We start from the raw sequence: 72,089 nt of genomic DNA, 5'->3' as shown, positions 1-72,089 counted from the left end.
GTACAGAAAAAAGGTATAAAAAATGAAGAACATAGGTTGATTCAGGTAAAACTGTGTGTGTGTGATATTATATGTAACGTGAGCACCTCACTAGGAAAACCTGTGCTGAGGTGTTAGCGTGTTTGTGATTAAGGGTGACAGATATGTATTTGTAAAAATTAATCACGCATCTAGTCTACCACTCACAAGTGATTTTGGGATACCACAAGGTACTGTTTTGGGTCCATTACTTTTTATCATGTACGTAAACGATATTTTTAAACTAAACCTCAATGGAACAATTATATCTTACGCAGATGATACAATTATCGAAATTAAGGGTAATGACTGGAAAATTGTAAATGCAAATGCAAATAATGACATCCAAATCCTAAAAAACTGGTTCGATACAAATCTACTTACAATTAACGCAAAAAAATGTAACAAAGATGTTTGTAATAAATCATGTACCTACCATACTAAACCAAACAACTGAAATAAAGTACCTCGGTGTAATTGTAGACCAACATATGAAATGGAACAGACACATATGTGAACTTGTTAAGCGCATTAGAAAATGTATCTATATATTCATTACATTAAGAAATGTTCTCAAGCTAAACAACCTGAAAAAAATCTATTACGCACTAGTCCAATCATTACTTCAGTATGGAATCATTGGGTGGGGAGGTGCATATGAAAAAATTTTAAGCTCTGTAAAAGTGGTACAAAAACTAATTATTAAAGTAATTTTGAAAAAACATTCTCTTCAGCATCATTGTTCAAAATTTTCGAAGTACTTACCAAAAATTGAAGACCTCTATAAAAAAGATGCAATATTACAAATATATAAAGAAACTGTAATAAAAAAAACTTTAATTTAACTCATCCTTCAGGCATAATTTTAACATCCAAATTCCTCTATTTTCAACTCAACAAATGCACAATAATTACATTTACAAAGGCATAAGATATTTTAGTAGTCTTCCCGAAGAAGTGAAAAAAATAGTAGATTTTATTTTATTAAAAAAAGGTCAAATTTATCTTTAAAAAAATTAATATCACCTTTCAAATGTTATAACTTCAATTCATGTTACAACCAAAATTAACGTCACAATCCTCTTTTAAGTTTATATTTATTGTACTGTATTTATGTTAATTACTGATATAAACATGAAATAATTGTGAAATAACTCCTACGCCAAGCTCAAGAGCTAGCACTCTTCATTGGAGTAGAAATTCAATAACATATGTTTTTCACTATTACCTATTATTACCTAATTTTATGTACAATGTAACAATGTTATAAGTTAAACAATAAAAAAAATAAAATGATAAAAATGTAGTAGTATGGATAATATAATATAATTATAAATATACTGAATAGTGTTCTTTTAGATATAATGTAACTAGATGTTTTAAATTCCTTAAAATAGCCTAATGGGGCGTTAGTAAAAATAATAAACAAGTCTCTTTTGGATAATCAACAAATTATTCGAAAGATTGCAAAAACGAAAGCTTTTATTTTTGTAACGTGTATTGTAGGACAATTTATAAGATATATTTATAAATGTGTACCTATTGAACTTTAAGAAGTTATCTAAAAAAAGGGTGTATTGGAAGTCAGACGATGGATGATGTCGTATGCGGCCAACGGCTGGTCAAATGCTACCCCGTGCCCCGCGTCGCGCACCATCACCTCGGTGAGGTTACCCGCCGTCTTGGCGTAGCCCGCGAGGCGCTTGCCTATACGCCACTGGCCGCGGGGTGCCTTCGCGTACTCGGCCGCCGAGCTGAAGTTGAGTGCTTGCAGATAGGACACTGTCAGAGGGTAGGCCACGATGATGTCCAGCTGCCCGTTGTAGATCACCCCGCGGTAGTGCGACAGCAGATCTGCCACCCAGCCCGCCACCGACTGCATCGTGTCCTCGCGCAGGTTATCAAACACTTCTGCAGAAACTTCATTGTACGTAAGATTGCCCACGTGCAGGGCCTTGCGTAGGTTGGGGTTCTCGAACAGCTTTACAAAGTCGCTTATATGCGGATCGCCTTCTATCTGCATGTAGTTGTGAACGTTACTGTATCCCGTCAGGTTGTAGAAAAGGGAAGGTGTGTCATTATCGAATCCTAACAGTTTGTTCATTACCTTGTAGGCATCCATCCATTTACCAGCCTTAATGTTATCCTCTACAGTTTCCTCGAGAGCCGCCATCTGTTGTCTGCCGTTTTCGTCCAGTAGGCCGATCTGGTAAAGATAGGGAGAGTACTTCTGCTGGTTGATCGGGTCCGAAAACCCGCTGCAGATGCCAAAGCCTTTAAGGTTGATTAGCTGTGACGCGTTCTGATTCTCACGGTGAATGGTGTGGCAAACAGCCGGAACGTACTTGCCGGCATAGGACTCGCCCGTCGCGTAGAATTCGTTTTTCTGCAGGTCGGGGAACAGCTGGAAGAACTGCAGCAGGGCAGAGTAGAGATTGTTACCCACCACCGTCTCATTCTTCGCGATACCGCTTTTCGTCCAGCTAAAACCCGTGCCCACTGGGTTGTCGATGTAGATGACGTGGTTGTTCTCCGTCCAGGAGTAATTAGTTCGCCGCTCTACTGTGCCATTATAGTAGGTAAAGGGGCCGTTTTCGTTAAATAATCCTATCATTGATGAGCCACCGGGCCCACCATCCAGCCACAGGACCACGGGTGCGTTTTCCGGTCGATTCTCTGCAGGGAAGTACCAGAAGAAGGTGTTGGAAGAGCGCACTGCATCCACCGTCAGGAAGCCGGAGTAGCTTTGGACCCCGGGAAAGGCGGGAAACTCTACTCTGGACTTGTTGCGCCCCTCAGCTATGCGCCCGGCCTGGATGAGCGGGGTCAGGTACAGCGGCTCCCCGCAGTCTCCGCAGTCCCCAAGGGACACTCCGAGACTACTGCGCTGGTGCATATTCGGGAAGAAGCCTTCTGCCGTCATTATAACTCCCATCCCTATAAGCAACACGCAGCTAATAGATGTTATCATTGCAGACTATATAGTGTCAAGATAATGGTGTCAGTCCGAACACAAACTCACTGAAGACAGTCTGTTGATAATTCTGCGATGAGTCGATTATATTGTATTTTTTTCCTGTATTAATCCGGACGAGGGCCAATGAATCAGGGCTGCCTTTCAATAGTTCACTAGATTATAAAAAATTGAATCATTGTTTTTTATTTGAGTCTACGTTTCACAGTACAAATACAAATCATGGTGCCCAACGGCTACCACAAAAAACAAACTCCAGCGAACCCAAAAACATGGGAAAAAATCTCCTCCTAGAAAAGAAACTGTGAATTATCATCCTTCGGAAAAAATACCAAATGACTTATTGACCTGGGATAAAAGGAATCCGAGAACTTGTTAATAAACATAAATTTGATATTATAGTAACAAACAGTACATTGGTTACAGTAATGGCACAATTTACAGACATTAAATATTTCATGTTGGGTTCCTATAATACATTTCCTTTTTATGTCTTATATTTGTATTATGTATATTCAGTAATTACCAGGAAGTCGCCTTATTGCTTAATTTTCCAAACGACCAATTGGCAAATTGTTCAATTTCCATTTTAAAACTAAAAATAAAGTATCAAAAATGATAATTAGTCACTTTAATAAAAAAATATTAAGCTAATGTAACCTTTTCCTTTACGAAAATAGCTTAATCTTAAACACCTGTCACAAGGATCACTTCTTGGACCTTTATTGTTTATTTTGTGTCTCAATGAAATAGGGAAATGTTTTTAAAAATTCAAAATTCCAAATTTTTGCAAATGACACTAAAATTTCAAAAAAAGTCACTTTTATCAATGACTTCTTAGAAATGGAAGAGGTTATTAATAGGCTCGAAAAATATTGTGTGAACAACAAACTGTTCCTTAACCTGGAAAAATGTAACCCAATATCTTTCACCAAAAGCATTAAGAGGAATATATTATATAGAATTTTATTTTTATATATACCTGTTTTAATTTTTTCAATTATCTCAATGTCTTTTATTTTTCGTTGAATTTAAATTGTTCCATTTCTATTTTTATAAATATCTGTTTTAATTTTTTCGATTATCTCAATGTCTCTTATTTGTCGATGAACTTAAATTATTCCATCTTAATTTGTATATACATTCTCTTTTAACTATTTTGATTATCTCAATGTCTCATATTTTTTGATGAATTTAAATTATCCCATTTTTATTTTTACAAATATATGTTTTAACAATTTAGATTATCTATTTGTCTCTTATTTTACAATGAATTTAAATTTAATAACTTTTAATTTAATTTAATTTGTATAGTTTTATTACTTACTTATTATTTAATTGTATAATCTAATTGTATAATCTAATTGTATAATCTAATTGTATAATCTAATTGTATAATCTAATTGTATAATCTAATTGTATAATCTAATTGTATAATCTAATTGTATAATCTAATTGTATAATCTAATTGTATAATCTAATTGTATAATCTAATTGTATAATCTAATTAACTTATATTTTAATCTAAGTTGCATAACTTTATAACTTATAATTAACTTATTTTATAAATCCAATCTGTAAATATCACCCGCCATAACACAGGGACATCCCTAGCATGGCGGATGAATTATCAAAAATATGTATAAATGTTCAAAAAGTTCTTATATAAAAAAAAATAAAAAAATAAAATATGAAAGCCAAAAGTATTTTTGTTCTTCTTTTGTTTTTATTAAGGGGACGGTATAAAATCTCGACTTCAGTACAGTTAGGTATTATTGCTACTTGTAAACAAATTGGTCGGCCGCTAGAACAGCTGCGCTTTCAACACCAACACCTGCGTCTTTTGAGTAGATAGGGGAATGATTGACACGGTTTTGATAAATCAAATTAATAAAATTATTTAATTTTATTTTTATTTGATCTGTTATTGCAATAAACGCTCGGATTTCCGGCAAAAAAAAATACTAAATAATGTATGCAACTTGACAAAATAAAAATCACACTAGCAAAATAGTGGATATACAGACACATCTTTTACGCCCTGGACCTTTTTTGACGTCTCAGTTTTTTACTGGTTTATCTAATGGTGTTTTGACTTGTAAACGATTATGTATTTGATTGTATCGTTTGTATAATGGTAATTATTGTTTTTTTTTTTAATAATTTATTTATAATACTACTACCCGGAATTAGCCATCAACGAAATTCAGTGCATTTATCAATGGCTCTGATAGACATTGTTCCCAATCTTAGCGACAGTTTGAAAGGAATCGCTAGAATTGTTGAAAGCACCTTCACACTAGTCTCGCATTAAGTCCATCTCCAAACAACAACTTTATTTTAATTCTGATCAAGCCAAGCGATAGACCAAGCTTCAATGTATCCATAGTATATTTTTTGTATTGATAACCTATACCGATTTGTAGTAAAGATTAATCTAAATAGTGATTTCACTTATAGCTTCACCTTAACCCTCTAATATTCCCGTACAAAATCCATGACGTAAAACTAAAAAGGTGGAGTGAAGTAAGGGATTTACGTATAATAATGGACTCTGGAATGTCTTCCCGATCACATATAAATTTCATCTCTGCCAGGGCTTCAAAATTCTAGGAGGATTCATCATGATAGTGACGTAACCATTCAGATCACCTCATGTAATAAATATACTATATGTCTCTTTCCTTCGCTCATATTTTAGAATTTGGATTAGTAATATGGAATTCTCAATACAAAGTTAAATAAATATTGAAAGGTAAGAAATGATTCAAATTCATTCAATTCATTTGAAACACTTAGACTTAAAATCCTTCTAACCCCCCCAATATATAAAAAAACTCATTAGCATTCCACAAACTATAAGCATTAGAAGATAGAAGAGATATACACTACCATATTAAATTATCCACAACGCTGTTGACAACGACTACTTTCTGTAAAATGTTCATTTCCACTGTCTTGTTCAAAAGACACAGTCAAACAAAAAATCCCACATTCCACACTCAAAACTAACTACACACAACATTCATTTTTCAGAAGGACGTGCCCAATAAAAAAATATATAAAACACGCAACACGCACAAACACATAAATCATTATAAATGCCGATTTCCATTCTCTTTTAATATTTTTCTTTTGGTGTGATAATTATATTTTAATTTTTAATCTTTATTTTTAGTTTAAATTTATCTTTATTTTAATGTTTTTTTTTTAATATTACAATATATACAAAAATATATATATACACTAATATATTTTCAGAAGCCGATATTTTCCATTTGTCATTAGTTTAGTTAACCAAATGCATATTGGAGAAAATTAAATCAAATTGTTAATAACGTACCTGTGTAAGATATCTCATTTATTTTGATTAAGGTATTTTTTATGTTTTTCTGTTTATTTATGTTTTTTCTCTATATAACATGAATTTTATGTGTAAACTTCACTGATTAATGAAAAACATTTAAAATGTAATTATTTATATAATATTGTGAAATTGTTTGTTTCCCCAATAAACTAAAATAAAAATGATGATTCAATGAAATAAAGAAAGAGAACCTCATCTCCTGTTAAATATGGATATATTGGTCGTTTGGATAATTAAGCCCTACCACGACGAGGTGTCATGTGTAGTACATAGGTGCGTGTGTGCGTGTTTCTGTGTGTGTCTGTGTGTGTGTGCTTATGTGCGTGTGTGTTAGAGTGTGTGTGTATATATGTATGCGCATTCGACAGTTTATATTATTATGTAAATTTGGGCAGTAAGTCCGACAAAATTTCTATTTCAAAGTTTAGACGAATATTGTTGAATGCGTGAAGAGCACGGTTAATTGGCGAATTAGATGCTGCATTTGTTTTGTAATTAAGCGTGTGGAATACAGAGATGTGCAAAATGGGTACACAAAACCATTTGAAATGCAAAATGGAAATGGGTCAAAACTTTTCCATATGAAAATGCAAAATGCAAAATGGTTTTTAGAAAAGCATTTCAAATGCAAAATGCAAAATACCTATTTTCAAAATGCATTGAAAATGCAAAATGGTTTCTCAGGTCAAACAATTCGAATAATTATAGAATTTTTCAACAATTTTGTCATTTAATAATGGACATCAATGTAGAACAAACATATTACATGATGGTAAATCCAAAAACACCACGACTACAGATTATGAAACCACAAAAAAATTGCGCGGGACTAATGTTGCCAACGTAAAAACATAGAAACTGCTATCTAACATTTAATATTACAGCGTCATGGCCCAATGTTCAGTATTTTTTGTAATGGTATCACTCAATTGCCAGGGCTCCGACCAGGGAGCAACTTGACAAATGTAAATTATCTCTCATAGCGAGGTTGAGGACCGACTGATATTTGGGGCTTATGAAAAACAGATGAGTGGAGATAGTAGGAAGAATGTTGCAAAAAAGCATTTAAAATGGAAAATGCATTGAGAAAAGCATTTAAAATGCAAAATGGAAAATACCCATTTTGCATTTCCATTTGAAATGGATTTATTTGAAATAAAGCACACCTCTGATAGAATAGCACTGTGTGTAGTGTACGTCTTAAAGGTATGTTAAAATTAATTATAATTATTAATTGAGGGTACCAAACTCCTCGGTACAGACGATGTTATTCTTTAAAATTATTTGTGGTAAAATGAGTCGTAACTAGTGAACGAAGCTGTTAGGAAAATGTGTAACTTGGAAGTTAATGGATCAAGAGAAACAAATAATTATTACAAAACAATGATATTATTTCCACCTTTATGCACCCAGTTGTTAGATACTTTAGAATTCACAACCTCAATACTTTATCCCAAACTATTTTTAAGTTCCGAGCTACACTACACTTCAGCTAGCAGTTAATAAATACCCAGTGTTTGCGGTTTATGCAAATTTACAATAATATATTCAGATTTTGGTGGCCCTGATTTTCATGATACTGCATTGTTATGCAGGTAGGTTCATTAGTGAAAAAGCTATTACATTGTTACTTTAGGTAACCTGCTATTAGTTGGCGATGTTTATCGACCTGAAAACAATTAAAAAAAAAAAAACAAAATAACTAAATAGATAATAAAATTTTTATTTTTTATTTTTATTTTTTTATTTTAAATACATAAACGGCTATACTGCCTTTTATAAATAAACATATAATAGAGTACAAAGTAAGAAAAATAATATTATTACATTATAGTAGTTTTAAACTTAAAAATAAAATACAATTATTTTGTGTATCAGAACAAAAATAACAAAAAAAGAACAATGAGAAATATCATATTATTTTGTCATATAACTAATACAGAAACATTGTTAATTACGTTTGTTGTGACACGTGTAGCAAATTACGTGCATTTTATCTTCAATAGTTGGTAGTAAATCATTCTTTTAAGTATATCATAAAAACCAATTTAATAAGTTTTTTTATCTTTAACCTATTAATGCATAGCGTCCAAAAAATTGGACGTTTCTAAATTATTTTTCTAATATTTTGAAATAGCTTAAAATCAATGGTCTTCCTGAATATTTGGTTAGAGTAGTTATTTTCTCATCGGTACACTGTAAGCATTACTTTCAAAGATAGCGACATGATTACACGCTGTGACGTAAGTGAGGTTAGAAATTTATTTATATTATTTTTAAATTAATTTGTATAGTACAAAACTTGCAGATAAAAACCTGCTGCTGCGGGTTTTATGCTAAAAATTTATAAATTAAGTATTAAGTATTACATGTATGCAGTATATGTGAGTTAAAAACAAAATAAAACTAAAAAAGGAGTATGCGATGTACTTGTAGGAAGGTAAAGAGACAACTTAATAACGAGCAAATAGGTCTGAAAATAGTTGCCTTTTGAAACCACAAAATTACTAACACCAAACATATCATAAGTTAACATCGTTTGTTTACTAGTTGATGAATTATTGAAATTGGTGAATAAATAGAGTAGTTGGTATTGAGGTTATTTTTACATTTAAAAGTGTCGTTGATTCGAGTTAGTCTGGCAGGTTCATTCATATAAACGAATGCCAATAATTCAGGGCTGTCAATAAGAGATTCAATAATTTTGAATAAAAATAATATTTCAGTTAAAATTCTGATTGCGAAGGCTGGTTTCGGTACGTAAGTTATTTTAATTTATAAATTCGATGGAAATATTAATTTTAAAATTGATATACCAAAAGAATAGTATTATGCTTCTCTTAGTTATTAAGATTATTTGTGGTATGTTGCTATAGCCTTCTTTTAAGTATATTCCGTGCAGTTGATTACATCTACGATTTCTGCGAAATTATTACCAACTGCATGTAATCTAGGTACAAGTGAGTATCTAAATGACTCGGTCCTGATATTGTTGTTATAATTAAAAATAAATTTTGATCTAGTAGTTCTAGTTGGTATGATGATGGTGATTTGGCTTAATAAATAAGGGCGACTATAAGGGCTTAATAAATAAGGGCGAAATATACCATTAACAACTTTAAAAATAAAAGTCATGTTTTAATTATTTCATCAAGTGGTTTTAATTTATAGTATCTATTGGTAAACGGAGTTTAAAGTTAATATATCTTGAATTTTTTTAATGGAATCGAAGTGGATTTTAAAGTGGAGGGGATCAGATAGAAGAATTATATTCGACTTGACCTCGAACTAAAAAAGAATATTAGATTTTTAATGTTGATATGTTTTTTAAGTCTCTGTCATTACAGCGATTGAAGCCAAGCATTTGTAATCCTTTATTTGTCACTGTATTGATGTGAGAAAGGAAATTAGAATTATATTCGACTTGACCTCGAACTAAAAAAGAATATTAGATTTTTAATGTTGATATGTTTTTTAAGTCTCTGTCATTACAGCGATTGAAGCCAAGCATTTGTAATCCTTTATTTGTCACTGTATTGATGTGAGAAAGGAAATTAAATTTGGAATTAAAAAAGTATGCCAAGATCATAAATTACGAGAGAAACAATGTTTATTTTATATTGAAAATTGAAAGGTTGATTTAATCTAAAAAATCTGATTATGTGGCATTTACTAATGTTTAAATAAAGTTTGTTAAGTTCGCACCAATCGTGTAATTTATTTCAATTTGAAACAATCATCTATAGTTTTTATTTGTTTAAAGAGCTTTAGATCCTCCGCGAAAAGCGGCATATTAACATTATTATCAAAAACAGTAGCGATATCATTTATCAACAACAAAAAGTATTGGACCTAAATGTGACCCTTGAGGTACACCACTATTGGCCATGAATTTTTATGAAAGGTTAGAATTATTTCATACATTAAATTACATAAATAATTCTATTAGTTATGTAATTTAATCTAATTCTATTAGTTATGTACCTCTTTATCCATTCCAATAATTAACCCTCTATTCTCGCCTACTAAACCAGAGAATGTCACTCCCACAAACCGTATCATCCCGCCACCTCACTCAATTAGCCTCCCAAATCAATAAGTAGCATCCACCTCCGGTCAAAACCAAGCTATCCCTATCATCAGATGTCCTCCCAAACAATGTTATGTATCCTCATACTCCAGCGACACCACGGCCGCCGAAATCTCCGAGGCCTCGGAATACTGGCGTTCCGAAATGTCCGCTTCCGATCTCTCAGGCACTGAGGAAATGGCCTGGGAGTCAGCCAAAATCAAGACATTATAAAATATGTAGAATTATTATAGTGAAAGATCTACTTTTTTATGGGATGAATTTTTTAAATGCTAACGGTTGTGAAAATGGGACTTTCATTTTTATTTATTGGAAATCTTAGGATTTCTCCATAAAACCAATAAAAATATCATAAGGGGTTTAATAATAGATTACATAATATAGATAGCGTTACAAATATTGTCAAAGTAAAACAGTTTTTTTTATTTATTTTGTTTTATTATTTTAATATAGATCATATGGGTTACATTAATACATACATATTTTGCAAAATATAATATTAAGGTTCATAATTGGTCATGTATACCTCATGTATATCAGTTAAAAAGATAATTGCAGTCAGCTAAACAATTTGGAAGATTTGTTTAACTACATAATTTATTCAAAATAACAGTGATTTGATAAACGTGGTACACAAAATTTAAATGTTTCATTATAGGTATGTTAAAGAAAGTATCCAAGCGATAATACACGCGTTGACCAATAATTCCAAATAAAAAAAAAAATCGTAATTTACCTACTTGTTAGTACCTACCTACAGCCCCACTATATTAAAATTGGAAATAACTGTCGAACACTAGCGTTTTGTGTCTCTGGACCAATGTGATTTTTGTGGAATATTGTATGATACAACAACGCCAATATGTGATAATGAAACTAACGAACAAGGATGTCAAATTCGATATTACAACAAAAAATTGTCGCTGTTTACTTTTAACTCTGTGGTCGCTGCAGATAAAAATTGGCATTGCAGTGAAAATAATATCAAAGTCATGGTTGTAATTTTTAAAACAAATCCAAATCTACTTCTCTCGTATCTGGAACAGCATAGACCATCATTTATACATTTGCAGGTTATCTAAATGAAGGGCGTATTGGAAGTGAGTCGGTGGATGAGATCGACCGCGGCCATGGGCTGGTCTGCGGGCACCATGTGCCCCGCGACACGCACCAGCACCTCGGTGAGGTTACCCGCCGTCTTGGCGTAGCCCGCGAGGCGCTCTCCCACATGCCACTTGACGCGGGGTGCCTTCGCGTACTCGGCCGCCGAGCTGAAGTTGAGCGCGTGCAGATACCGCTCCGTCAGAGGGTAGGCCACGATGATGTCCAACTGCCCGTTGTAGATCACCCCGCGGTAGTGCGACAGGAGCTCTCCTACCCAGCCGGCCACCGACTGCATCATATCCTCTAGCATGTGCATTTCTACTTCCGTACCTTCGTGGAATGTCAAGTTCCCCACGTGCAGGGCACGGCGCACCTCAGGGAACTCGAACAACTTCGTGAAGTCATCCGAATGCGTCTCATCTTCTGTATGCAGGTAGTTAAAGTAGAAATTGTATCCAGTCAGGTTGAAGAAGAGGGTTGGGTATGGCGTTAGGTCCCCGTTGAGCAATTTGTCAAACAAGCGGAAAGCATCCATCCAGCGACTGGCCTTGATGTACTCCACCGCTGACTTCTCGAGTGCCGCAATATGTTTCATGCCATTGTCGTCCACTAGGCCTATTTGATACAAATAGGGAGCGTAGAATAGCTGGTTGACCGGGTCCGATAGGCCGTTGCCGATAGCAAAGCCTTTAAGGTTGATGAGCTGCGAGGCGTTTTGATTTTCTCGGTGGATGGCGTGGCAAACAGCCGGCACGTACTTCCCGGCGTAGGACTCGCCAGTGACGTAGAACTCGTTCTTCTGCAGGTCAGGGAACAACTGGAAGAACTGCAGCAGAGCGGTGTATAGATTGTTCCCCACCACCGTCTCATTTTGCGCGAAGCCGTTGTCTGTCCAGCTGAAGCCGGTGCCTACCGGATTGTCAATGTAGATGACGTGGTTGTTCTCCGTCCAGGAGTAGTTACGCCGCCCTACGTTTTCTTTTTCGTCGTATGTGAAGGGACCGTTCTCGGAAAATAAGCCGTACAGCGATGAAGCACCAGGTCCGCCCTGCAACCACAACAATACGGGCGCGTTTTCTGGGCGGTTCTCCGCGCAGAAGTACCAGAAAAAGGTGTTAGATGAGCGCGCTTTGTCCACAGTCAGGAACCCGGAGTAGCTCTCCACTCCAAGGAAAGCGGGGTACCTCACTTTGGATTTGTTACGCCCCTCGGCCAGGTGCCCGGCTTCAATGAACGGGGTCAGGTACAATGGCTGCCCACAGTCCCCGCACTTCCCGAGGGACTTTGTGGTGGTCTTACGTCGGTACACATTGCGGAAGAACCCCTCGGCCATCAGCAAGCATGTCGCCACTATCAACACGAAACTCAGCGTCTTTACCATTGTTGTTTAGTTGGAAATTCTTATTTCGTATGTTGGTAATACCTACTCACAGCAGGGAGGGCAAACAAAGACTAAACAAGTCAGAGAAGACCGTCTGACGGGCCGCGTTAAGATCGGTCGCTGAAATAAGTGTTACCTTCTCTCTGATTAGCCCCGGAAGGGGGTCATGAATCAGGGCCGCCCATCGATAAATATTTATAATTGAAAATATTCTGACTTTATAATAAATTTTTAAAAATTAATATACGTGTTTCAAAACTAACGGTTTCTTTTTTATGTAAATGTGAATACTGCCCACGAGTTATACCTGCTTCCAACCGTCTGGAGCCAGTGATACTATGGCATCCCCGTAGTGGGAGGGAGGGGGAGATGGGACATAGGAAGGTGGGGAACTACCAGCTATTCAGATCTGTCCACCAAGCACGACTAAAGCCATTTTAATTCAGAATGGTGGTCTTACAACAGAGCGATATGAGTATCTTCCACTATGGAACGTGCCGCCGGTAAATTCTTTTATTTAAAATCTATATATATATATATATATATATATATTAAAAAAAATCTCGTGTCACGGTGTTTGTGGTCGCACTCCTTCGAAACGGCTCGGATTTTTATGAATTTTTTATGTATAATTTTTCGGTATGAGAATAGGTTTTAGAGTATATTTCATACCGTTAGGTGAATAGGGTGTCCCTATCCAGAAATATTTTTCTGTTTTTTTTGACAAAAAATATTTTTTGTATTTTTATATTATTTTTTATTAAAAAATTTCTATAAACTTAAATTTTCACCTACCTACCCTCATCCTACCATTTTGTAATCGTGATTTTAGTATTTAGGAATGAAAAAATTTAACCGTCGCGACGGTTAAATATGAAAGAGGCGTCGTTCATATTTCAAAGAGAACGAAATTATTTACGTTGTTGAATAACAGATGGCGCTGCGTTTGCCTCATCGAAAATTCATCCACGCATGGGCAATCCATTCACGAGAAGCGTCGAGACAGTTTGAAATTTCATTTGGCATTTGTTATGTATCACAACGCAGTGCGTGCATAATTTTGTACGATTTATTTTAATTTGTCTATTTATCTGCGTGTATTACAGTGAACAATGTTAGCAAGACGCAAGGAGGCCCATTTGGACCGTCGAACGAACAAAGCAACAAACCTGCGAAATAGTATGGCAGAAAGAACAGTCATACAAATCCAACAAGATACCGAGAATGTGCGTGTGAGCATGTCGCAAATGCGTTAATCTCAATCTCAAGTCTAAATAAAATAAATTTCGGCACACCATGTTTTTCACGTGGACAATTATAATAGGCATGTTCTGGCGTGGGCAAACCATCGAGCTTATTTGTTTTAACTAACGACGGACTGACAAAAAATATTGTACACTCAATTGCTCCTCGAAATTAATATTGATTTTCTTTATTTCATTCTACTAGTTAAGGCTAAAAAATTTATTGATTTTTTTCACTTTTCATTTAACTTTTAAAAAACAATGAATATGTCCGTTACTTTAATTTTTATTTAATTATTTTAATATTACATATAAACAGAGTGATCAAGTATTACCCATCTCACTAGGTGTGAAAACGCCTGTGTTGAGATGGCAATTTACAGAGCGGTTGTTAACATACTATGAAACATGACACAATAATAAAATAATATTACATATAAACAGAGTGATCAAGTATTGCCCATCTCACTAGGTGTGAAAACGCCTGTGTTGAGATGGCAATTTACAGATCGGTTGTTAACATAATATGAAACATGACACAATAATAAAATAATATTACATATAAACAGAGTGATCAAGTATTGCCCATCTCACTAGGTGTGAAAACGCCTGTGTTGAGATGGCAATTTACAGAGCGGTTGTTAACATACTATGAAACATGACACAATAATAAAATAATATTACATATAAACAGAGTGATCAAGTATTGCCCATCTCACTAGGTGTGAAAACGCCTGTGTTGAGATGGCAATTTACAGAGCGGTTGTTAACATACTATGAAACATGACACAATAATAAAATAATATTACATATAAACAGAGTGATCAAGTATTGCCCATCTCACTAGGTGTGAAAACGCCTGTGTTGAGATGGCAATTTACAGAGCGGTTGTTAACATAATATGAAACATGACACAATAATAAAATAATATTACATATAAACAGAGTGATCAAGTATTGCCCATCTCACTAGGTGTGAAAACGCCTGTGTTGAGATGGCAATTTACAGAGCGGTTGTTAACATACTATGAAACATGACACAATAATAAAATAATATTACATATAAACAGAGTGATCAAGTATTGCCCATCTCACTAGGTGTGAAAACGCCTGTGTTGAGATGGCAATTTACAGAGCGGTTGTTAACATACTATGAAACATGACACAATAATAAAATAATATTACATATAAACAGAGTGATCAAGTATTGCCCATCTCACTAGGTGTGAAAACGCCTGTGTTGAGATGGCAATTTACAGAGCGGTTGTTAACATAATATGAAACATGACACAATAATAAAATAATATTACATATAAACAGAGTGATCAAGTATTGCCCATCTCACTAGGTGTGAAAACGCCTGTGTTGAGATGGCAATTTACAGAGCGGTTGTTAACATACTATGAAACATGACACAATAATAAAATAATATTACATATAAACAGAGTGATCAAGTATTGCCCATCTCACTAGGTGTGAAAACGCCTGTGTTGAGATGGCAATTTACAGAGCGGTTGTTAACATACTATGAAACATGACACAATAATAAAATAATATTACATATAAACAGAGTGATCAAGTATTGCCCATCTCACTAGGTGTGAAAACGCCTGTGTTGAGATGGCAATTTACAGAGCGGTTGTTAACATACATACTATGAAACATGACACAATAATAAAATAATATTACATATAAACAGAGTGATCAAGTATTGCCCATCTCACTAGGTGTGAAAACGCCTGTGTTGAGATGGCAATTTACAGAGCGGTTGTTAACATACTATGAAACATGACACAATAATAAAATAATATTACATATAAACAGAGTGATCAAGTATTGCCCATCTCACTAGGTGTGAAAACGCCTGTGTTGAGATGGCAATTTACAGAGCGGTTGTTAACATACATACTATGAAACATGACACAATAATAAAATAATATTACATATAAACAGAGTGATCAAGTATTGCCCATCTCACTAGGTGTGAAAACGCCTGTGTTGAGATGGCAATTTACAGAGCGGTTGTTAACATACATACTATGAAACATGACACAATAATAAAATAATATTACATATAAACAGAGTGATCAAGTATTGCCCATCTCACTAGGTGTGAAAACGCCTGTGTTGAGATGGCAATTTACAGAGCGGTTGTTAACATACTATGAAACATGACACAATAATAAAATAATATTACATATAAACAGAGTGATCAAGTATTGCCCATCTCACTAGGTGTGAAAACGCCTGTGTTGAGATGGCAATTTACAGAGCGGTTGTTAACATACATACTATGAAACATGACACAATAATAAAATAATATTACATATAAACAGAGTGATCAAGTATTGCCCATCTCACTAGGTGTGAAAACGCCTGTGTTGAGATGGCAATTTACAGAGCGGTTGTTAACATACTATGAAACATGACACAATAATAAAATAATATTACATATAAACAGAGTGATCAAGTATTGCCCATCTCACTAGGTGTGAAAACGCCTGTGTTGAGATGGCAATTTACAGAGCGGTTGTTAACATACATACTATGAAACATGACACAATAATAAAATAATATTACATATAAACAGAGTGATCAAGTATTGCCCATCTCACTAGGTGTGAAAACGCCTGTGTTGAGATGGCAATTTACAGAGCGGTTGTTAACATACTATGAAACATGACACAATAATAAAATAATATTACATATAAACAGAGTGATCAAGTATTGCCCATCTCACTAGGTGTGAAAACGCCTGTGTTGAGATGGCAATTTACAGAGCGGTTGTTAACATACTATGAAACATGACACAATAATAAAATAATATTACATATAAACAGAGTGATCAAGTATTGCCCATCTCACTAGGTGTGAAAACGCCTGTGTTGAGATGCCATTTTACAGAGTGGTTGTTAACATACTATGAAACATGACACAATAATAAAATAATATTACATATAAACAGAGTGATCAAGTATTGCCCATCTCACTAGGTGTGAAAACGCCTGTGTTGAGATGCCATTTTACAGAGCGGTTGTTAACATACTATGAAACATGACACAATAATAAAATAATATTACATATAAACAGAGTGATCAAGTATTGCCCATCTCACTAGGTGTGAAAACGCCTGTGTTGAGATGGCAATTTACAGAGCGGTTGTTAACATACATACTATGAAACATGACACAATAATAAAATAATATTACATATAAACAGAGTGATCAAGTATTGCCCATCTCACTAGGTGTGAAAACGCCTGTGTTGAGATGCCATTTTACAGAGTGGTTGTTAACATACTATGAAACATGACACAATAATAAAATAATATTACATATAAACAGAGTGATCAAGTATTGCCCATCTCACTAGGTGTGAAAACGCCTGTGTTGAGATGCCATTTTACAGAGTGGTTGTTAACATACTATGAAACATGACACAATAATAAAATAATATTACATATAAACAGAGTGATCAAGTATTGCCCATCTCACTAGGTGTGAAAACGCCTGTGTTGAGATGGCAATTTACAGAGCGGTTGTTAACATACATACTATGAAACATGACACAATAATAAAATAATATTACATATAAACAGAGTGATCAAGTATTGCCCATCTCACTAGGTGTGAAAACGCCTGTGTTGAGATGCCATTTTACAGAGTGGTTGTTAACATACTATGAAACATGACACAATAATAAAATAATATTACATATAAACAGAGTGATCAAGTATTGCCCATCTCACTAGGTGTGAAAACGCCTGTGTTGAGATGCCATTTTACAGAGTGGTTGTTAACATACTATGAAACATGACACAATAATAAAATAATATTACATATAAACAGAGTGATCAAGTATTGCCCATCTCACTAGGTGTGAAAACGCCTGTGTTGAGATGCCATTTTACAGAGTGGTTGTTAACATACTATGAAACATGACACAATAATAAAATAATATTACATATAAACAGAGTGATCAAGTATTGCCCATCTCACTAGGTGTGAAAACGCCTGTGTTGAGATGGCAATTTACAGAGCGGTTGTTAACATACTATGAAACATGACACAATAATAAAATAATATTACATATAAACAGAGTGATCAAGTATTGCCCATCTCACTAGGTGTGAAAACGCCTGTGTTGAGATGCCATTTTACAGAGTGGTTGTTAACATACTATGAAACATGACACAATAATAAAATAATATTACATATAAACAGAGTGATCAAGTATTGCCCATCTCACTAGGTGTGAAAACGCCTGTGTTGAGATGGCAATTTACAGAGCGGTTGTTAACATACTATGAAACATGACACAATAATAAAATAATATTACATATAAACAGAGTGATCAAGTATTGCCCATCTCACTAGGTGTGAAAACGCCTGTGTTGAGATGCCATTTTACAGAGTGGTTGTTAACATACTATGAAACATGACACAATAATAAAATAATATTACATATAAACAGAGTGATCAAGTATTGCCCATCTCACTAGGTGTGAAAACGCCTGTGTTGAGATGGCAATTTACAGAGCGGTTGTTAACATACTATGAAACATGACACAATAATAAAATAATATTACATATAAACAGAGTGATCAAGTATTGCCCATCTCACTAGGTGTGAAAACGCCTGTGTTGAGATGTCATTTTACAGAGTGGTTGTTAACATACTATGAAACATGACACAATAATAAAATAATATTACATATAAACAGAGTGATCAAGTATTGCCCATCTCACTAGGTGTGAAAACGCCTGTGTTGAGATGGCAATTTACAGAGCGGTTGTTAACATACTATGAAACATGACACAATAATAAAATAATATTACATATAAACAGAGTGATCAAGTATTGCCCATCTCACTAGGTGTGAAAACGCCTGTGTTGAGATGGCAATTTACAGAGCGGTTGTTAACATACATACTATGAAACATGACACAATAATAAAATAATATTACATATAAACAGAGTGATCAAGTATTGCCCATCTCACTAGGTGTGAAAACGCCTGTGTTGAGATGGCAATTTACAGAGCGGTTGTTAACATACTATGAAACATGACACAATAATAAAATAATATTACATATAAACAGAGTGATCAAGTATTGCCCATCTCACTAGGTGTGAAAACGCCTGTGTTGAGATGCCATTTTACAGAGTGGTTGTTAACATACTATGAAACATGACACAATAATAAAATAATATTACATATAAACAGAGTGATCAAGTATTGCCCATCTCACTAGGTGTGAAAACGCCTGTGTTGAGATGGCAATTTACAGAGCGGTTGTTAACATACATACTATGAAACATGACACAATAATAAAATAATATTACATATAAACAGAGTGATCAAGTATTGCCCATCTCACTAGGTGTGAAAACGCCTGTGTTGAGATGCCATTTTACAGAGTGGTTGTTAACATACTATGAAACATGACACAATAATAAAATAATATTACATATAAACAGAGTGATCAAGTATTGCCCATCTCACTAGGTGTGAAAACGCCTGTGTTGAGATGCCATTTTACAGAGTGGTTGTTAACATACTATGAAACATGACACAATAATAAAATAATATTACATATAAACAGAGTGATCAAGTATTGCCCATCTCACTAGGTGTGAAAACGCCTGTGTTGAGATGCCATTTTACAGAGTGGTTGTTAACATACTATGAAACATGACACAATAATAAAATAATATTACATATAAACAGAGTGATCAAGTATTGCCCATCTCACTAGGTGTGAAAACGCCTGTGTTGAGATGCCATTTTACAGAGTGGTTGTTAACATACTATGAAACATGACACAATAATAAAATAATATTACATATAAACAGAGTGATCAAGTATTGCCCATCTCACTAGGTGTGAAAACGCCTGTGTTGAGATGCCATTTTACAGAGTGGTTGTTAACATACTATGAAACATGACACAATAATAAAATAATATTACATATAAACAGAGTGATCAAGTATTGCCCATCTCACTAGGTGTGAAAACGCCTGTGTTGAGATGCCATTTTACAGAGTGGTTGTTAACATACTATGAAACATGACACAATAATAAAATAATATTACATATAAACAGAGTGATCAAGTATTGCCCATCTCACTAGGTGTGAAAACGCCTGTGTTGAGATGCCATTTTACAGAGTGGTTGTTAACATACTATGAAACATGACACAATAATAAAATAATATTACATATAAACAGAGTGATCAAGTATTGCCCATCTCACTAGGTGTGAAAACGCCTGTGTTGAGATGCCATTTTACAGAGTGGTTGTTAACATACTATGAAACATGACACAATAATAAAATAATATTACATATAAACAGAGTGATCAAGTATTGCCCATCTCACTAGGTGTGAAAACGCCTGTGTTGAGATGCCAATTTACAGAGCGGTTGTTAACATACTATGAAACATGACACAATAATAAAATAATATGACATATAAACAGAGTGATCAAGTATTGCCCATCTCACTAGGTGTGAAAACGCCTGTGTTGAGATGGCAATTTACAGAGCGGTTGTTAACATACTATGAAACATGACACAATAATAAAATAATATTACATATAAACAGAGTGATCAAGTATTGCCCATCTCACTAGGTGTGAAAACGCCTGTGTTGAGATGCCAATTTACAGAGCGCTTGTTAACATACTATGAAACATGACACAATAATAAAATAATATTACATATAAACAGAGTGATCAAGTATTGCCCATCTCACTAGGTGTGAAAACGCCTGTGTTGAGATGGCAATTTACAGAGCGGTTGTTAACATACTATGAAACATGACACAATAATAAAATAATATTACATATAAACAGAGTGATCAAGTATTGCCCATCTCACTAGGTGTGAAAACGCCTGTGTTGAGATGCCAATTTACAGAGCGGTTGTTAACATACTATGAAACATGACACAATAATAAAATAATATGACATATAAACAGAGTGATCAAGTATTGCCCATCTCACTAGGTGTGAAAACGCCTGTGTTGAGATGGCAATTTACAGAGCGGTTGTTAACATACTATGAAACATGACACAATAATAAAATAATATTACATATAAACAGAGTGATCAAGTATTGCCCATCTCACTAGGTGTGAAAACGCCTGTGTTGAGATGCCAATTTACAGAGCGCTTGTTAACATACTATGAAACATGACACAATAATAAAATAATATTACATATAAACAGAGTGATCAAGTATTGCCCATCTCACTAGGTGTGAAAACGCCTGTGTTGAGATGCCATTTTACAGAGTGGTTGTTAACATACTATGAAACATGACACAATAATAAAATAATATTACATATAAACAGAGTGATCAAGTATTGCCCATCTCACTAGGTGTGAAAACGCCTGTGTTGAGATGCCATTTTACAGAGTGGTTGTTAACATACTATGAAACATGACACAATAATAAAATAATATTACATATAAACAGAGTGATCAAGTAGTGCCCATCTCACTAGGTGTGAAAACGCCTGTGTTGAGATGGCAATTTACAGAGCGGTTGTTAACATACTATGAAACATGACACAATAATAAAATAATATTACATATAAACAGAGTGATCAAGTATTGCCCATCTCACTAGGTGTGAAAACGCCTGTGTTGAGATGCCAATTTACAGAGCGGTTGTTAACATACTATGAAACATGACACAATAATAAAATAATATGACATATAAACAGAGTGATCAAGTATTGCCCATCTCACTAGGTGTGAAAACGCCTGTGTTGAGATGCCAATTTACAGAGCGGTTGTTAACATACTATGAAACATGACACAATAATAAAATAATATTACATATAAACAGAGTGATCAAGTATTGCCCATCTCACTAGGTGTGAAAACGCCTGTGTTGAGATGCCAATTTACAGAGCGCTTGTTAACATACTATGAAACATGACACAATAATAAAATAATATTACATATAAACAGAGTGATCAAGTATTGCCCATCTCACTAGGTGTGAAAACGCCTGTGTTGAGATGGCAATTTACAGAGCGGTTGTTAACATACTATGAAACATGACACAATAATAAAATAATATTACATATAAACAGAGTGATCAAGTATTGCCCATCTCACTAGGTGTGAAAACGCCTGTGTTGAGATGCCAATTTACAGAGCGCTTGTTAACATACTATGAAACATGACACAATAATAAAATAAAATCTTTTTTTTTTAAATCATACAATTCAAGTATTATAAGACAATATGTTTAAAAATACTCAATGGATAAGTTTATTGGAGGTATTCGATGATTTTACTTTTAAATGAACTTCTTATTTGCGTGTTTCTAATGTCAGTAGGTAGAGAATTGAATAGTTTAGTAGCATTGTATTTAAAACTTCTTTGGCCATAATGAAACACGTTGTTTTCCCCACGTGGCATTTTCTACTTCAATGTAAAAAAATAAGCCTTTCAAATAGACATTAACGCCACGCAAATGCAACAAATGCAAAGAACGTGTCGCAGACATTTGTAGTATATTATTTTTCATTATTTAATTGAAACAACACAAATTCACCAAATAGATTTACTTGCCAAAGCCGCGACTTAAATCGCGACCTCAGGATTGCTAGTCGTTAGTCTTACCGCTCAATCATAGAGGCCGTCTTATTTCGACTAAAGGCGAATATACATAAGCGAGCCGAACTGCCTACGAGCCTCGTTAAATCAAAATACAATGTTCGTATGTCTCTGCCCTTTAGACTCAAAAAAACTACTCGACCGATTTCGCTTTGTTTGGAGTTTGTTCTTATTAGTGTCAGGAGTGTTTAGAGTATAGTATAAATGTCTGGGTCACGTTCCAGAGTGGTAGATAATCTCAGTATTGCCCTGGTATTAGATCACCATTCGGAATTGAAACGTTACTTGAAATTGCTTATGTATATAAACATTTGATTTTATAAATATCAATCAGTTTAATTATATTTTCTTCTAAACATTAAAATTTAATTAAATAAAGAACCTATGAGATATTTGGTGGCACGAGAGCACAAAAAAACATCGAGCCACAATCAACGCCGTCCCGATATGAAATGCAAACTCCTTTGTGTTTGTCGAAAGACCGGCAGGAAATTTATTAGCCGAAACCGGTTAAGATTTAGTTCGTGGCACTAAAAAAGATGTCCCAATATGCGAGCCAGCGGTTCGCAGGCTGTTCGGCTCCTAAATGTGTACGGACCATTAGGTATCATAGTCTTCTAGTAAAATGAGATGTTTAAATCATGACGCGTTTCAATCGTCCCCAGTCTACCCTAAGCTACGCTTGCAAAAATCCCGAACCATCTGTGCCAAATATGTATACTATATATATGTTTAATCATAAATCATATGGGCACAATCATTTTATGCGCAATTTTCATTACTTTGTTAATCAGGAAGTATTAAAATCGTTTAAAAATAAATCATGTTCCGTTTAATGTAATAACGACTTCACATTTCATGGACTGAAAAGTCACACATTTGTGTGCTATGCTGTCAAACTAGGTACCTACCAAAAAATACAAATTATGTTTTCTTTTTTTTTATTGGGAACATATTTTACAGGTTAATAAGATTAAAAATTGAAATAAAAAAATACAATCGACAGACAAACATTGGGTCAGTTATGTGGTTAAGTGATGAAAATAAAAAAAAATCTAATTTAAAAAATTAAAAATCCAAAAAATTGGTTTGACTGAGCTGAACCTTCCCACCCGGGAACTGGAGGCGACAACTCTACCAACAAAGCCAAATACAGATAGGATAAGACCTACATTTATTGTTTATAACAAAAGCTGTATTGTCTCGAATTACTCGAAATTGAACGCTCAAATCAAAAAAGTTATAACTCAAAATCGATTTCATATGTAGTGTAAATTTAAAAGCTTCCCCCTTGTACTACGAGTTTCCAGACACCGTGTACGTATATATTATAATGTGTTTATTTATTTATTATACGCCCTAGTGGGCTTTTACATAATCATTTACAAACTATTTGTATGAAATAGATCATTTTATGTAAATACTTAAAAAATAAAACAATTAAGAAAATATAAGGATAATGAAAAAAACTGAGTTGCAACAAAAAACATAAAACGAAATAAAAAGGTAATAATTTTAACCGAAAATAAGAATCCTCACATAAATAATTGAAATTAAAAGATTCAAACCAAAAATAGAAAATAGTAGAAGATATATGTACTCAAATAGATTTATTTTTGTCTAGAATAATAAAAGTGATGAATAAACAACATTTACATAGATTTTTTAATTTTTAATTTTAATTTTTATTAATGATAAACTAGTTTTTATAAGACAAGGTTTTATTATTTTTATAAGCAATAATTATTTGTTATCCTTTATGCTATGCATAATAACTTGTCTTATAAACACACAGTTTATCATTAATAAATAAAAAAATAATAATATTTGAGAAGTCAAAATATTTCACCAACAAATGTAGATATAAAATGTCTCGACGCCATCTAGTGGGAAATTTAGCACTAACTTAGTCTTTCCAGATGTTTAGAGGTGAAAAAATATAATAAGCAGTAATTGGTGATTGAGGTACTAGTAGATATAGAATTATTTGGCGGGTTAGAAATATGCCGACAAAGCTCAGTGGTTCAGAGCACCTGACCGGACATCAGAATCATCAATTCCCGTTGGGGGCATTTATTTTTACTCAGGAGATATTTTCAATTTGTATTGATATTTCAGGCGACTAATTATTGCTTATAATTATTTGCTATCATTTTTATATTGACTAGTTTTAACATAAAATATATCTCCCAGATCAGAATATTTATTTCCGAAACGGTGAAGTCTCGGAATCGGGGAATTTTGATAAGCCAGTGTCCTGGTGTTGTTCAAATAAAAGGGTAATATATTTCGGCAAGATTTTTTGGGAACATAGATATTGATTAATTGAAGCAAATCACTACAGTCAATTTTGGAATGCAGTATTTTATGTAATATTATTAAATCTATGCTAATTATTCTTTCTGAATGTTTCAATAGAGACATATTAAATTAAAATGATGTTATTTTTTTATTTATGTTTATTTATTTTGTACACACATACTTTGATTTATTTTCTCTTTCAATTCCTGTTATTTAAACTCAATATTAATTATAGTTTTAGTATTTTGCTAATTAGTTTTTCTTTAGGTACCATTTATTTTATTTTTCATATTTATAAAATTCTTTTTCTTTAATATAGTAAATAATATATTTTTAATTGGCACATACAAATAATTGTGTGCATGAACGTATATATTGCATGTAGTTGACAACCCTTTCGCAAAAATTGTAAATGTGTTCAGCTGGGTGGAATATAGTTCCAAGAAGGCTATAATAACACATCTCAGTAATAATTACGATAATACTTTTCTTCTCATGGGTTCTATATAATTTTAAAAGAAATTTTTATTTCTATTACTGTTCCACTGAATTATTATGTACATGTTTGTAATAAATATAAATAAATACATACTTGCTTTTGTATTTTGTAGTTTGATTTTTTTTTTACTATTTTAAGTATTTTTATAACAATTCAATATCAATCATGGGATTAGTATTTGTATCAATTTTTATATAGTAAAGTAAACTATATAAATGTATCCTGTTAATCTTATATAATATAATAATAATAAGTGTTTAACTATCTTTTTTGTAACATCTAGATATAATGATATCCTCACTGGGATCTCCCGGGCTAAAGATTTCATTTACATGTGATAAACATTTATTAGTATGGATAATATGATGTAATTATAGAATTTATGGTGTTATAGTGTATTAATAGTGTTTTTTCAGAAATAATGTAACCAAATGTCAATTTCCTTGAAAAATCCCAATGGTAATGGTTCGTAAAAATGAGTCTCTTTTGGATAATTAACAAATTATTCGAAAGATTGCAAAAACGACCTTTTTCATTTTTCTTCCACAAGTATTGTAGGACAATTTATCCAATTTGTTGATAAATATATGTCATAAGTTATCTAAAGGAAGGGTGTATTGGAAGTCAGACGATGAATGATGTCGTATGCGGCCAACGGCTGGTCAAATGCTACCCCGTGCCCCGCGTCGCGCACCATCACCTCGGTGAGGTTACCCGCCGTCTTGGCGTAGTATAGCCCGCGAGGCGCTTGCCTACACGCCACTGGCCGCGGGGTGCCTGTACAATTCAACTTAATATCTTAATACCCTTCACATATTTAATTCCTTACAACAGGCAATATGTCTTGCTAGAAATTAATATCAAGGCATGTTATTACTCCATGTCGTCTTCTTAGGGACTTCGATCTCTGAGGTTAGACTATGAGGTTCAGAATTAACAATATAATTTTCAACTATTTTTTCCCATATGATATATTATTACATGGACGGATATAACTTTCAGAGGTTATTTAAAAAAAAATCAATAAATATATTTGTTAGGAATGGTTTGAACATTGAGTTTGTGGTATTTTGAACACGGTTCCCATTAGTTGAACTGTATACATAGAGGGGCTCGCCTAATTTTAGTTAGAACGTCTGTAGATATCTTGCTCAATTAAGATAATGAACCCATTCCCTGAGATCTGTTGTACAGGTGCTAATCTACGTGCTCGGGTTGAAGTGGACGGTTCACGTGTCTCCATGCAATGCAAAGCGTTGCGGGTTGTGGTGGTCGCTCCGGTTCAATTCTGAGTTCGGTAACTATTTAATTTCTAATTATTGAGATTCCGGAGGATTAATTTTGATGAGATTTCCGTCAGTTTCATCGTATCGCAATTTCGTAGGTATACGTTGAGGTTGTAATTATGGATAAAATTTGCTCCCAGTATTTTTTGTCTAAATACCTACATATTAACAGAAATAAGTAAGAGTTTTTTTTTTATTTTGGCTTCATTGCAGGTTACAACGGAGGTTAATGTATAGGGCGAATATTTTAACTATTTGGCTAATTTTTGCTATTTGTTTTTGGGGTGTTATGCCGTGTTGTGCTAACTCCTTCTATAGCCAACGTTTCGGACAGCATTGCAGTGTCCATCATCAGGGCAGATGTGTTATTTGAGGTTGTGGTGAAATGTAAGCTTATGTATGAGGTTGTGATACCGTGTTGCCAGCTCCAACCCTCTGAGCTAACATTAACGTATCATTTTTTTATTTAAAGTGGTTTTCTTCGTTTAGCTCTGGTGTAGCCGTCAATTACCGGATACCAAGAACTATTGAGCTTAGCTCCATCGTCTCTGTTAATGTTTACGGGATTTTTATGGATTTCAATGGCCTCCGTAATCAGCCGTGCTCTATAAGTTTTGGGTCTCCCCAGGACTTCAGGAACAAATCCAAAGTAATGTCCGGTGTCAATCAAATGCTCGGCAATTGCCGACTTGTCAGGGTGGCCGAGTTTACAAGCTCTGAAGTGTTCTGAGATCCTTTTGGAGATAGTCCGCTCTATCAGTTTGTCAAAATATGTATCAGATGCCAAAAGGTCACTCAGCACACCAAGGGCCCTTTTCGCAAATATTCAATAACAAAGTAGCGATTTACCCACATACACACCTCTTATTTAAATAATTGTCAGTTTTAGTTAATCTTTTAGGAAGCCAGTTACTGCTTTATCTAGTTTGTGGTATTTTTTCAATTTATATTTTTATTATTCTGTGTAATTTTTTTAAAATAATGTGTCAGTGTAATTATGAAATATTAAGAATTTATTTCAGATTTGTATGTGAATACATACATATGGAATATTAAGAAGTTATTTAAAAGAAGGATGTGTTGGAAGTGAGTCGGTAGAGGAGGTCGAGAGCTGCCACTGGCTGGTCTGTAGGCACCATGTGCCCCGCGGCGCGCACCAGCACCTCGGTGAGGTTACCCGCCGTCTTGGCGTAGCCCGCGAGGCGCTCTCTCACATGCCACTCGCCGCGGGGTGCCTTCGCGTACTCGGCCGCTGAGCTGAAGTTGAGTGCCTGCAGGTAGGACACAGTCAGAGGGTAGGCCACGATGATGTCCAACTGCCCGTTGTAGATCACCCCTCGGTAGTGTGACAGTAGCTCTCCCACCCAGTCCGCCACCGACTGCACAATGTCTTCCCGCAAGTTATTAAAAACTTCAGAACCGTCGTTGAAAGTCAGATTTCCCACATGCATAGCCTTACGTATTTCTGGAATTTCAAAAAGTTTCGTGAAGTCGTCCGTTGGTGAATCGTCATCGAACTTTATATAGTTGTATATGTCATCTATGCCCGTCAGATTGTAGAAGAGGGAATATGTGGTTTCGAATCCCAACAGCAGGTCTAATCTTTTATAGGCATCCATCCATTTTCCAGCCTCAATGTTATCCACCACGGTTTTCACGAGATCCGCAATCTGTTTTACGCCTTTGTCGTCCACTAGGCCTAACTGGTACAGGTAGGGAGCGTAGGACAGCTGGTTGACAGGGTCTGAAAACCCGTTACCGATGGCAAAACCTTTAAGGTTGATGTACTGCGACGCATTCTGATTCTCACGGTGAATGGCGTAGCAAACTGCCGGCACGTACTTTCCGCCGTAAGACTCGCCGGTGATGTAGAACTCATTCTTCTGCAGGTTCGGGAACATCTGGAAGAACTGCAGCAGAGCGGTGTATAGGTTGTTTCCCACCACCGTCTCGTTTTGCGCGAAGCCGTTGTTCGTCCAGCTGAAGCCAGTGCCCACCGGGTTGTCGATGTAGATGACGTGGTTGTTCTCCGTCCAGGAGTACTTGCTTCGTTCCACGGTGCCATTATTGTAGGTAAAGGGACCGTTCTCTGTAAATAAGCCGAACAGAGAGGAGGCACCGGGCCCGCCCTGCAGCCACACGACGACGGGCGCGCTTACCGAGTTATTTTCTGCAGGGAAGTACCAGAAAAAGGTGTTAGAAGAGCGTGATTCATCCACCGTCAGAAAGCCTGAGTGGCTTTGCACACCTTGGAAGGCGGGTGACTCTACTCGGGACTTGTTGCGAGCCTCTTCCAAGTGCCCTGCCTTAATGAGAGGGGTCAGGTACAGTGGCTCCCCGCAGTCCCCACAGCCCCCGGAAGATGTTCCGTAAGATCTGTACTGGCGCACATTCGGGAAGAAGCCTTCTGCTGTCATTAGTCCTCCCACCAGTATCACGCAGATGATCGTACTTAGCATTGTAGATTGTCTAGGTAACATTTCTGCGGGGCCAAACGCAATTTGACAGCGACAACTGAAGACTGTCTGTTGCTATTTATTCCATACAGTCTGTCGCTGTTCAATTAGAACAGTATTTTCTTTATTACCCCAGGCGAAGGTCATAGAATCAGGGCTGCCTTTTGCACTGTTCACTTTATTATAAAATTGTGTTTTATTTGCTTCTAGAAGAATAGAACAATGAAACATTTTGTATGTTTAATATGACGTAATTATTGGAGAATGAATAATTTATTCTCGGATTATTTTGTTAATGTCGGCGCTAATCTTGCTAGTAAGTAATATTATCCTATACAAAAAACAACCTCAACAACCAGAGCTTAACCCAACTTATGAAGTAGGTTTCCACACATTTGCTTCAGTAACTGATAAATAAGTTGAAAACGCCATAATAACTTTGCGAGGATCAGCAAACCCTGGCTACGACAACATAACTGTAAAAACATTAAAAGCCATACGTGAGATAATCAGTAAACCAATTGCTCACATAATAAATGTAAGTCTAAAGAAGGGTAGGTATATTCCCTAACAACTATAAGAAAACTATTGTGACCCCTGTTTTTAAATCTGGTGACGAAAAAAATATTTCTAACTATCGTTCCATAGCACTCACATCAAACATAGCAAAAATCTATAAAAAAAATGTTAAAAAACAACTCAATAACTACATAAAAGGTAAGAAGATAATGAGCCCAAACCAGTTTGGATTTAGGGACAATCTCAGCACATAGGATGCGATTGCTAAATTAACATCAACAATAATGCAAAAATTCGATAATGGAGAAAAGTGTCTTGGAATCTTCATTGATCTCTGCAAAGCATTTAATAGCATATCACACTCAAAACTCACTGAGAAACTAAAGCAAATTGGATTGGACGGAATAGTGCTTTCATGGTTCCAAAGTTATCTAAAAGAGAGATTTCAATACGTCAAAGTCAATAATACCCTAAGTAAACCCAAAACCTCATCTTTTGGCATACCACAAGGAATCCGTCCAATCCTTTTTATTATATATGTAAATCAAATTTTCACTCTTCCCATTGTTAGAGATATCATATCTTACGCAGACGACAGTCTAGTTATCACAAAAGGCAAATAATGGGAGGAAACAATGAGGAAAGCCAATATAAATATAAACATACTCAAAACATGGTTCGGCCTAAATTGTCTCTCACTAAATAAATACTGAGAAAACATATTTTATCCCATTCTCTTAGAAAGAAAGAAAAATTTTCGAAAACAATATTACCACTAAAATCCATTCATCGCAATGTGAAAAAAAAATGTGACAATGCAAATTGTTTACCAATAACATGCAAAAATAGTATAAAGTATCTGGGTATCATAGTAGATAGACACTTAAAATGGAACGAACAAGTCCAAAATACGGCAATCAGAGTAAGAAAATTGTTTTACAAATTTATTAGATTGAGAAACATCCTATCATATACTCGTAATATGATTAAAACTATGTATTTCTTTATTGCCCAATCTATTCTACAATATGGTATAATCGGGTGGGGGGACTTTCAAAACTAACCTCTTACCTGTAGAAAAGGCACAGAGGTTGATTCTAAAAGTTATCCTACGAAAACCATCTATATTTCCAACAACACAGTTATTTGACTCTTTTAGGGTTCTCAGTCTAAATAATATATTAAAAAAGAACTCATTGTTACAAACTCACAAAGATCATTTCTATACTACAATAACATTTCCAAAAATAAGTAACCGATCAAGATCATGTGGCAACTTAGAAATCCCTAAATTTTAAATGAGTGCTTCTCAACACCTTACCTATCAAGGTACAAAAATTTTTGATGCACTCTCATATAAAATCAAATCTGAAAAAAATTATAAAGCTTTAAATCATAAATAAAACAACTTCTTGATCAACCCAATAATAATTATAACTTTTAATTTCATAGAACGAATTTGTACATATCTATTGATTACATGTACATATTAGTAGTAATTGATCAAATGCAAATTTTAATATTACATACTTAGTATATAATTAATTATTTAATTTCATCATTAATTGAAAACAAAAAATATACCTATATGTATACATGTTTTTCTTTTTCAAACAAATATTATATCAGCATTCGAACTAACAATAGCTTATTGTCGCAATTTATTATGTACCTACTCTTGCAATATTATCAGCTCTGTTTTATTCCAACTGAATAGAATAATTCCATGTACTTACCACCTACCTATTTATTAATTGAAATATAATAATATTATTTTTATTTTACCACATCCATATTCTTAAATTTATTTACATTTACTGTGTATCTAATTTAGTAACTGCTATATTAGACTATTTCATTATCTATACTTTTGCTATCATATTTTTTTTAAAGAAAGGCAAACATTCCCGGGTTACGAATAACCTGACAATATTTGAAAATCTCCTACTACCACCACAGTAAGCTGAAAACGCTGCATGTGTTGTGATTGAGGACTTAGCCAGCTGAGGAATTGAACACACTACGCCTGAGTGGGACCCAAGCGCGATGTCAACTCGGCCACCGACCGGTCAAATACTATATGAATTTGTTTATTTCTTACTTTATATATAAAAAATTTCTTTATTTTTACCTTATGTATACTGTAATCGCACTACTCCCCAATTCAAACACGAGAAACGTTTTTTCTCTATTGAATTGGGTAGTTACGTTAAATAGAAAATATTTTATTGTAATTAGTTTTTAGAACCGTATGTTTTTCTTCTGTAAATCTTTCATATGTATGTCTATCAAAAAATGTCAAGCTCGACTGTCGCGTCCACTGCTACGAGACGCGTACAGCTCCAATCCATTCTAATCCAAAACTGGGCGGTGTAAAAAATGGGGAATTTCAATAAATCCCTCAAAAAGTGCTGCGACTGTCTTGTCACTTAGAAGGCCTAAATAACCACCGAACATAATTCTGTTTGGGGAAAATGTTCCATGGGAGAAATCAATCAAATACTTCGGAGTAACTTAGACTCTGAATTAACGTGGGGAAAACATATTAAAGCTAAAGTCAAATCAGAAAATTAGTCAATAGCCGCACTCTATCCGATTCTAGGTAGAAAAAGACGATTATCATCAGACAATAAACTACTTCTTTACAAGACGCCCATTAGGCTGGGTTTCACATACGCCGCATCAATTTGGGGACATTCAGCTCACTCACACCTAAATCAGCTACAAACTCTGCAAAGCAAAGCCATTCGACTAAAGTTGAATGCGCCGAAGTGGATCAAAGTTTCCACTCTCCACAATGACTCAAAAATTCCACCGGATTAGCCGGACATGAAAAACCTACCATGAACTCTCTCGCTAAATATAGCGAGAGCGAAAATTTTAAGTTTAAAAAACCTAAAATAATCCTCCGCAAGTAGTGAAATCCTGTCCCGAGTTGCAGTATAGTTTACGTATTAAATTTAATTTTCCCAAAAAAAAATATTTTAACTTTTTTCTACACAAAGCATCTTTAGATAATCCATTTCGTCATTACATTAGAGTCAGTAAACTCACGTCTAGGAACTCTGAACATAAATAATTTCCAAATCCAAAATGTTAAGTCAGTTCAACAACTACCACCGAAGAACTAACGACTCACATGAAACCAAGCCTAGACGTGTAATATTTACCAGTCTTTTATTAAGTAATATATTCAGTTCCTTTCCCTGTTTCAAATCAGTTTTGGCTCGTAGTAAATTCATTTTTAAATTCTGATCTAGAATTCAATGCCTGTCTACGAAAAGCTCTCTGCGTGACAGTTGTGTACGACCCCTATCGTGAAATTCAGTGTTTGTACAGACGCCACCACTCATCTTGTGCATTTATTTTCTCTAAGCCTCCTTGCTGTCAAGGATAGTTGAGTGATTAATCGTGGCCACAATGCTAGCTGCAGAGGTCATATTTTTAGAGGTTTTAAAACTCGTGTTGGAGTTCCCCAGGGATTAAAATTCGAACCTCTTTCTTTTCTATTACTTGTCAATGATATTTTCTTAACTTTAAAACGTTCCTACTATCTCCTCCATTCTTACGATAATACGGATTTCAGAGCTACGTCACATCGATTCAACTAGTCTTCAAAAGGACACTGTGTTGCCTTTTGAAATGGTCGTAAGCCAATAAGTTGCCTTTTGGCGTCACATTTACGATGTTCATTGACACGTTATTGTTCCCGTACGATGATCAATATAAATTGACACATTCAACTGAGATCGAAGGATTTAAATAACACATGTTTTTAATTCGTTTTTATTGTTGTACCGTACATAGGTTTATTTTGTACATATTAGATATTGGGAAGTTATCTAAAAGAAAGGTTGGTTGGAAGTCAGACGGTGGATGAGATTGAGTATGGCTTCACGCTGGTCACTAGGTATCATGTGCCCAGTATCGCGCACCGGTACTTCGGTTAGGTTTCCCGCCATCTTTTTAGGGAAATGAAGGAGAGAAAGTTATGGGAAGGAAAAGGGTATGATGAGTGGGTAGGAAACTGGGGGTGAATGTGCCCAGGAGTGAAGGACGTATGAATCCATCCCTCCCACTGCGGTGCAAGGCGATGGGTCGAGAGAGAGTCCAGCAGGAGAGATCAAAGGGTCTCCTTCAACCAGTCCTGATGCGACCCTCCACGCAGTAGGTAGGAAAACGCATCCGCCGCCAAAAACTAGACAAACCTCTCCCCATGAACCCGGGCACCCTGCTAAATCACAAAACGCAGCGCACCACTTTTATTGGTTATTGTTTGTGGTATTGGTTATCCAATAAATGGTTCCCGGGGCGGCGGTATCCGTACCCAAATTGGCCACTCTTTTATTATACGTTTCGTTACGCTTTGCATCTATAAACTGGAAATGCAAAATTTTTTGTTCGATTAGTATGTACATAACGAGTCTTTGTATTCATGTCAATAATAATATATTCAGATTTTGGTAGCCCTAATTTACGGTACTGTATAGTTTTGCAGGTAGAGTTTATCAGAGAAATAGCTATTACAATGTTAATGTTGGAATCACCTGATATTGTTGGCGATGTTTAATAAACTAAATACAATTTTATTAAAACATTAATTTATTACTAACTAATTAGATAACCAAATTTTATAATAAAAAAGTCAGGAAATAAAAATTGTAAATCATTGTGTTGTGACATGTGTAGCAAATTACGTGCATTTTATCATTAATAGTTGGTAGTAAATCATTCATTTATGTAAATCATAAAACAAATTTAATAACTTATGATTTATCGTTAAAATTTCCGGATATTTTTGTCTGCATTATCCTAAAAATCCATTTTTATAAATGACAACATGTATATAAATATTGTAATATCAAAGGTGTGATTAATTTTAGTTTAGTTCTTGTTTTGTTTTAAAAAACTACGTAAAAATATTATAATTTCTGAATTTAGTACTAAATACAGTTGCCCCATGTGGCAACATGGGGCAACTATTGAATCGGGGGGGCGACTTTGAAATTACTCGCTTCTTTTGATGATTTTTCGGGCAAAGCGAATAGTGGCAAATTAGTTAGTTTTGAGCTTAGGTGAATTAAAAGGGAAAATGGGTAACTGAAACAACGCGAGTGTTTCCACTGAACTAGGTCTCGTAGACAAACAAGTGATTTATCTACTGCGTTTGCGTTTAGTATCGCACATAATTCGTCAGTCAGACAAGCTGTCACCGGCTGCCACAAACACGTCACTAGGGTCTTTTTTGTTGCTTTTGAGATGTGCACAAATCATTTTCTAGCACAAACCAAATCTGATGGAGTTTCTTTCCATTCCTATTTACCTACTCAAAAATCTCATACTGTTTCAACAAATACAATTATTCTCAATGCTTTTTTGCTGCCCAAAAACGTTGTTCATCGAATAAAATAAAGTGAGACAGCGAACGCAGAAACACATAAATGTATGAAGGACAACCTAGTGACAGTACGTACGTCCTATTCTACTACTTTGCTCGCTCGTTTGTTCGTCGATAAGTGGGGGAAATAGGGGTGGCCCACTGACAAGCGAGCATGTCAATCTGAGATGACGTCAAGCGATTAAGTAGGCGACACATTACGCTATACGCATCATGGCTTGGCCTATTTCAGCGTATCGTTCGCTATACACTACCAATGGGAATGGGTATAGCGAGCGATATGCTGAAATAGGCCAAACCACGCAAATATAGCGCGCTTATAGCGTGGTCTGTCACAGGCTTTATCCGGCAGACATCCGTACAAAAATGCTCGTCGCTCCCTACAACTCAACGCTCAACAGGGGCGAAATTTTGTATAATATTACTACCCACAAACGATTAATATAATGTGCAAGAAGTATTACCTAATACCTCGTAAAAGGGTACGCAAATATAGGTAATATTATCCAGTTTGCAAAACGTCGCCACTGGTAATGGTGGTCGCCCTATGCGGGCTGAATTGGAGCAGGCCGCTCCGGACGTCGTATTGTCAAGGCGCCAAGAATATCTAACACCTAACAATTATAACATCGCCCGTGAGATTTTTTTTTACAAAAATGGCGCTACACAAACATAAAAATCATTAATCATTAACCGAATATTATTGATTACAGTAATCGCCTGCCGTTTGGCTCAAGGTCGGCCCTGACTATAGGTCCACGTGGACAACAGAAGATAATCAGCTCTGCCACACGTACATGGAGCGGCGGTGCCACGCACCACTTCAGGCCACCGCGCACAAAAGTAAAGTTCAAAAGTAAGGTAACGGTTTACAGCGCAGTCCATTGTGAGACTTCTCTGTGTAGCGGCTCGGAGCGGCGCGTGGTACCGCCGCTCCGAAGTATACGTACGCGTGGCAGAGCATAACGATAAATATTATTATTATTACAATTACATGACATTTATTTATTTTTTATTTCACATTTATTTTTTATGTGGGAAATTAAAATGACTAGAAATTCCTTTGTTGCCTTTTGATACGTTGTTTTTTTACGTAAAAAAGGTTTTTCGAAAAATAGCATTAACAAATGGCGCCTAAATTTTACTTGCACCAGACGCCATAGAATAAATAATAACACAAGAAGTGCCTTGTGGGCGTGTTTCGTGACCCAATTATGTGTAGGCCTAATTCCATACAAAACTGTGTTACCATGATTACGAAATTCAAATGGGATTTATCTTCTACATTATTAGCTCGACAAAGGAGGCTCTGAGGAAAAAAAACCCCCAGGGTCTCTGTCATCTTTGGGGATACTGTGTGGAGTCTTTTAATGGAAATGAAGGTGAGGAAGTTCTGGGAAGGATAAATTTATTTTTTTATTTTATTTATTTATTTATAATGTATTACAAAAAACATGGTAAGTAACACATTATTCCCAATGAGTTGAGATAAAACTCATTACGGGAAGTACAGACACATAAAATACATTTTACAAGGATATTACACTTTTAAAAAAATACAACATATTGAAAAGGAAAAGAAAAATAAATAAAAAAGGAAAAATACATTGTTAAGAATAGAGATTTTAGAAATACTGAGAGACATCTATACACATGAAACATAGTAAACCAACATATGAAAGCGAGCGAAAATTCACTGGTTTAAAAACATTTTCAGGAAATAATCTTTAAGCGTTTTAACTAATATTTTTTTGTTAGTTACTGATTGCTTTATTTCATTAGGTAATGCATTGTATTGTCTATATGCAATATATTGTAATGAGTTAATACCAAATTTTGTTGTGTGGGTAGACGATGCTAGGTGTATTAGATTTTGGGACCGTGTTTTGTGCTGGTGTATGTCTGAATTAAATGCTGGTTTGATGTTAGTGTGTGAGGATCTATGTATGATTTGTAATATTGTACAAGTGATATTGTATTTAGGTAGAACCGTAAAAGGAAGTATGTTTGTCTTTAAATATATATCTTTGATATGTGTATCCCACGGTAGACGGTAGATATTCCTTATTGCTCGATTTTGAATCACTTGTATTTCTGATATTTGTTTTTTAGTAATAGTGCCCCAGATACTAACTAAATAACTCAGATGGGAGTGAATCATCGCATAGTATGTGGCCCTTAGTAGAGATGTAGAGAGAAGACCTTGGAGTCGGTACAGTACGCCGGTTATTGGGGATATTTTAGATTTCACATGCTCAACATGGGAATTCCACGAAAGTTTAGAGTCTATTAATAGCCCTAAATATTTCGTGACTTCTATATTTTGGAGCTTCTCAGTTCCAAGTGTGATATTCATTGGCACATAATCCTTATTACCGAAAGTTAGGTAGTGCGTTTTTTTATATTGAGGCTCAATTTATTAATACGCAGCCAATTAGCTAGAATTGAGACATCTACATTCATTTGAGACTCCAGGTCACTCAGGCTTGTTCTGTGATAATAGATTACAGTGTCATCCGCATAAAGTTGGAGGTTTCCAGAGATACCACATTTAGTTATGTCATTGACATATAGCAAGAAAAGCAGAGGCCCAAGAATTGATCCCTGTGGCACTCCACATGTGATTTTACCTAAGCCACTCGAGACACCTTTGACTTCAACAAGACAAAATCTATCATCTAAGTAGCTTCGGAGGAGATTTAGGGGCTTCCCAACAATTCCCAAATATTCCAATTTCTTTAAGAGTATTTCATGATCGACCGTATCAAAGGCTTTTTTGAGATCTATAAATATGGCTGCCACATATTCACCCTGGTCTATATACTGTTGAAGGTTGGAGATAAAATCAAAGGCGGCACATTGAGTACTAAAATTTTTCCGAAAGCCATATTGTTGTGGTGTAAGGATATTATTCGCAGATATGTATTTTAGGAGTCTATCTTTGATTATGGTCTCAAATACTTTTGAAAAAACCGATAGAAGTGATATAGGACGGTAGTTAGAGATACATGTTTTACAGTCTCCTTTGTGTATAGGTATTATCTTCGCTAACGTTAATTCATTTGGAAACTTTCCCGAGGACAGTGACCAATTAAAAAGTTCTGTAAGGTGACCCGCTAATTCTTCTTTACAAGTCTTAAGAACTGATGGTGTTACTCCATCGAGTCCCGGTGCTGCTTTCAGCTTAGTTTTAGAGATGATCCTCAGTACCTCATCTTTGTTTGTCCTAGCCATGTACAAGGATTGGCAAGCCTTCGGTTCCACAAAAACGGTATTACAGTCATCCGGGAATGACGGAATGGTAGCTGCTAGCTTTTTTCCTATTGAGAGAAAAAACTCATTAAATGCGGATGCTATTTGGCTCGGATCCTTAATTACGCAGTCATTTACCACGAGGGATTCTATTTCGTTAGTTGGTTTATGTGTTCGGTTTGATAGAATAGAGTTTATGATTTTCCAGGTTTTAGTGGGGTTATTTTGGTTTTGTTGAAAGCTGTTCGCATAATATTTGTGTTTTAGATTTCGCCTATAATTAGTAATGGTATTTCTCAATCTCTTTTTAAGTGTTACAAGAGTAAGATTACCAGGGTCTTGTTTCCACTGCTTGTGAATCTGGTTTCGTTCTTTGATTAATGTATTTAATTTGGAATCAAACCACGGAGTATTCAGTTGTACCCGACTTCTTAATCCTGTTTTTGGTGTAGTTGTACCTGATTCTATTGCCTTTTTAATGTGATAATTGAAACTTTTAAAAGGGTCTTCTGAGTTGCTTAAGTTGATCGTGAAATTGTTATCAAGAAGATAGGATTTTACTGACATACTGTTGATGATAGGTCTCGTAATCCGGGATTTGGTTCTATTATTAAAACATTTTTTTAAGTTGTTCTTATAATCAACAATAAGTATATTATGGTCACTAAGTGGATCATCAATATTCGATATAGTAGTCTGAATGTTTTGCCTATTTGATAAGATGTGATCTATTAAGGTGCAGCTTGTATCAGTGACTCTCGTGGGAAATGTTTTGTTATGTATTGAAAAATTGTAAGATTGTAAGATGTTGCAAAAATTTAATGAAGAATGTGTGGATATGGATATGTCAATGTTAAAGTCTCCGAATATTAATGTATCTTGTCTACTTTCGTTCAGTATTTTTTCTAGATGTATTAGAAAATCCTGCATATTTGTGTTGGGTTTTCGATAGATAGCATAGATGTTAACTGGTTTCCTATCACTGCTACTAAGCGTTATACCTAAAAAGGAATTTTCATTTGAGAAATTTTCAATAATTGCACACTTCATAGTATCAATCACATATATTGCTACGCCGCCTCCTCCTTCGTTGGGGCGAGAAGAAAAAACACTTTTGTAACCATTCAGGGAGTAAAACTTTTCCTCTCCAATCTTAAGCCACGTTTCCGTAATGACGAGCACGTGTACAATGTACCGCGAACTTCTTACTTTTTCTTCGATCTCATCAAACTTATTACGGATGCTTCTCGCGTTCATATACATTATTCGTAGACAGTTCGTCACGGGATTATAATTCTCGATGGTGAGGCACTTATGCTCATGTATGTTACACTCCATAATCTATAGTTGCAAGGTCGTTCTTGAGTGCAGCGATGTAGGCCGGGCAGTTGTCCCTATCTCCAGTTGAGTGATCAGCAGGCTTACCAAATCTGGTGCATGTCGCGCAAACTGGTTTGATGGTGGAATTTGGGCAGGACTCACCAGTATGATTCTGTTGAGCACAATGTCCACATGTGGGTTTGGTATCTCTGCAATACTTGTATGAGTGACCAATCATGTGGCATTTGGTGCAGACAGTAAGGCCAATAAAATCTCGGACGCGGCAAATAGTCCAGCTTATAAATACTTTCTCTTGCTCGACTAGAAATTTACGTACGGTAGCGGGTACTGCGTAGATACGGTGACAAGCGTTACCTGTGCGAGCACCAGCCAGGTGACTTAGTTTACAGCCTGCAATAGTTTCTTCAATGTCTTCAACGTTGGGAATACCAGTGAGAGCCATCCTTAAAAAATCTTCGTCGGTCAGGTCCCGGGGAACATTAAAGAATATCAGTCTCGGTAGACGCTTTGACGGTAGTCGGGCCTTCAGTTTGCTCGAGTTGTCGAAGCAAGGTGCATTTAATAGCTTTTGTTGTTCGCCCGTGGTTGCCGTATTGATCAGGATGCCTTTATTTCTTATTTTTTTTATTCCCGTGACCCGAACGCCTAGTTCAGATGGCCGAATTGTATCTTCAATCATTTTTTTCGTACCGTCACTGTCCTTTGTGGCGTCCGCATCCGTTGGAAAGATGCAAACGGCAGGTCTTGGTGGTCCGACGCGATGTCCTTGTTGAGTGATTGGTGGGGGTTGGTGAGCATCATATGGCTGTTTTCGGGCGATGTCAGCAAAAGAGAGGGTAGCCTCCGTTGCCACTGCCACTCTCCGCATTACAGGCCCGAGATCAGACTCTAATTGTATGATTTTTTGCTCAAGGTGCCTTTTTTCCCTCTTCTCGTGGCGTATTTTTATTTCTGCCATTCTAAGTTGTGCTGTAACTGTAGCTAAATCCGCACGCATCGTCTCTCGCTCCAACAACAGCTGAGATACGGATCTGAAAACTTCCGATACGTTTCTAGCGATCCTCAGCTGCTGGTCTTTTGAGACCTTAGATTGCTTCTCTGCTAACACAAGTTGAAGAGCTGTCAAATGTGCTTGGGTTTCATTGAGCACATCTACTCCTGAAGCGCAAGGATATTCCGCTTCGGTGACGTCCGAGCCTTTGGATGACGTAATCGAGCTGTTTTCATCCGCATCCTCAATCGTGACGCACTTTCCTCCTATATCCTCTGGACTAGGAGACATCATGGTGCTTATGTGTCGTTTTTTAGGACGATTCATTATTAAACACTACTTTATAAGGACACATAAAAAAAAACAATGTTTGAAACAGAGTATTAGTTCTGTTCAGCTTTGCGCCTGAAAATTCGTAGGTGGGCAATCGGTCTAGCTCTATGTAAATCAAAACAAAAGTCGCCGTATCGAGTTTTTATATCACGATTTTTTTTATATTTGCACTAATTGAGCACAAATAACTTTAAACAGTTTATCACTATGAATGTATCTACGAAATCCACTATCGGTTTTACCGAAAAGTTTCTGTTTTATTCACGAAATTATCGGATATGTTTTTTTGTAGGTTCTGGATAATTTTATTTAAAAGAAAAAATACACAAATGTATACTAAAAAGTATTTTGCGAGATGAGAGTAATCTCTTTCGACGCACAATTGTCACTTTAAAAGGATTTAATACACAGAATTTTGTAATTTTTTAATTTTATAATTTTGTAATTTTTGTAGGATTTAATACACAGTTTAAATGTATGAGGGGTGGGTAGGAAACTGGGGGTGAATGTGTCCATGAGTGACGGATGTATGAATCCATCACTCCCACTGCGGCGCAAGGCGATGGGTCGAGAGAGTCCAGCTGGAGAGTTCAAAAGGTCTCCCTCAACCACTCTCTCCCGATTCGGCCCGCCACGCATTAAGTAGGCAAACGTATCCGCCGCCAAGACCTAGATAAATCCCCCACCACATGAACCCGGGCACCCCTGCTAAGCCACCAAAACGTTGCGAACCACTCGGGGTGACCTACAGCAGGGGTTTTTTTTTTACTTCGAAAAAGTAATTTATTCTTTTAAAATACATAATATATAAAAACATTTATAATATTGTTACATAATATATAGTGAATAGCATAAGAACAAAATAGTTTAAAAATATGTTTTTTAGTATTTCTACACCATTTTTTGCTTCAAAATCCTCTCTAGACCATCAAGGAGTTTGTGTATCCTTTGGGGGCTTGTCAAACAAAAATCTCTCATAGACTAGTACTGTCATCTGCATAGCAATGAATAAGATCATTAATGTGCAACAAAAACAAAGCCGGAGACAGAAGTTATCCCTGTGGGACGCCAGCATTTATTGAATGTGAGGAAGAGGCGAAACCATCAGCTGAATGTTAAAAAATAATAATATTAATATTAAAACCAAAAGTCTGAATCGATCTCTCCCTCAAAAAGTTGACAATCCACGAACACAAGGGTGCCAAACCCGGGCAAAAGCCTTTGAAATGTCCAGTGCAACCGTTTGGGTCTCCCCATAACGTTCCAGGCATCGCCACTAAAACCTGCGTCCCTACTTAATTACTACTGGAAACAACTATTTAAGTCGGGGAGATGTAAAAAGGTTTTTATGTTGTCAGTTAGGATTATTTTAATAATTTATGCACATTTCCAAACCTTCAAACTTAACTTTGATTGAGAACTTGAATGCATCTTTTACATTCATGTAGTTGTAATTAGTCAATGATCTTTTACCATCTCCCCAACATAAATAGTTGTTTCTTGTAGTAATTTAGTTGAAACCAAGTGCTATTTTTATTTGTCTTGAATTCTTTATCCTAGAATAATATTGAAATTAATAAAGTTTAGCCAACTTACTTATATTTTGTTTACAGAAAATGACGAGGAAGAGATCCGCTGGGCCGAGTCCGTTCTGCAACCAGCTGCAACAGAATTATTCCAGCAGCAACAAGGAGTGGAGGTCTTGGAGGGAGAGGAAGAGGAATTAACCTTCCTGGTAGCTCCAGAGGGTGAGGCCAGCGAAGCCCTGAGAGAGGCAACTGGTCTGGGGACTGCCCTGCCGCTCCTAGTGGCGGTGGATCTGCCACATAGTCGGAGATGCGACATGGCGCTGGGGCAGCCACTGGATGCGCCAGCCGCTAGCAAATTCGTGGAGGCTTACCGTGCCGGCACCCTGCCTTCCATTGCCCTCGAAGATCAATAGCCTACTAGGACTATCTGCCAGTGCCTTTAGAACAATCATATACCAAAACTCTAACCCCACAAAGAAAATGCCGGATTACAGCTACCAGATCTCAGATAGTGCTCAATTAGTGAGATTCTATCGACTTCCGAAGTGTAAGATTAATGGAGCTACCGGGCCTCAGATAGTGTTGGACTACTGGAAGTGCCAGATGGCACCAATTTATAGTCCCGAAATACTAAACCTAAGATAGTGTGGGATTACTAGAGCTACTGGACCTTAGATAGTGCAGATTACTGGAAGTGCCAGATTAGTAAGATTCTACTGTTCTTTAAAAACTCTGGCACTGATTCACATAGTCCCAATATAGTGAATGAAATAGTGTGGGATTACTAGAGCTACTGGACCTTAGATAGTGAAAGTGCTAGATTAGTAAAATTCTACTGTCCTTTAAAAAGTCTCGCAACGACTCAGATAGTGTAAGATACTGTCAGATACAAAATTCAAAAAACCTTTATTGAGCAAAATAAACATAAAGTACAAAGGGTTATAGCTTATAAGATCATACTATTTCTTACAGCCAACCCAATTACTTGAATCGCCAGATTAGTGAGATTCTATAGTCCTTTAATAACTCTGACACCAGCTCAGATAGTGTTGAAATACTGGACGTAAGATAGTGCGGGATTACTGGAGTTACGGGATCTCCGATAGTGCCGTTATTGAAGGTGCTGGATTACTGGAAGTGCCAGATTCGTGATATTCAACCAAACATCCACTTATAGTTTCATGTGTTTCTAGAAGCTACTAGTTTGGAGCAAAGAGGATTCATCATAATTACGCACAGTAAAAATTAGAAAATTGCATTTATTTTTCATTAATAATTATAAAATAATACTAGTCTAAGAGAAATGTACAAATTAATTTAAGAATCCTTAATAATAACATGATATTTGTACAAAGCGTTCATTCCTTAAGAATAATTAGTGGCTTATAATGTAAGATAGTTCATATAGCGTATTATGTATTTGTGCAGGCAATCTACCAAGGTGACGCAGTCCCCCGCTGCACAACAATAAATGTTAGTGTCTTATAACATAGGAAGTATTAGAATGCGTTTCAGCAATGTCTTTTTAGATTTATAGCACAGCAAACAAACTGAAAAACCGAAACTAATTGCAACACAATAAAATATATTTTTAAGGAGTCGTCGACTTGCAAAACATGCTATGGAAATTTCTGCTGGTTTTGATTGATACATCCAAAAAAAGTGCTTGAAGTAAATTGAAAAAAATTAATTATTCATATTTTTCACTAAACATCAAAAAAATAATGTATAATTATGTTGGTATTTAGCATAAAAGGTATATTCTTTTCATATTTAACTAGCTAACGTTTAGCTAGTTAAATATAAAAAGCTAGCTGACTTTTCTCTAGACCTTTTTAAGATATATGATTCCGTATTCATTATTTTGACAGCGCTCTTATTCTTAAAACGGGGCTATATTATTATCTCAAAGGTTTAGCCAGTGTTAGCAATGTGCGCACAACAATAATTTTTTAACGACTTAATTATAAAACATCGGCATTTCTCTACTTTGTTTAAGGCGATGCCATACGTAGTAATGCAAAATCATGTGCTTTTGGTTTGAAAATTTGGTCGCCTAGAAATGTTTCAGATGCTTTAATTAAATACTGCGAGTAGAATACATCTTGGCCTTTGAAATAATCGAGTATTTTTTAGATAAGTCTTTTTATAAGAACAGAAAAAAATAATGTATAGGCCTATGAAAACTGCTTTAAAGTTCAAAATCTCCTACTTACGAACCCATTTTCGGTTATGATTTTATTGTATAATGTGGCAAATTAAGTTATTTATAAAATGATCGGAAAAAAGTTAAATATTTATGCCTGAACATCCACAAAATAAAATAAAAGGCACTTTTTGGCCATGTTTTTTCTTGCATAAATCAAAACAGGCGGATGGTGTTAAGCGGGAATTTAAACCTTATCGCCATCTACATAAGGGTTGTTATCGATAGCGGCTCAATTTAAAATAATTCACGACGTAGTGCATCGCCTTAAATATAATATGCATGTATTATATATATAAACCTTCCGGAAAAAAACTCTAAACGATGGTGAAAATCTTATCACAATCCGTGGCGTAGTTTAAAAGAACTAAGCGCACAAACAGACAGACTTCGATAGTGACTTTTATACTATTTAGTGTTCTTTAGAGTTTATTTGTTTATTGAGTTCCAAACAGTTTTTCGTGATATTTATGAAAAATTCTGGAACAGGTTTTGAAAGTCGACGACTCAAAAGGTACATTTTCAGTATGACTAATTGACGGAATCTAATTCGTTAAAAATAATTGTGGAGATGATCACAGAATGTGGTTTCCTCATTTATTTTTTATATGAATACCACATACTAATATAATCATTGAGATTATGTAACACTATCCGTGTGGTTTTTAATTTATTTTTATGTGAATTGTTCCTAGTAATAAAATAATTGTTAAAATGAACTCAATCCATACAATTTGTTAAATTATCGCAAAAGAGTACCAATTGCTCTGAACCAGTGAGACTATAGCATCCCTAATTAGGATATGTTGTGAGGCTGGAGGTAGCAGGGAGGGGAAGGAGATGGGGAGGAAGATGGTTTGGAAGCAACATTTCGATTCTGAATGGTGGTTTTTCACCACGGCGATACTGAGAGTATCTAATACTCGGTTTAATTTGGGTTTGACAGTTGCAGGTAACTCCACATAGTGGTCATCTTTGGGGATACTGTTTTGGGGTATTGTTAAGGAAAGAAAGGTGTAAACCTGTGTCAGCAAATCATTACACAGCCGAGCTCTTCAAAAAAAATGTAAAAACGTTCCATTCTCATGCAGTGAATGTCAACCCCCTACAAATGATATTGTCTCCCGGTTATGCAGCAGCGGCTACGGAACCAATGACGATAGTTCTTTAGAGTACTTTTAATTGAAATACTGGTAGAACAAATGCCTCTTCCCATACTAAGTGTAAAACCATAGAAAATTTAATCTCAAAGCTTGTCGATAGTTCAGTTTGAAAAACATAATTACAAAAATGATTTTGTTAAACAGATAGAAGTCTGCTGTGGGCGTGTCAGTGTGCCCGAAGTGTGCTAATTTTTCCCTTACTTATGATAAAATTGATCAAACATAGAAAATCTTTATGATGCAAATTTAGAAGTCGAAAGGTTCTAAGTAAATTAGCGACATCAGTTTTCTTTCAAACCGGAAGAGATCACACTTCTACGGAATTTTCTGTTCAGTGTTTTGCAGCTATTTGACTTACATGTGCATAATAATCAAAATGTCGTAATAAGTTTTGGTCTATACTAGTCCCTGCGAGAGGTCGTTCGTGACGTCATCATTCTAGGATATTGTCTTTTTCGGTTTTCACACGAGACTTGTGAGAAGGAAGAGACGAGGTGCGTACGACCTCTAACCGGGGATAGTTTACATATAAATTTGTTTAATCTGCCTCGAATTTTGATTAGTTACTTTCAGTGAAAACATTGGACCTAGAACACAGAATGAACCTTGACTTCTGTAACCTTTTATACAACATTTATAAGAATAAATAAATTTGAGTACAATTCCAATATATCAGTGTTTTACTGTGAAAATTCTTGATGGTAAATTTGTTCCCATTTTTTCTGTTTACTGTAAGTTTTAATGATTGAATGATGTTTGTAACGTAACCCTGCACAACTCACTCAAAAATAAATCTATTGTAAAAGATATAAATTAATAGTGTTGAAAAAATATTATTAATTCATGTTTGGAAGAGTACACTTGGTCAATATGGATGGAATATTAAATTATTAAGTATAATATGACATACTTTTTGGCTTTAATAATAGATTGCCCGATGGTTCCTGCTGGAAGCTCTTCTGATGTTCTTGCAGAATGTCCTGCTACTACTGCGAGTCCTGCTGGCAGTATGTGATTTGTAATGAAATACTTCCTGGTCCTTCCCCGTCGAAATGTGTTGCAGAAGTGCGCACGCGCCACCCTAGTGTATACTCGAGTGCTATCTCATGCCGATTGAAAATCCGTCAAGCTAGGCAACTGTTTTCTGTGCAGTACGAAAGAGAAATAAATGCTCATTTTTTTTGTTTAAATTTGAACCTTATGCTACATAGGATAACAAAGTTATAAACAAAAAAAAGTGTGTCCTTTCGGAAGTACTTGAGGTCCAGTTGGCAGGACACCGAGCAAACTGTCATTGATGATATAGAAATGAAACCAGGTTTTTTTAATTGCTTTTAAAATATGTAGCTACAATATCAAACTCAACTGCAAAGCAGCCCGAAACATTAGCTAAAGATGAAGTAGTAGGAAATGCAAAATTGCTCACCCCAAAAATAAAATACCACTATTGGCTGTGAGAGAGATATTGTTTTACATATGAGTCGCAGAAACCAGAAAGGTTTCATAATGTTTACAACGCTGACATATTTAACTCAATCGTTGACACAATGTATTTGTTTTAGTGAAAATTCGTGGATCACATCCACAATAACAACAACAACAGCCGCGCCGATCATGTTATGTTGAATGTATTCAATAATTTAATATTAACGGTCTGGCTTGTAAAGCTGTCGTACCATGAGAAGAGTTGTGATGGTCCCATCTTCAATGAGCGTCTAATCTGTGTGTAGTAAGAGTGGGGTGATCAGGTGAGGAGGGTGGTGAGTGCGTCCAGGAAGGGCCCCAGCTGCTCGGGCAGGATGGACACAGTGGCGGAGTGAAAGCTGTCCGCTACCATGTCGCTGTGAGAGCGGAGCGCCGCCTGCTCAAACGCTTTGCCGAAGAGACTGCCAACAAAAAACACATTATACAACTCAAACTCCATAAAAGATTGCAAAATGACAAACACACCCTATAAGCATCGTCTATAAACAAAAAAGCCCTTCCGAAATAAGGCAGGACTGGCTGGCACTGGATTTATTGATAAGCTAAATCTGCTTTTTAATAAGCTAAGTTCGTCTGCCTCGGTTTGGATTTATTCAATGAAAATTGAGTCAAATTTCTGACATATTTTCTAGCAGTGTAAAAATTTGATATTTAATGCCGTGGCACCAAAGGCAGCTAAGTGTTCATTAATTTTTCAAAGAAATTTCTTCTGAAAGCTTATCACTTTGTGATGACATTATCAATTATATTAAAACACAAATAACTTTGTTTACATCACTTTAATATTTATAAACTCTACATGTTTCATGAACAAAGTTCACCTCATTAGGAGTAAGTATGTATATACTAAAGTCAAAAATTAAATATAGATTACAATTGAACAGTGGAATGAGTAGGGAGGGGTAAGAGTGGGCGGAGTTTTTGTGGAGGGTGGAGAGACCCACTAAACTGGTCTTTCCCGTCTAACAATATTGTAATTCTGAAAAAATCCGCTCACTCTTACCCCTTCCCACTCCTTCCACTGTTCAGTGGTAATCTATATTTAATTTTTGACTTTAGTATATACTTACTCCTGATGAGGTGAACTTTGCTCATGAAACATGTAGAGGTTATATGCATTAAAGTGATGTAAACAAAGTTATTTGTGTTTTAATATAATAAGTATTCATTATTAATCAGTTAATTAGCTTATTAATGTACCCCTGAACAACTTATTTAGAACAATGTATACATATTATCTTCAACTTAAGAGGCAGGTTTGTGTACTTCTATTCCTCATACATTTTCCTTCCCAAGACTTCCTCCCCTTTCCTTTTCTTAAAAAGCCCCTCCAAAAAGCATCCCCACGTATTATGTTAATCCATAAAAATGTAATTAATCTTCCCAAATGCATTACGTATAAATATTGACTATGTAATAGATAATTTTTACATTCTAATAGAAATAATACAATGCATTACATAATTATGAATACCGCTTCCAATAATATTTGTTACGGAAGTGGTATAACGCGCTACCTGGAAATGGTCATTACATAATATTTAGAAGAATATTGAGTAATACTAACTTGCGAGTAGAGTCGTCAGTGAGTGGTGGGACCCCCAGCAAGATAGTGCGCCCCTCGGGCCCCGGGGCTCCCAGCAGCAGGGGTCTGCCCCCGCCCGGAGCCCCCCTCTGCAGCCAGCGAGCCAGCAGCCCCAACCACCCTCGTCCGCCGAGCCCCTCCTCGGGCAACAACAGGTAAAGAAAGGGCCCCGCAGATTGTACATGATGACCTTGTAGCGCCCCTTGCACCGCCTTACCCGCAGCCCGTAATTTGAACTTTGCCGCTTCTAAACCTCTACGCAACTCAGCACTGCCTTCGCTAAACGATAACGCTAACAGTGCACGTTGAAATCCTTGAGGAGTCTCTAAAAGTCCTAATAATGCGTACACTGCATCTGCAGCACATAAACGCGCACTGTGACCACTACGCGCACAGAACGCTGGATATAAAATCTCTTGCAGTCCATATTTTTCGGCTAAACGCTCCAGCGATGGAAGTATCTCTTTGCGAAGCCCTAGCTCCATCGAAGCGTAAGGTTGACGCGCTTGTCGCAATGGCAGACCCATATCAGCGAGTAAGCGTTGTAGACGCACAGCACCTCGTGCACCACCGAGTTTTAAACGCGCCCAGCTTAACGCCGAGTATTTCAGAGCTTCTTCTAAGCTCCAATGACGATATAGCGCTAAGCGTGCATCTTGTTCTAAGGCTACACTTAATCCTGCTTGTTCCGCACCACGTGCATGTCCCAAGCGTGCCGCATGCGCTTGTAGCCCTCCAGCTTCTAATACGTATTGGGCGACTTCAGCCTTTTCTAGTACGAGTTGTTCTGTGGCTCCAACAGCAGCCCACCAAAGGACCTCCCAACTGTCTTTGGAGAGTGTCCAGGCTACTTCCATCATGCGAACGGCAGCGGCTTGACCGTAGTAGCTGAACTGAGTGTACTGGAACATGAGGGTGTCTCGGTTCTGCTCCCAGGCCAGGCGCTCCCTCCGCTGCGTGCGTCGCCGTTCTGCGCGCTGCTGCAGTAGCTCTACACGACTTGGCCCAGCTGCATCTGCTGCGTCCGATTCCTCCACTTCGCTGGAGGATTCGTCTGCCTCAGACTGTAAATGCAAAAGAAACAATAATATAATTGACCAAGCGTAGCGAAGTCCTGTTTTAACTCGACCGATGAACTACTAGTATTTATTTTTAGATGCGAGGTCTAGTGTTCACAGAACTACTAGTATTTATTTTTTACGTGAGGTCCACACTTGGCTTCAAACTGTCTAGTGACAGTGGGACTGTAACATCCTCAGTTGGAGTATGTTGTGAGGCTAGTGTAGTGGAGAGAGGAAGGAAATGGGGAAAATGAAGGTGGAGAAGTATCTTGCGATTCTGATCTGGCCAGCAAGTATTGCTAAAGCCATTTGGTGGTCATTCAACAGGGCGATACTGAAAGTATCTACCACTCTGGAAAGAGTCAGGTATAAAATACATTATTTTTAATGAATTCATTGTGAAATAACACAAAATTATATAAATTAAAATGTTAATGTTCATTTGTTCAAAATCTTAAATCTCTGAAAGTTATTCACTGATTGCTTTCAAATGTTTACATTGTATGTATACATTTTATTGTTTCTCTATCTGCATGGACAAACGGAGCCAAAGCAAAGCGTGCCACCCCCGACAGTTGGTTATTATTTAAATCTTAAAAGCCATATTACAGACAAACAGAGGAGACTCACCTCATCATCATCTCGGAAAATGTCATCGAAGTTTGGAACTCCTTCCCCTCCCTGGTCCGTCTCTTGGCGCCCCAGAAGGCGAACCTGTCAACAGTCAGATCTTCAATAAACACCACAAAACGGCCCTGAGGAATATTTTTAATAGTAAAAATTACTCCTGATTTTATGTGGATTTTGAATGATCAAGCAGCATATAACTGGTTTACATATAGATATTGTAAAAGGATCATTGGCACAGACATAGGAATTAATAGACGAGAAGATAAAGGCGAGGGGTAAAATCAACTGTTGAAGAACGAAGGGAGTGAAGCTGACTGTGATTCGTCAATAAATCAATCTGACAGTAAATAGGCATCTCGCATTATAATATCACCATTTACTTCTTAAAAGTAAAATCTGCTTTGAATGAATAGACATTTTTACATGGGAGCGCAAATTACTCGCCACGTTATGAACAAATTTGCGAAGTCCAAATTCGGCAAAGTAAGGCAGCTTCTATATTCAGAGTCGTAGTTAGTTTCAGAGTATTTAGTTAAGACACTTTTATAAATGTTCATAATTTACTTCCCAGCAACCAACCAGCTTTGTGTTTCGCGTCCAGACGTTTCTCGATGTGATAGTAACAACTGATTCATATTATACGATGTGAATATGCTTAAAATAAAATAAAATAATGCTTATATATGGAATGTAATACGACAATTGGGTTTATTCTCTTTTTTCGCATCTATTTTTACCAGTTTTCATAGTACAAGTAAACATTTTGCCGTGTTATTTCGTAAAATGAACCGATGATGCCTCGACCATAGTTCGCACAAGAATGATGACGTCACGTTTTCAAATTTCACTTGAGGCCGTACGCGAGCCCAGCCGGCTCCATGGAACCGGTATGGGGAGTGGGGATAATACGCTTTTAATCACTTAGGGCAGGTCTACTAATATTCATATGTCTATGATCATTGGTGACAAACCTGCCCATTGCTGTAAACATTGCACACATCCGTAGGTCTATGCGCGTCCAGCACGAAGAATACAACGTTTTCCTCTGGCTGAAGCAGCTCCACCAGGTCCAGTGCGCCCCCGCAGCCCAGTAGCACGGCGTAGCGCACATCTTGGCAGTGCTGTACGTACGCACCCCTCAGTTCTTGGGGCCCACCTACCCCCACAACGGTGTATGCGATGTTGTCGCTCTTCAGCAGCGCCTGCAGGATCTTGCAGGCGCAGACAGCGTCCACGTCTAGGTGCACCAAGATGAGGATGCGCTTGAACCAGAATAACAATATCATGAGTATATTAAACCAGGACAAACAACATTGATTCACTTGAATTAGAACAAATGTTGTTCTAAACATGATAAGTATACAGAAAATAGCTATTTCAGTTACCGGAAATGGAAAATAATGCATTCTAATAGTTATTTTGTTAAACCTGAGATCGATTGTTCACTCAGCGCCCATTGTTATTGATGCGAAAGTTTAAAGTTGGTTTTTTCTTCTCTTATTTGAGCCAAAATATGAGTATGATCCTAAAATAAGTTCTTAGTTTGGGTTTAATTTAAAAAAAAACTATTATGTTAAAACGGTTCCATGATATTATTTCATCAAAACGAAAATTCACACACCTTTAATTCAAAAAGCAAACTGCTACCGATACTGCTATATTTACGGTTAAAAAAAACCCTGGAATACAACAGGAATAAAAAGACCACCTCATATGCATGTTTCTTAGACCTGAGCAAGGCCTTCGACAGGGTTTCTCACCCTCTGCTATGGGCTAAACTCAGAGAAAGAGGCATATCATCGGAGGTCATACATATCCTCGACTCGTGGCACAGACAGTAGGAAAACCTAGTAAGATGGAAGAATGGTTTTTCCGAACCTTTCCTCCTAAAGAGTGGCATCAGACAGGGAGGATGCATGTCACCAATACTGTTCAATCTGTGCATGGACGAACTCACCGAAAGGCTAAACAATGCAGAAGTAGGCTGCCACATTGGAGGACAGTGTCTGAATAACGTCAGTTATGCGGACGATATGGTCCTGATGGCACCATCTATAAGGGGACTGCACATTCTTCTGAAAATCTGTGAAGAGTATGCTGAAGAAACAAATATGTTGTGTAACCCCGCTAAAACGGCTCTATTGGTCATAAGACATGGGCAAGGCCCGAAAAATATTCCTCCAGCTACCTTGAACGGTGTGAACTTGAAGGTGACCGAAGGAACTAAATACCTTGGACACATAATCACCAGTAATCTGATGGACGATGATGATATCGATAGACAAAGGCGAGCTCTCAGCGTTAAAGCAAACATGCTCAGTAGAAGATTTCGCCTTTGCAGTACCACAGTAAAAAGGACGCTCTTCCTTTCCTTCTGCGCAAAGTTGTACACGTGCAAACTATGGGCAAACTACAAAAAGAGTAGTATAGAAAGACTACGGGTCCAATACAACAACGCCTTCCGCACAATGTTTTGTCTCCCCAGATACTGCAGCGCTTCCCGTATGTTCACGGAGGGGCGAGTTCCCGGATATGCAGCCCTTATTAGATCCAGGGTGGCAGGAATGAGGGAAAGGATAAGAAGCTCTGGAAATATCCTCACTATGGAAGCCCGCCTCACTCCATCCTCCAGCATCGACGCACACTGGAGGAAAATACTAGCGCCTAATATAGTCACGGCTCCCTAAAGGCTTCAACTTTCTATTATTCTATTTATTTTATCATTTTATTCTATATTATTTTAATTGTGTTTTTTTTTCTTTGTTTTTCTGTTCTATCTTTTTGTTTTTGATCATATATTTTTTTGTATCTCTATATGGAATGTGTGGGACTGCACTTACCTCCCCACATACGGGAATAAACACTTTTATTATTTATTATTATTATTATTTTAAAAAGTGATATAGTCATTAAAAGTGATGAAACAAAAGCTAGGTTTAATAGTTACCTATGTAATCTATTTAACCTAGTTTTTGTTTCATCACTTTTCATGACTTTATTATATCTGTTTTTGTCAGTCTGTTGAATTGTCATTTTGATGAGATACCAGGTCACCTGTCAAAACAAGGCATGAAGAAAAAATGTCAAATTATCCATTTTTTCAACAAAATAGCTTACTTTCCAGGGAACCGAAAAACTTACTTCTCATTTATTATCTAACTGATAACTTTTTTAAATAAAATATGCGTAAAGTGTGTCCTTATTTTCTGCACATTAACCCAAACGTTTAATCTATGTGATTAGTAAACAGATTCCCAGTGGGACTATGATGCAAGGTTGAAGGAAATGGGAAGGTGATGAAGAAGAGAAAGGTCGGGAAGTACCTGGACATACAGATCTACTCAGTAAACTTAGCTAAAACCTTTTCATTCAACATTTAGATTGTACCAGTAGGACTGAAATCCCCATTTGTGGAATGTTGCGATGATGGTGGAAATTGGGGAGGTGAAGAAATGTCGGGAAGAGCCCAACTATTCAAATCAGTAAACTTTGTTACAACCATTTTAATCAAAGCTTCGATTATCTATCACTCTAAAACTTGGTGTAAATGCATTCAATTTTTAAGAGAAATAACTATTAGCTAAATAATAATTTATATCGACTTAAATCCTTGCAGTGTTCATCGTCAGGGCAGGTGCGTAGATTGTAGAAAAAGTTAGTTTATTTGCGCAGAACAAACATCGTTCGACCAACTGTCAGTTTTGACAACTAAACTACAACCAAACACACTGAAGTGTTTAGAAGTTGGGATAATTGTATAATGCCGTGTTGTGATATATTCTCCTTCGTGAGCTAGCGTTGCGGACAGCCTTTCAGTATTCTTCATCTGATAATCAGGGCAACAAAGATTCCCAAAAGTCAAGCTACGTGATACTATCGAACGTAAAAATCTTAATATCTGATTTAACTACTTACGTTTCCGCACAAAACATTATAGAAGTCTTTCTTTATATCCTCGACGTACATATTACCTATTAATAAATAATAGGGGTTGTATTATAAATAATATCACGTGTAAGTCATCTTATTGACATTGTTGAAGTAAACACAAGGATTGACAAGAACGTTCCCGCCACTTTCAGAGTTTTGCAGTTGGCAACAAGATAAACAGACAAACTTCAGGTAACTTTGCAAACATTGAGTAAAATGCTTAGAATGGTTTAACACTTTTTGTTTGTTTATTCAACATCGTTGGTAAATGTTACACAATTTTATTATAATAAACTAATGAAGACTGCAAATATAACGCCATCAGTTTCAAACAATGCAAATTTTTCAGAAAATAGTAAGGAGTATCTTAGAATTTAATCTATTTTTTTAATGATAACGTGACTAATAAATCTAGTTTCAACGTCTGCGTTTTCACATCACTCTGTTCACAAATAGGTATATATTTAATCATGAACATTAGAGTAAAACAATGTAACTTGAAAAAACCGACATCTGTGAACTAAATGGAAAAGTTACCTCAGTGAGTATTTGAATCAATTTTTAACGTCATATACTTATTTTTTCTTGCCATAGATGTCAGTAATAAATTATTTAGTAAGAACACAAACCTTTTCATTTTCAGAGAAATGTTTGTGTATTGCGGTTGTAAGGTTAGTCGTGAGTATGCCGTGTAGTGACACTAGTGACGTATATTTTTCAGTTACAGACTTTTATCTATGGCAAACTTTAGGACCCATGGGCTCAGTACGAAAAACCCGAAGATATTGATCTAGTGAATGGTTCATTTATGGGTTAGTCGGGTTATCTAGAATATACTTACACTTACCTCATTATAATGTCATTTATAAACCCACTAAATTGTGGAAAATCGTTTGCGTATTTGACAGAAATAAATCATCTGGGGGTAAATAAAAAAAATCAATTCAGAAAAGTCTTTATCTTATAGAAATAAAATTTCAAACATTTATTAGTAAGGTAAGTATTTGAGCACATTATTTTCTGGCATGTCATATTATCAGATATTTATGATTAACTGATAACCTACACAGCATGTAATAAACATATAAAATAAAATCAATTAATTATAACACAATACGTTTTATCACTCGCTATCGCCATTAATCTTAGAAAAGGGCTACACCACATTGCATTATATCACTTACATGAGTAATACAAACCACTTTTGCCCTGTTCAAGAACATCGCTGGCACTTTCGAGGCCACTTCGGTCACCCAATGTCATTGATGATACACTACGGCCACACGATGTCATCTACCAACGGCACGATGACCACAAGATGCTCTCGATAAACCCACCATTTTCATACGATGCCTCGTTCGACCAATGTCACTTTGACCGCACAATGCTCTCAACCAATGGCAATAGGACCACACGATGCCCTTGATAAATTGCACTACGACCATATCATACCCTCGATTCACGCACAATTCACTATGACCACATTATGCCCTCGACCAATGTCACTTTGACCGCACAATGCTCTCAACCAATGGCAATATGACCACACGATGCCCTTGATAAATGGCACTACGACCATATCATACCTACCCTCGATTCACGCACAATTCACTATGACCACATTATGCCCTCGACCAATGACACTATGACCACACAATGCCTTCGACTATTAGCACTATGACCACACATTGCCTTCGATCAATAACAATATGACCACACATTGCCTTCGATCAATAGCAATATGACCACACATTGCCTTTGATCAATAGCAATATGACCACACATTGCCTTCGATCAATAGCAATATGACCGCATGATGCCCTCGAACAATGGTACTATGGCTACACAATGTTCTCAATCCAGGGCAGCAAAGCGTCCAAAGAGAACCAGAGATGTGCTTTATTTCAAATAAATCCATTTCAAATGGAAATGCAAAATGCAAAATGGGTATTTTGCATTTTAAATGCTTTTCTAAAAACCATTTTGCATTTTAAATGCTTTTCTCAATGCATTTTCCATTTTAAATGCTTTTTTGCAACATTCTTCCTACTATCTCCACTCATCTTTTTTTCATAAGCGCCAAATATCAGTCGGTCCTCAACCTCGCTATGAGAGATAATTTACATTTGTCAATTGAGTGATACCATTACAAAAAATACTGATTCAAATACTGAACATGGCCATGACGCTGTAATATTAAATGTTAGATAGCAGTTTCTATGTTTTTACGTTGGCAACATTAGTCGCGCGCAAATTTTTTGTTTTTTCATAATCTGTAGTCGTGGTGTTTTTAGATTTACCATCATGTAATATGTTTGTTCTACATTGATGTCCATTATTAACCCTCCGTCGGGCGCAGCCGGCCTCAGAGGCCAACAAAAGACATTTTTTCCCTCTCCAATTCTCAAAGGCGGCCCCCCGCCCTTCCCCCATTTTACTCGCCTAACTTTAGGAACCTTACACGTCGCCCGTCTTCAGTCAGTCGTCGGTCTTTACGCAGCTCACTTACACCTTACACTCAGCTTCACAGGCCGCCTGCGCCCGATTGCCTCACAATTTTGAAGGTGACTTTTTTCAGGATGTTTTTTATTTGCAGATGTTCATTATACTCAATTATGCCTGTTCTGTATGAAGTTTATCAGTATCTTGAGAAATAAGTTCTGTATTGGACCCTGGCCTTTCAGGCAGAGTGCGCCCGATTGAATTATAATTTCAGTTTTAGGCATTTTATATACATATGTTTCTGCCGAAATGGCTAGAAAAGATGATCTCTCTCAACGCAATGATGCTGATGATATGGTGACGTTTCTTCTCGATGATGATGCTTCTGAAGATCTATCTTTAGTTGAAGATTTAGGCGATGAGAGCGACATCGGACAACTAGCTCGGCGAAGTCTGAATACAAGTGGAATGCCGATTCAGTTGCAAACTCGCTTCCAATAAAACACATCCCCTACAACACCTCAAAAAAGGCAAAAGTGTGGAATATGCGTGTTTGAATCAGGATTTAGGAGGGTGACGAATTACGAATGTTTAGGTTTTCATCAACCGATCTGTTTACTCCACGTAAACGCGCTGTGCCAAACTTGTTTTTCGGCTGCTGATTTGGGAACCTCATCGTCCATATCTGGCTACGGCTGCAGTCAGTAGAGACTACCACCTACCTTACCTTTAAATTTTTATTACTTTAAAACTTTTATTACTTTTATGGATCTCGGTTTGACCAATTATTTTGAACACTGTTTTTGGAAAATTGTTTATTTTAGTTTATGCTTGGTAATGTTTAATAAACTGGTTATTTTGTGTTATATTTGGTTTAATTCCTTTCTATAGATCCTAGTAAAGACTACGTGACAAGTATTTTGTATTAGAATTAATATAGTGGAAGGTGGGGACTAAAAATATATTGGTGGCCTCTCAGGCCGGGTGCGCTCGATTTCGGTTCGCCCATAGGTGTGCCTGACGGAGGGTTAAATGACAAAATTGTTTAAAAATTCTATAATTATTTTAATTGTTTGACCTGAGAAACCATTTTGCATTTTCAATGCATTTTGAAAATGGGTATTTTGCATTTTGCATTTGAAATGCTTTTCTAAAAACCATTTTGCATTTTGCATTTTCAAATGGAAAAATTTTGACCCATTTCCATTTTGCATTTCAAATGGTTTTGGGTACCCATTTTGCACATCTCCGGAGAGAACCTAGAGAGAACCTGAGAACCTAGCACCCTGAAATACATTAAAAAACAGTAAATACAATTAAAGGTTTTAATATGTCTACTTATATCAACTATCCCAACGAACTGTTGAGGAAATAAACCCATATAAGTGTGCCGTAGCAAATCAAATTTTACTTTACTTTACTTACTTAGTAAATTTTACCCACCTATGTATGCTAAATATGGATATTCTTTCGATGTGACTGTTTCAATTGTACTTGTCTGATATATAACGCTTATACTGCAACTGTATTTTTATTTTTTCTATTCTGTTATATTAACTTAACCGTGTAATTTTATGAAGTGGTGTCTGTATGTACCTGCTGACAAACTGCAAAAGCAGTTTAGCAGGTTTACATACTAAAATAAAATAAAAAAACAAAGTTAAAGTTTTCTTTTCTACGTACCTGACATTTGACGAAAGAAGTTTTAGACTCTGCGCTTATTTAGGACTCATTTCTAACCCCCGTCTTTAGGTACTTAGATATTATTTTACTTGTGCAATCTTCGGCGGATCCCCTCCATTTTCAACTAAAAAAATATATAGTTTAGTGTGTGAAGAATGCAGCCAGTGGGGGAGGTTTGGAGTAGGATAATGAGGAATGACACTGAGGAACAGTGTCATAAATAGTGCCTCCGCATTCCTGAGTATTTAGACCTTATCTCAGCACCCGGGGCTCTGCTGGGGTGGACCTTCTACTTCCTTAGATACTTGTGTGACCAAAAATTGACCATTCAAATAAAACAAAAACGTGGGGCTTTTGGGGAAACTAGGAAAGAGAGCTGAGACTACCTCAGTAGAGCACCTATTCCCTCTCGGGCCAAAAATATCCAAAATAAAATTTGAAAAAATAAATTAGTGAGGAAAAAATATATTTACACCAAAATTTTCAAACAATTATTTCAGATATCTAGTATAAAATATGGTCTATATGTGGAAACAAAGTTTAAATGGTATGAATTTTAATTTTTTCATTCATCTATCCTAACCTAACCGAAAATCATAGTTTTTCGTAAAACTAAACCAAAATTATGCATCAGTAAAAAATTTAAATGTGTTATAAAGTTATTATGTACTATATAGCAGGAGTATAATTACTATTAAAATCTCTAATCTGACAATTTTTGTAACAAACATGACATTATTTTGTCAAGAACCCGAGGGGTTAAAAATACAGTATTCATAGTAGCGAAGCCAAACGGTGCCTGGCGCTAGTAAAAACCTCGAGGACGCTGTATTAGGTGTTAGGTTATTATCAGCGCCTTAGCAAGTCGACACCTGGAGCGGACTGCTCCAAATGCGCCTGCATATGACCGGCCCTGGCTAAGCATTATGTGGTACCTACTGGTAAAATGACTTTCCTGTTTTCATTTCTTACATTTCTTCGAGGGTACTCTCTCTGGAAGAACCGGCTAAGGGATGAGGGTGCTTGGGCTCTTTGTGGCTAGGCCGCTCGCCTTGATACTTGTATATTTTCATGTTTTAATCATACTTACACCTGTAAATATTGTTTTCTTTCTTTATTATTTCACTGTAGATGCCAAACCACCAGGTGAACACATCTCTGATGTGTCCTTATTTTGAGTTACTATTAATGTAAGTATGCATACATTATTTCGTACTAACAATCATGCATGCCGGGACATTGGAGGGTCTAGAATCGTTTTAAAATAAATGTAACTTCTTTTTACAAAAAAAGAGTCCTGACGTGTGCGGCTAAGGAGGTTAAACAATCAGTTTCCTCACACAGTCGTTGGGAAAGGGTGGGTCCCCTCCAATGGTAAAATGACAAGAAACTAGAAACGTTTTCATATGAATAAGAGTGGACATTTAGTTTTTTGTTTATTTAATAAAACTGCAACCAATACTATCGATATCCCCGGCCCTTGACAGCCTTGGCCCATTCTACTGTGACCCGATCGTGTAGTAAATCGTGTCTGTAATAAATGATTGTATTATTTCCTGTTTCTAGCTGCAGACAGACGGCGACGGTCTTCTCAACACATTGCACACTGCTGGACAAAACTAGTAGCCCGTTTAGTATCTATGAATAGCTTCAAGAAGGATGTTAAAGAATCAAATTCATCAAACAACTTTTAACACAAGTCTTTGTAAATTACTGATTTACTATCATGATGGGTTTTATGGGTTCGAATCATAGATTAAAGAATAACACTAGAAGTTCCTTACATACAAATTTTAATGGAAACAAATGCTCAATTTAGCCCAATAGCCCGACGCCCGTCTCATTTACACTCGCCTGACGTCGTAGATGTGCATCCCATTTGAAATTCGTAAACACAGCTTCAGTGTGGAACTTTTCTGCGCATGAAGGAATTCAGGGAAATATAAAAATTTAAAAAAATCACGAAGCATTGAAAGAAAGCCATTAAAATGTTCCATGCATCTACCTATACATATTTTATTCTAGTAAACTGATACAATGTTTTTATTATATAATATTTAATTTATTGTAAAAATTAAAAACATGTTTTACTAAATGTGTTTACTAAAACTATGTAAGTAGGAAAAGGTGATTTATTTGACAAATATGACACTTTTTCATGTGAATACTTCTTTCCCGGACTGCCGGAGCCAGGTGGACTACCACACTCCCAATAAACTTCGTCCAGACAGCACGAGCGAGGCAAGTGCGAACAAGTATTAAGCAATATATTAATATTAATGCCTGTGTCAGACCACGCTATCCGCATCAAGCGTTTTTTGGGCGTCACCTAGGCAGATTATATGGCGGAGTGTCACACGAAGCTCTCCCTACGACAGGAGAGGGGGTCAGATCAATTGGGGAGCTGCCTCGGAATATCATTTCTTTGTACGGGATCTGTCACCTTGACAGTGGACAGCCGAGAGACCACGGCAGCTCCCTAATTGATCGTCGCATCATTTTCAAATATCTCGGGGGGTGGGGAGAACACTGCTGGCCTGACCGAGGATGTTAATACGGGACGGTAGATGGCAGGTCCGGTGGTTGGAGTGTGGTGGCCGCTAGATGTACTTGAAGACCGTGGGGGCCCTGCGGAGCCTCAGCACCTCCCTGTGCAGACCCCGCACGGCGCGCAGCACCCGGGACTCCAATAGACTCAGCTGTTCTGCCACTTCCTCTGCAATACGTCAACATACTATCAGTAAAAAATGGGTAAAATAAATATTTGCGCGGTATCTATATATATATACTGAAGAATCGAACTTGTTTTGCGATTGCGACATTTTAAATTGTCAGATTTAAAATCGTCAGATTTGACATCGTCACGTTTGACATCGTCACGTTTGACATCGTCACATTTCACATCGTCACACTTGATATCGTCACATTTGACATCGTCACATTTGACATCGTCACATTTGACATCGTCACATTTGACATCGTCACATTTGACATCGTTTCAAAGCGAAGATAAATATAAATTGTATGAACGTTTAAAAAGAAGATTAACGAAGATGGTTTAAAAGGAAAAATGTAAATTATATAATATTACTATACATTATATACGAAAAAAAGTTTAAAAAAAAAACAATATAATTAATAGATAAAAACGACTGTTGTGAAAATATTAACTTATTTAAAATATTTAGACCAAAAATCTCTTGACATCCGAGTTAGACATTTATAAAAAATCATTCAAATATAACAGAACCAGGTGTGTTTTTAATCATTTTCGTTGCATACTTTTCTTTCTTCCTAGGGAATTTCATATTATGATTAACTCGGCTTCTAGTAGAGATTATCTTTAAAAATAACAAACATTTTCAAGAGCTTAAAACTTAAAGTGATCCAGGGATTTAAGTTTTATTATGTCAGTAGAAATTCAGAATGCTGGGGTGGTTTGATCAGCCATTGACGAAGCTTCCATGCGCAAACGCTCATCAAACGCTGACAGACCGAAAATGATTGAACTTACTAGCTTGGCAAGCGCCTATCATCCTGCGAGTGACAGTAGCTCTGGCTGCGAGCTGCCCGCTGTCTGTCTGTAAGCTGCAGAGAGCGTGCTGTTCCTCGTACGGTCCATCCTCTGTACCTACTGCATGCCATACAACAATTACATTAACAACATCACGGCAAACTTTGTCTATCCCAGTCATAGACATATTCATATTCATATGTCTATGATCCCAGAATTATTCAAAGCTGTCGCAGTTGAAATAACGGTCCCCAACATAGTACAATTTCATGTTCTACCTTTAAACCGACAGTATAAGCGTAGTACAAGCGGAAGCTGGTGAATCTTCATCACATTTAGGACGAGTTGTTTCACAGAATTTGAACAATTATTTAATTTCAAAGTTGATTTTGAAGTTCGGTGGAGGTTCTATTCAAGTTCTATTATTCTATAATTATTGGCCAGGGGCTTCACAAAACTGAAATAATAACAGAACTTGAATAGAACCGTAACAGGACTTTAAATCGACAATAATTTTTTTTAGTTTTTCACATTCCGTGAAACCACCCGTCCTATCTTGTGGTATTTTTATTAATTGAGATTTCGTTTTCGAGTAAATCGAGTTCGAAGTTTTGTTTTTGTTTTTTGGGTTAATATCAGCTGTTTAATATCCTTCAAACTTCAAAGCTATTTAATACCTTCATTGGGAAGGGGGTTTTCAAAGCCTCTGGGGTGCGGAACGAGGTTGTCTTTTGCCACTGGGGGCAATGTGGGCAATGGGGGCGCACCGGAGACCTCATTGTGGAAATCTGGAATCAGTGACATATTGTTACCGAACTTAGAAGAAATCATTTACTTAATGGTTAGGTGCCCTATATACATTAACAGCCTTACTAAATAAAAACCACTTCACAATCGTTAAACATTTGCATAAAGACTGTAAAAGTTTAGATTCGAGTTGGTACTTATAAAAAATATTTTTAATTGGGCTCTGTAAGAACCGGCAACGTTGGATTTAAAAAAAGTTAGGTTATTTTTTCCTACATATTATTCTTTAACTGACTGTTACCGCGCGATTATAATAAGAATTCCATGAAAGTGTTGTTTTTTTAATAACACAAATGTTATACGCATGTGTAGGTAAATATAAATCACAGAAATCAACTTTTATAATCCGCTAACAATGAATTAAAAATCTCATTTTTGTTGTTGTTATTCTCTGGGAATTATATTAATATATTTTTCTATTCCATAAACGAGTTTAAAGATGAGGTGAGGTGGTTTTCTTGCAGATTACCTAAATAAAATTTCGCATTCCCTCAATTTTAGACGTTTGGATTAAAAAAATTGTTTTGTTTATAGTGTTTGAAATTCAACTATTCCAATTTATAAATATCAAGTCTATTTCAAATACTATAAAAATCTAAAAGATAATTTTATGGTATTTGTTTTTACGACATCTTCAAGAAGAAGAAATATAGAGCACATTTAAAATACCTTAGAATTATTTTGAAATTCGATGAGAAATTTCAAGCTTATCCAGCAGATAAACAACCCCCTTTGGCTGTGTAAACAATGTATATATCTTTCCATGAACTATTTTAAATCAGTTTCTATATTAGTAATGATTTCAAATACACGGTCGTTTATCAAAGTAATGAAATTTTCACCATTTAAATAAATACATCGAAAAGCTCGCAGAATAAAGCTCAAATTCCTTAAATAGGTCGAGTGCTTACCAAGCGTAAAGCTCAAAGCATGATAAATAAACTATCCAAGGGTAAAGCTTCAAGCTTATAACTTAAAGTTCAAAGCTTAGTAAATAACTTCATAAATTGAAGCTTAAAGTCCCAAGAGTAAAGCTTCAATTTTATTGCGTAAAGCTCAAAGCTTAATAAATAAAAATAGTTCCAAGGTTATAAGCTTCAAGCTAATAGCTCTAATAAAGCTCCATGATTAAAGCTGTGAGCTAGAGCTTCTTAGTCAAAGCTGTAAGAGTGCGTATTTAGCGCCTGTTCAGGATGGATTCAGCAATTAATTCAAAGCCACGCAAATTGCGTAAATTCCATCGTCAATCAAGCGGATCGGACGCCCGTTCAAGACGATTCTGCAATATGAGTATCTCCAGAGCTGTGAGGATTGCATGAGTGAGATACGGCAGGTATAAACAATTATTAACAGGAGCTTTTACGCTCCTGGTAGATTGTCCAAAATGGTACCTAGTCAGACGAATTTTAATTTAAAAAATACGTTTTTCTTCCCTCAGAATTGTGTGATCCCTGTTGGGTTCCTGGAAGATTTCATATTCCGTAATAGACAAAACTTACCACATCAACATTGTATGCAAAGTGATGTATAACCTCGTTAAAAATTATATATTTCTGTTTCAAGGAATTACGACAAAACAATGTCTGTTTTAATAGGAAACAGACACATAAAATATTAATTTGTTGTCAAACCTTTGGAGTAATATAGCGGTGTTCCTCCGGAGTGTACTGCCAGGAAAAAGAAAGCGCAAAACGGTGTCAACATCATCAAGGTCATTGTCACTGGACTCAGGGACAATTATCTCTCAAAACGGAGATAATATTTGTCACTGGGAACAAGGATTTAATGTGTCACTGGGATCGGGGATATTAATCTCTACAAACGTGAAAATTTGTCACTGGGCCGTGAAATATTTGTAATGTGAACGGAGATATTTGACACTGGTAACAGCGATATTCGTCACTGAAAATGAGAATATTTTCAACAGGAAATTAGAGATATTTGTCACTGATAATAATACTAATTATTAGTAATCACTGATAATAATTTATCACTGGAAACGTGTATGTTTGTCACTGGAAACGAGGATATTTGTCACCGGTAACTGGGACATTTGTTACTGGAAATAAGGATATTTTTCATTTGTCACTGAACACGAAGATATGAAGACGAGATGTACAGATATCATTAGCACATGGATTGTGTTATTCTACACGTGAATATTTGTCACTTCAGACAATGCTATATATCACTTAGGTACAGCTAAATACAATCTAGGACATCTGTCAATAGATTGTATTTAGCTGTACCTAAGTGATATATAGCAATGTCGAGAAATTTTCTCTTTAATTTGTGCAAAAGTATCTATCAATGGGCACAAGAATTATAATAACATGACGCTTGGATACTTGGCACTATACGGGAATTTACTGGGAAATGTTGGTCACTGCATATAAGGATACGTTTCACGTGTCGGTGAATGCACTCACTTGTCTGACCTTTAGGATATTATTTTCTGCTAATCTAAATGCATATCTTTTTCTGGAATATTTGGCACTATCATGCACGCGGATTACAGTCACACTACATTGGGATACTAGTAACCCAAAAGTCTGTCACTGGACAGGAGAATATTAATTTATGGTTCACGCATCGCTGACCATAGGGATACCTATGTCAATGGATACAGAACAATAATTTTTTTTGTCACGTTTGATTAAACACAGAGATTTGATCACCAAACCCGGGGTTATAATTTGTCACGGGATACTGGACACCGAAGTGTTTGTTACGTGTGACTGGATACAGGGATATATATCAATTCGAATCACTAAATACGAGGATGTGCTATGTTTCACATATCTTGTGTTAAAGGGATATTTTTATCAGAACACAGGGACATATTCAGGGTGACGTACTTGACTTACTATAACCGGTGATTCCTGACAATGCTTGGAGTAAAAAATATAAATGAAACCTTGATCTCCTGTGAAGATTAATGTTATTTTCTTTTTTTCAAAAAAAAAAACAAAAAATATCTTTCACATGAAAATAAACATTGAAAATCAGTAGGAATTGGACAGCTAGGGTCGATGTGAGGGGTTGGGTTAGGTTAGATTAGGTTAGGTTTTTGAAAATAAAAATTGAAAAACTTTGAAAAAAACATTTACTTTTTTTACTCCAAATAATGTCAGAAATCACTGGTTAAAGTAAGTCAAGTACGTCCATCAACCCCATGTACATCACTAGAAACTATACCCGAAAGTGAAACTGAACACAAGGATTTTGTCATTAAACTCGGGGAAATGTCACTGAATATTCTAAAATCTAAACGGCGATATGTGTCACATGTCACAGAACACAAGGACATATTATACCACTCGATGCTAGATGTGTTTCACGAGTGATTTGATAATTGTAACTGTTCCATATAATATTGTCTGGTTTCTGAACGCAGGGATTATATTTATGGATTACATTAATGACGTGTATTGTATCTGAACTGTAACAGTTATATTTGTCACTAGAATCTATGCCACCACTAGAACTAGACAAGTTGATCTCTCCAACTGTTTTGAGGCGATATTATATTGTGAGATGAGATTTGCCAGTCTGCTAGGAAAGATTTCGTCAATACAAATATAATAAAACATTTCCCATCTCCTCCAGATCAGACGCTGTGACTAGAAGGAGATGGGTGTTCCCCGTTGACACACTTAAAGCCAAATAAACGCTCTATTAAAGTTAAAGATGATTTGTCAAGCCACTCTGGGCACAGATCGCCAACCTAAAAAAGATCCCAACCTAAGGAAACAAACCTTTTTTTAATTTATTTATGCATTCGTTATCTCGCTATTTACCTCCAGTCCTCTTCTTGGCAGTCCATTTGCCTCTTCCTCGGTTTGCCTCTGGGCGGTTTGTGTGATGAGGCAGGGGAGGCTCTGCCTCCCCTAAAAAATAGAGAAGAAAAGGGGGAAAATAAACAACAGTCAAACTTTAATTTAACTGTTCCCAATCTACGAATTCTGTAAGTCTTAAAGTTATTTTAATTTAAATATTACCCATGAATATTTTCGTATTTCACTAGTACTAGTAGTTCTCATTATATTATGTAACTCATCACACCAAGCTACTACACAACGTAGTACAATAATACCATGGAACTATGATTGGTATGAGAATAATATGCTAGTGCAGCAGAGATACGGAGATACAGCCCGAACGGTAGCCTACATGGTCACGGATTGTTTAGCTTGAGGCGCGCCTCAAAAGACGAACACTTCAGAAATAGATCCGATCATTTACGATCAGATCTAGCGCTCTTGTGACCATGTTTTGTATGGTTTTGTGATTGTTTATGATAGTACCTACGGGCAATAGGTACCTACGGAATAAGGCTATTTGACGGTCTATCTTGTGTTTGCATACCTTGCAGTCTTCCCGTGAAGAAGCAACTATTCCAGACAACACATACTGCACGAGATTTTACACTAGCGAACTATGGACAAGGGGTCATGAACACACTCCGGGTACAGAATAACCACGCACACAGGGCACTGCTCGACCTCCGTTGGCGGTACACGCAATTGCTTCATACGAAATTTTATAGCATAGTAATGATCAGCAGAATCCATTTCTAGCCAAAAAAAAGACCCTTGAAAATTGAACTCTCTATGTCTATGGAAGGCGATTTTCAGCCCACTGTGCGTCGTCCAGTGGCAGGGCGCGCCCTTAATAATAATAATAATAATAATAATAATTGGATAATTTGTAGAGCGCCGTTTTTGTGAAAAATCACCTCAAGGGCGCTATGCTACGTATACATCCGCGAGCCGAACTTCCGAACCGAACCTCAACTTATGGGAGAGAAACGAAGCAACCGCAAAGGGCGCGAAACGCAGCTTGCAGTTGATTCGTTCCTTTACCGTAATTCGTTGAATACGGTTCGCTTTTCGGTTCGCAAATGTATACGTATCCTTATACCAGAGATCGAGAATTTCTCTGAAGCCACCGTACGTAAGTGCTAAATATGTTTAACATTTTATATTAATTTATTTAGATGCATGCTTTTATATGGCAGACATCGTATTGCACTCACAGCTCTATTCAGCTGAAATAAACGAACATTATTATTATTTTGTATTATACACTTCCGATTTTATGTCCGGGTTAAATCTTCCCCATAGGAAAAACTAAGCCCTTCCACACACTTTTTCACAAATGATCATCTAGTCCAAGGCTGCCCAACCTTTTCAACAGTTGGGCGAAATTGACGATTTTGAATACCTGACGGTTCCTATTTCCATGGGGGGGGGGGTTTGTTAGAGAACATAATTCCCCACAAATAATTCTTCAAAATGAGTGCTCCCCACAAAATATTTGAAATCCATGGGGGGGGGGGGTGGCTACAAGATTCCATTTCGGACGCAAAAGATATTATATTAAAAACCGGTGTATTTTTGTTTAAAAAGTAAGTTCAACAGGTTAGATTTTATCGTCGCTGATTCTCGTTCTAAATAGCGATAAATCGCCTTCGTTGCAAACACTGGTGACCGCGCGCAAGCTGCATTGTTTGTTTTACCGCGGGCCCACGACACTTTTTCAAATTGGCGGGTTTTTTGAAAATGGTTCACGCGGGCCACTTATAATTCGTTCGCGGGCCACATTGTGGCCCGCGTGCCTGGGGTTGGGCAGCCTTGATCTAGTCAATCAACATTATGCAAGTGCATTATATAAGCAAAATAAATACAAAACAATACAAAAACAACACGTCAACTCACCAGAGATCAAATGGGAAAATAATTCACCGACTCCAGATATTTTCATATCAGAGGGTTCAGCTCGGTAGAACTCCTAACAGGGCCTATAAATCCTACTGATCCCTCAACATAAATATTTAAAAATCTTTCGTTATCCTACATGTATTCAAAGTGACTGATTTTTTGCATTTTTATATATAAAAATTCTTTGAGAGATCTAATACGCCTAAATTTTGAATGAGAGAGCTAGGTATAATGCCAGTAGTTGAAATAAGAAATGGTAATATTTTTCATTAATTAAAACAGATTTAGGAAATGAGATTAATTTTGTTTTTTTCTTATTTTTTCAAAAACAGATTTTTACAGGAATTTGGAATAGCGACATATTATTATTATTTTGTAAATATTATTATTTTTCTATGTATAGGTAGTAGAGGTGAGTCCTGTGAGTACTTTTCGTTACTGGGTACAGTGAGTACGGATACAGAAAATACCTGTTAAAAATACCGGTTACAAAATACTCACAAGTATTTTATACCTACCTGAGGATTATAGTATCTGGGGACTGAGAGTATTCATAAAAAAATACTTATATATAAAGACTTAAGAGTATTTTTTGTACCTGTATTCACTGTATCCAGATAATTTCTCCCACAACGATTTCTCATAAGTCCCAAATATCAGTCGGTCCTCAACCTCGCTATGAGAGATAATTTACATTTGTCAAGTTGCTCCCTGGTAGGAGCCCTGGCAATTGAGTGATACCATTACAAAAAATACTGAACATGGCCATGACGCTGTAATATTAAATGTTAGATAGCAGTTTCTATGTTTTTACGTTGGCAACATTAGTCCCGCGCAAATTTTTTGTGGTTTCATAATCTGTATAGTCGTGGTGTTTTTGGATTTACCATCATGTAATATGTTTGTTCTACATTGATGTCCATTATTAAATGACAAAATTGTTTGAAAATTCTATAATTATTTTAATTGCTTGACCTGAGAAACCATTTTGCATTTTCAATGCATTTTGAAAATAGGTATTTTGCATTTTGCATTTGAAATGCTTTTCTAAAAACCATTTTGCATTTTCAAATGGAAAAGTTTTGACCCATTTCCATTTTTCATTTCAAATGGTTTTGGGTACCCATTTTGCACATCTCTGCTAATGAGATGATCTTCGAGAGTGCTTCAGTCCCAAAACAGTTCTATTCCGGTTTATATAAAATGTAAATGTTTGTGTATATAGTGTTGTCCAACCTCCAAGAAGGGCGCATGGCATGAAACCAAAATGAATGTTTTGCTAATACATTATCCTTCGAAGCGTTCCGAATTTGAAGAGAATTTGTTTGTTTGGCAGACAAGATCTCGTGCCGCTGGTTAAGGACCTCGAATGAAGAGTTTATTTTAGTTCCCTACGCACAAAACACCACAAATAATTTCCTAATTAATTATTATTAGGTTAAGTTTAAGATGTGGCAGCGGTTTTCAATCTTCATCGGTTCTATCATATCTGTAATATTTTATTATTTATGTTTTTTATTGACGCATCGTGAAAAAAAATTCTAGCGTTCCGAATATACTTTTTTAAATTTGTAAGTTTTGCGCGGTGCTTTCAGGCCCCGTAGTAAGCGTTCAAGGATGGTTTGAAAGGAAGATGTGTAAATACGAATGTTAGAGGGAGCGCGATAATATTAAAAAACGATAATAATTAAGCTAAAATATTTAATAAAACACGACTCGTTTGAAATAAAGCAAAAATCTTTCGACGAATGCTTTAGTTGCATTTAAAGATATACTGTGAATTTTTTCATGCCTATAACATATTAAATAACAGATCCAAACGTGTTTTTAATAATTTTCGGAGTTTACTTTGCAATTTTTTTCTATCAAAGGAATTTCATATAATTAACGTTTCGGCATTAAAAATGTATAGATATTATGTTCAAAAATAAAAAAAATTTAACTAAAAAACTTAAAGAATTAACGAGAAACTTGTTATATTCGTAAACCGGTAGAAATTGTAAATGCGTGTGCTTCCGCAGACCGCACCAAATTTAAGACCTCCATTCAGAATTGAAACATTTACTACCTTCACAGTTAGATTCACCAACAATTACTCCCTTCACAGTTAGATTCACCAACAATTACTGCCTTCACAGTTAGCTTCACCAATATTTACTGCCTTCACAGTTAGATTCACTAACATTTACTGCCTTCACAGTTAGCTTCACCAATATTTACTGCCTTCACAGTTAGATTCACCAACATTTACTGCCTTCACAGTTAGATTCACCAACATTTTATGATTTCACAGTTAGATTCACTAACATTTACTGCCTTCACAGTTAGATTTACCTATATTTTCCATTGACGTTTTTATTTATTTTTCTTTTGTTCTTACTTCTTGCCTTATAATTATATAAACTGGTTAAATGTAAATTTAACGGTCTGTTTAATTTAAATTGTAAATAAAGATGGCGGTGATTGCCTCTGAGGTTTTAGTCAAAACCGCCGGTGTGTGCAATATGGCTTTTTAGGTTCAGCGAACTTCCATAAAACGCATTATTATTCCGCATAAAACGCGTGGAGGGGTTAGTATTTTAATACATTTATTAGCAGCAAATATAACAGTTTGAGTTTCACTGTCACAGCACTTAGTAAGATATTTATACTCCTTTGATGTTGAACCCGGAAGAATTAATAAACCACACGCACTTCATCACGGAGTCACTCTTCGTTCTTGTTTTTTGGTAGATTCTCTCCTTGTGGGGCCCAACTCGTATGTCTATGGGACCAACATTGTTGAGGAAGGCAAATGTACCTAATACTAACTAGTGGTTCTGTGAACAGTAAGCTTCACAACCAAAAAGCATACATCTTATAATTTTTGGTCCAAAATTTTTTAGAAAGGGAAATTTTTGTGACCTCTACTTACCTCAACTTATTATTTACATCACATTTTATGTGACCTCTACTTACCTCAACATATTATTTACATCACTTTTTTTTACCTCTACTTACTTCAATATATTATTTACGGTTCCATGATAACTCAACACAGTGATAACTCAACACACTTTTAAAAAGTGGTATAAAGTCATTAGCAAGATTGAAAAATTTAACCAAACCTAACCTAACCTACTTAACCCAGAGTTTTTGTTTCA

The 72,089-nt window shown here is 36.1% G+C and overlaps 2 protein-coding genes and 2 pseudogenes across 3 annotated transcripts; all 4 read right to left on the bottom strand.

The window, feature by feature from the left end:
• Nucleotides 1-1,579: 1,579 nt before the first annotated feature.
• LOC149412756 (venom serine carboxypeptidase pseudogene) lies at nucleotides 1,580-2,941 on the bottom strand (annotated as a pseudogene).
• Nucleotides 2,942-11,527: 8,586 nt separating this feature from the next.
• On the bottom strand, nucleotides 11,528-12,934 carry LOC149412755 (venom serine carboxypeptidase pseudogene; annotated as a pseudogene).
• A 15,028-nt stretch (nucleotides 12,935-27,962) lies between these two features.
• LOC149412754 (venom serine carboxypeptidase-like) lies at nucleotides 27,963-29,357 on the bottom strand. The gene has a single exon (XM_089645407.1). The coding sequence runs from the start codon at nucleotides 29,355-29,357 to the stop codon at nucleotides 27,963-27,965; it is 1,395 nt and encodes a 464-aa protein (XP_089501533.1).
• Nucleotides 29,358-47,806: 18,449 nt separating this feature from the next.
• Cdc45 (cell division cycle protein 45) lies at nucleotides 47,807-54,913 on the bottom strand. Of its 2 annotated transcripts, XM_089645033.1 has the most exons (5): nucleotides 54,763-54,913; nucleotides 51,819-52,109; nucleotides 50,848-50,931; nucleotides 49,139-50,220; nucleotides 47,807-47,972 (listed from the first exon to the last, which is right to left on the bottom strand). In XM_089645033.1, exons 1-5 carry the CDS (start codon nucleotides 54,811-54,813, stop codon nucleotides 47,831-47,833), a joined length of 1,650 nt encoding a protein of 549 aa, XP_089501159.1. In that variant the 5' UTR covers nucleotides 54,814-54,913; the 3' UTR covers nucleotides 47,807-47,830. The 2 variants fall into 2 exon arrangements, with proteins under 2 accessions (XP_089501159.1, XP_089501158.1); XM_089645032.1 differs by lacking the exon at nucleotides 54,763-54,913 and having other exon boundaries at nucleotides 51,819-52,699.
• Between the last annotated feature and the right edge of the window lie 17,176 nt (nucleotides 54,914-72,089).

This window comes from Hesperophylax consimilis, chromosome 22, assembly GCF_061612785.1.
Source record: "Hesperophylax consimilis isolate HC1 chromosome 22, BYU_Hcon_1.0, whole genome shotgun sequence".
NCBI classification, from domain to species: Eukaryota; Metazoa; Arthropoda; class Insecta; order Trichoptera; family Limnephilidae; genus Hesperophylax; species Hesperophylax consimilis.
Note: the sequence above shows the minus strand (reverse complement) of the source record. Positions and strands in the feature narration are given on the sequence as shown.

What these genes read in the sequence shown, in the direction of transcription:
- LOC149412754 (XM_089645407.1), bottom strand. Translation starts at nt 29,357, where the DNA reads ATGCTAAGTACGATCATCTGCGTGATACTGGTGGGAGGACTAATGACA.
- Cdc45 (XM_089645032.1), bottom strand. Translation starts at nt 52,253, where the DNA reads ATGCATTATTTTCCATTTCCGGTAACTGAAATAGCTATTTTCTGTATA. An exon ending in ATGTTTACAGCAATGGGCAG is followed by an intron (nt 50,932 to 51,818) that starts GTTTGTCACCAA and finishes GACTGTTGACAG; the next exon opens with GTTCGCCTTCTGGGGCGCCA. An exon ending in ACTGACGACTCTACTCGCAA is followed by an intron (nt 47,973 to 49,138) that starts GTTAGTATTACT and finishes TTTTGTTGGCAG; the next exon opens with TCTCTTCGGCAAAGCGTTTG.